At 50.0% G+C, this 71,511-nt stretch overlaps 1 protein-coding gene and 1 long non-coding RNA gene across 3 annotated transcripts; both read right to left on the bottom strand.

The window, feature by feature from the left end:
• Positions 1-13,276: 13,276 nt before the first annotated feature.
• Positions 13,277-37,828, bottom strand: LOC144590079 (uncharacterized). Its single transcript, XM_078394947.1, has 3 exons — positions 37,377-37,828; positions 15,353-15,394; positions 13,277-13,343 (listed from the first exon to the last, which is right to left on the bottom strand). The coding sequence occupies exons 1-3, from the start codon at positions 37,592-37,594 to the stop codon at positions 13,289-13,291; spliced, it is 315 nt and encodes a 104-aa protein (XP_078251073.1). The 5' UTR covers positions 37,595-37,828; the 3' UTR covers positions 13,277-13,288.
• An 11,518-nt stretch (positions 37,829-49,346) lies between these two features.
• LOC144590081 (uncharacterized) lies at positions 49,347-70,226 on the bottom strand. 2 transcript variants are annotated; one of them, XR_013546161.1, is made up of 5 exons: positions 70,166-70,226; positions 69,073-69,127; positions 59,750-59,836; positions 57,812-57,845; positions 49,347-49,365 (listed from the first exon to the last, which is right to left on the bottom strand). It is a non-coding gene; the product is annotated as an uncharacterized LOC144590081 (long non-coding RNA). The 2 variants fall into 2 exon arrangements; XR_013546160.1 differs by lacking the exon at positions 49,347-49,365 and adding an exon at positions 54,622-54,665.
• Between the last annotated feature and the right edge of the window lie 1,285 nt (positions 70,227-71,511).

Genomic DNA, 71,511 nt, shown 5'->3' with positions numbered 1-71,511 from the left:
GGGGAGTGAGGGGGTAGGGTGAGGGGGAGGGAGGGGGGAGGGAAGGGGGAGGGAGGGGAGAGGGGAGGGGGGTAGGGGGGGAGGGGGAGGGAGGGGGAGGGAGGGGAGAGGAGAGGGGGGAGAGGAGAGGGGGGGGAGGGGAGAGGGGGAGAGGAGAGGGGAGAGGAGAGAGGGGAGGAGGAGAGGGGGGAGAGGAGAGGGGGGAGAGGAGAGGGGGGAGAGGAGAGGGGAGAGGAGAGGGGAGAGGGGGGAGAGGAGAGGGGGAGAGGAGAGGAGAGGGGGAGAGGAGAGGAGAGGGGGGGAGAGAGGAGAGGAGAGTGGGGGAGAGAGGAGAGGGGCCTATTTTACTTTAAAATAAACAGCATCCTTTGTTGAAAAAGAAATTAAACTTATTTATAGAGCAGCAGCTTATGTTTTTGTTATAAATGAAATTAAACTTATGTGAAATAAATGTTCTTTTGTTAAAAAAGAAAGTAAACTTATCTATGAAATCTCTGTCTTTTATCTTTTTTTAAAAATAAAATTAAATGCAATGGAAATCTCGTACCGTTTAAAATAAATGTAATTTTTCTGTTGGAAATGATAAGAAACTTATCTATAAATATTCTTTCTGTATTTGGATTAAACTGCCCTCCTGAGCGATGCTGGAGCCTGTCCTCAACCAGCAGCAGCGCGGTGGACTGTTGGTTACGGCAGTTGGTGTCAGTTCAAATCAACTGCTCCACCCACATCAAGTGTGAGGTTGGAGCCAATCACTGCACCCCACGTAGAGACCCAGCCAATCGGGCGCTAACAGGGAGGGTGGAGCCAATCACTGCACCCCACGTACAGACCCAGCCAATCGGGTGCTAACAGGGATGGTAGAGCCAATCACTGTACCCCACGTAAAGACCCAACCAATCGGGCGCTAACAGGGAGGATGAAACCCAATGACAAAAACCGCGTTTTTACTTTAAAATAAACAGCGTTCTTTGTTGAAAAGGAAATAAACTTATCTATAGAGCAGCAGCTTTTTAAAATAAATAAAATCAAACTTAATGAAAATCACATTCCTCATTTTAAATAAATGTCTTTGTTATAAATGAAATCAAACAGCGGGAGAGGCGACGGCGACTACACTTCCGCTTCGGGGAGAGGAGGAGGGGAGAGGAGGGGGGGGGAGAGGAGGGGGGGGAGAGGAGGGGGGGAGGGGTGGGAGGGGGGGAGGGGTGGGAGGGGGGGAGGGGGGAAGGGGGAGGAGGGAGGGAGGGAGGGGGGAGGAGGGAGGAGAGGAGGGGGGAGAGGAGAGGGGGGAGAGGAGAGGGGGGGAGGGAGAGGAGAGGGGGGAGGAAAGAGTGGAGGGGGAGAGGAGAGGGGGAGAGAGAGGGGAGAGGGGGAGAGGAGAGGGGGGAGAGGAGAGGGGGGAGAGGAGAGGGGGGAGAGGAGAGGAGAGGGGGGAGAGAGGAGAGGAGAGGGGGGAGAGAGGAGAGGTGTCTATTTTACTTTAAAATAAACAGCATTCTTTGTTGAAAAAAGAAATTAATCTTATCTATAGAGCAGAAGCGGGAGAGGCGACGGTGACTACACTTCCGCTTCGGGGAGAGGAGGAGGGGGAGAGGAGAGGGGGGGAGGGGGGGAGGGGTGGGAGGGGGGAAGGGGGGAGGAGGGAGGGGGGGAGGAGGGAGGGGGAGGAGGGAGGGGAGAGGAGGAGGGGGGAGAGGAGGAGGGGGGATAGGAGGAGGGGGGGGGAGGAGGGGGGAGAGGAGGGGGAGAGGAGAGGGGGGAGAGGAGAGGGGGGGAGGGGAGAGGAGAGGGAGAGGAAAGAGTGGAGGGGGAGAGGAGAGGGGGGAGAGGAGAGGGGAGAGGGGGGAGAGGAGAGGGGGAGAGGAGAGGGGGAGAGGAGAGGAGAGGGGGGGGAGAGAGGAGAGGAGAGGGGGGGAGAGAGGAGAGGTGTCTATTTTACTTTAAAATAAACAGCATTCTTTGTTGAAAAAGAAATTAATCTTATCTATAGAGCAGAAGCGGGAGAGGCGATGGCGACTACACTTCCCGGCGGTCAGCGCTGCGGGGAAGGGAGGGAGGGAGGGATGAGGTAGGGAGGAGAGGAGAGTGGGAGGGAGGGAGGGGGGAGAGGGGAGGAGAGGGGAGGGAGGGTGTAAGGGAGGGGGGAAGGGGGGGAAGGGAGGGGAAAGGGAGGGGGGAAGGGAGGGGGAGGGGGGAGGGAAGGGGGAGAGGAGAGGGGGGGAGGAGAGGAGAGGGGGGAGAGGAGAGGGGGGAGAGGAGAGGGGGGAGAGGAGAGGGGGGAGAGGAGAGGGGAGAGGAGAGGGGGGGAGAGGAGGGGGGGAGAGGATGGGTGGAGAGGAGAGGGGGGAGGAAGGGGGCAGAGGTGGGGAGAAGGGGAGGGAGAGGGGAGTGGAGGGGGGAGGGGAGGGGGGAGGGGGGTGGGAGGGAGGGGGGAAGGGGGAGGGGGACCTCCCCTTTTCCCAGTACCCCTCTTTCCCCGTTGGGCCCGTCCTCGTAGGGTTTCCATTGTAACCGGGAGGAGGGGAGGGAGGGAAGGGGGAGGGAGGGAAGAGGGAGGTGTGGAGGGAGGAGGGGAGGGGGAGGAGGGGGGGGAGGGGAGGGGGGAAGGGGGGGAGTGGGGGAGTGAGGGGGTAGGGGGGAGGGGGGAGGGGAGGGGGAGAGGGGAGGGGGGGTAGGGGGGGAGGGGGAGGGAGGGGGAGGGAGGGGAGGGAGGGGGGATGGGAGGGGGAAGGGGGAGGGAGGGGGCTCTCCCCTTTTCCCAGTACCACTCTTTCCCCGTTGGGCCCGTCCTCGTAGGGTTTCCATTGTAACCGGGAGGAGGGGAGGGAGGGAAGGGGAGGGAGGGAGGAGGGAGGAGGGGAGGGGGAGGGAGGGGGGGAGGGGAGGGGGGAAGGGGGGGAGGGGGGAGTGAGGGGGTAGGGGTGAGGGGGAGGGAGGGGGGAGGGAGGGGGAGGGAGGGGGGAGGGGGAGAGGGGAGGGGGGGTAGGGGGGGGAGGGGGAGGGAGGGGGGAAGGGGGGAGGGGGGAGGGAGAGGGGAGGGGGGGAGGGGGAGGGAGGGGGGAGGTAGGGGAGGGGGAGGGGGGAAGGGGGAGGGAGGGGCAGGAGGGGGGAGGGAGGGGGAGGGAGGGGGGATGGGAGGGGGAAGGGGGGAGGGAGGGGGCTCTCCCCTTTTCCCAGTACCACTCTTTCCCGTTGGGCCCGTCCTCGTAGGGTTTCCATTGTAACCGGGAGGAGGGGAGGGAGGGAAGGGGGAGGGAGGGAGGAGGGATGTGTGGAGGGAGGAGGGGAGGGGGAGGGAGGGGGGGAGGGGAGGGGGAAGGGGGGAGTGAGGGGGTAGGGGGAGGGAGGGGGGAGGGAGGGGGAGAGGGGAGGGGGGGTAGGGGGGAGGGGGAGGGAGGGGGGAGGGAGGGGGAAGGGGGGAGGGAGGGGGCTCTCCCCTTTTCCCAGTACCCCACTTTCCCCGTTGGGCCCGTCCTCGTAGGGATTCCATTGTAACCGGGAGGAGGGGAGGGAGGGAAGGGGGGAGGGAGGGAGGAGGGAGGAGGGGAGGGAGGGGGGGAAGGGGAGGGCGGAAAGGGGGGGAGGGGGGAGGGGGGGAGGGAGAGAGGGGGAGGGTGGAAAGAGCATCCTCTCCCCATCAGAACTGCCCCCTCCATCGACTCCTTTAAGTCCAGGCTCAAAACCTATTTCTAGCTCCCTAGCGTTTGAGGCTCATTGAGGAGGCGCTGTGAACTGTTTGCGTGCTACTGTATGTTTCATTTTTTCCCTTAGTACCTAATCAGATGTACAGCACTTTGGTCAACGTGGGTTGTTTTTAAATGTGCTATACAAATAAAATGGACTTGACTTGACAGCTCTTCGCAACAATGTAGCACAGGGGCATTGTGACGTCACACGCTGAATACCGCTGGGGGGGGAAGGGGGGTCAGCTCGAGTTCATCTCACAGGGCATTGTGACATCACAATCCGCACCGCAGCGCCCCCCTTCTGTCAAAACTTCGATAAATCAGGGGGGGCAGCACTTTTAAACCTCTGTAACTTAAAAAATATGCGTCCGAATTAAATAAAAATATCATTTTCCAGCAGCGAACCGCATGCTGATTAAGGCGGTACAAAAATCGTGGCGCTGCGGTTCACCGTTTTGCCGGAATTGCCTTCAGCCGACATCAGTGGAATATATATACAAAAACGGTACAAGATCTGAGTTTAGTAGTATATAGATAGATAGAAGATAGATAATTCCTGTAGTTGGGTGACTGGAACTCTGCACAATAGTCCAAGTGTGGTCTCACCAACAATATCATTCAAAGACAGTTTCTGTTTCTCCTTCAATCCATCTTTCAGCTCTGCACTCTTGAAAACTCTTCATATTGAAACATTGCTGTTCCTAATCTCTTTCCACAGGCCCCAACAGTGGGATACATAAGGTAAGCCTGCTACTCAGACATTAACAGTGCATCGGTACTTTGAGAAAGGTCTGAACTACTACAGGTGAGGACCTGATGTGTGTATCTCACTGACATACAGCCCCACCACCACCATCCACAGGAGGAGAGAGAGACAAAATGAGGAAGGGTGGCAGAGAGACAAATATATGGAAGAAGAGAGACAGAGGCAGGGAGATGGAGAGAGAGAGAGAGAGAGAGAGAGAGAGAGAGAGAGAGAGAGAGAGAGAGAGAGAGAGAGAGAGAGAGGAGAGAGAGAGAGAGAGAGAGAGAGGAGAGAGAGAGAGAGAGAGAGAGAGAGATGGAAGGAGGGAGAGGAGGAGGACGGACAGAGAGAGAGTCTGAGGGAGAAGTGATGGAGAGAGTAGAGTGACAGAGGGGGAGACAATGAGAAGGAGAGGGGAGATTGAGGACAGAGCACAAAGAGATGGGAAAAGATGGAGAGTGGAAGGAGAGAGCAACAGAGTGTGAGTGGCAGAGAGAGAGTGGGAGATAAAGGATGCAGCGAGGGAGAGGGAGAAGGGGGAGATGCACAGATGCCTGACAAAACAAACAGATGTGTGAAACAGAGGAAGACACAGGAAGATAGATAGATAGTTACAGATAGATGTGTGAAAAGAGGGGAGGAGGACAGATGTGAAGAGATGGAGAGCTATACAGGCAGGGAGAAAGAGATGGATGGGTAGAGGGAGAGGCAGAATATAGATCATATAGACAGAGAGCTATGCAGCATGGAAACAGGGCCTTCAGCACCTCTTCCATGCTAACCAAAGTGTTCACCTCGAGCCACACCCATTAGGTTGCGTTTGGCCCATACTCCTCTAAACCTTTCCAATCCATGTACCTGTCCGTATAACTTTGAAATATTGTTATTGTACTCGCTCCTCCTACCTCTTCTGGCAGCTCATTTCATACTCCCACCACCCTCAGATCCCTTTTAAATCTTTCCCCTCTCATCGAAAATCTAGTTTTACACTTTCCCGCCCTTGGGAAAAGACTGTGATCATCCACATGATCAAAGTTCCCTGTGTTACACCTGCATTGTTCCAGGCCTATCAGTACAATGCAGCACAGGAACAGGCCCTTTGGCCCACAATGTCAGTGCTGTTCATGATGCCAAGATAAACTAATCTCCTCCACCTGCACATGATCCACATCCTCCATTCCCTGCATATCCATGTACTTATTTAAAGGCCTCAAATGCCACTATTGTATCTGCCTCCACCACCACCCTCAGCAGTGTGTTCCAGGCACCCACCACTCTCCTTTAAACTTTGCCCCTCTCACTTTAAAGCTTTGCCCTCTGCTCTTTGAGTCTGGTCCTTATAAATTAAACCCCTCCATAGCATTATCTGCAGAGGAATCTTGAGGAGCAAGTCCATAGTTCACTGAAAGTGGAAGCACAACATGGATAGGGAGGGTAAAGAAGGCAGACAGCTTGCTTACCTTCATCAGTCAGATGTGGGTTTTACAATCAGGTGATCATGTTGCAGCTTTATAAACTATGGTCAGGGCACATTTGGAGTATTGTGTGCAGTATTGTGTGGGGGGGGGAAGAGGGGGGGAATAAAAGAGAGAAATGAGGGATCTGGGGATGGGAGATGAGCACACTGAGGAAGGAAAATGGTGGGGTGTGAAGGGGCAGATGGGGAGATAGTGAAATAAATGGGCTGCACCGGGTGTAGGAAGGGGGAACGAAACGAGAGAGGGCATGGGGGTATTACTTGATATTGGTGAATTCAATGTTCATATCATTGGGTTGTGAACCTGTGTAGATGGACAGAGAGCTGCACAATGCAACAGGAAACACAGATCAGTTTTTGTTCACAAATCGTTGCTACTCTCCAATGTGATTGTGTGCCAGAGAGGGAGAGTGTGTGGAGAGGTGGGAATACTGAGAGGGAGCGCATGGGTTAATGGGGATTAAGCAGAGAGGGTGAGGAATGTGGGGACGGTATGTTGGTGAGGGGGAGGAAGGGATACAATAATTTGTATTTACTTATGAGCGTTGAATGTTGATGTGCAGCGGAAACAAAACTTCTTTGTTTTGTTGCAGACGTGTGAAAGGTTGTGTAGACCAAGACCCAGAGGTAAGTCATGCTCAATTAATGGTTCTTTGTTACAAGGTGTTTATGTTCTGAGACAGGGACCTAATGTTACCAATGTACAGGAGTCCTCGGCGCTGTCTCTTCCGTATTCCCCCCCCCCCCCCGTGTCATATCTCCCCCCCCACCCCGTGTCATATCCCCCCCCCCCCGGTGTCATATCTCCCCCCCCCATGTCGTGTCTCCCACCCCCCACCCACGCATAAAATGTTACAAAAACTCATTGGAGTCTCTTGCATCTTATCTGCCAGAGGTCTGCCAGGCCTTATTTTTTTGCCCTTTAGTTTTCCTTTACGAACATCCTTTACAAGGATGTTGCCAGGACTTGAGGGCCTGAGCTACAGGGAGTGATTGGGCAGTCTAGGACTTTATTCCCTGGAATGCAGGAGGATGAGGAATGAACTTACAGAGGAGTGAGTATAAGATCATGAGTGGAATAGATAAGGTGAATGCACAGTCTTTTACCCAGAGTAGGGGAATCAAGAATCAGAAGCCATAGGATTAGGGTGATAGGGGAAAGATTTAATAGGAACCTAAGGGGCAACTTTTTCACACAGAGGGTGGTGGGTAAATGGAATGTTGGGTATATGGATGGGTACATGGATAATGAAGGAGGGATATGGGCCAAGTGCAGGTAGGTGGGACTAGTATAACAATCAAACAATCTCCTAGATGTTCTAGTGGCCAGAGATCCTAGGGTAACGGAGGAACTGAAGGAACATTAGGCAGGAAATGGTGTTGGGTAGACTGATGGGACTGAAAGCTGATAAATCCCCAGGGCCTGATGGTCTGCATCCCAGGTTACTTAAAGAGGTGGCTCTAGAAATTGTGGACGCATTGGTGATCCTTTTCCAATGTTCTATAGATTCAGGATCAGTTCTTGTGGATTGGAGGGTAGCTAATGTTATCCCACTTTTAAGAAAGGAGGGAGAGAGAAAACGGGAAATTATAGACCAGTTAGTCTGACATCAGTGGTGGGGAAGATGCTGGAGTCAATTATAAAAGATGAAATTGCAGAGCATTTGGATAGCAGTAACAGGATTGTTCCGAGTCAGCATGGATTTACGAAGGGGAAATCATGCATGACTAATCTTCTGGAATTTTTTGAGGATGTGACTAGGAAAATTGACAGCGGAGAGCCGGTGGATGTGGTGTACCTCGAATTTCAGAAAGCATTCAACAAGGTCCCACAAAGGAGATTAGTGGGCAAAATTAGAGCACATGGGGTTTGGGGGTAGGGTACTGACATGGATAGAAAATTGGTTGGCAGACAGAAAGCAAAGAGTGGGGATAAATGGGTCCCTTTCAGAAAGGCAGGCAGTGACTAGTGGGGGTACCGCAAGGCTCGGTGCTGGGACCGCAGCTATTTAATATATACATTAAAGACTTGGATGAAGGGATTAAAAGTACCATTAGCAAATTTGCAGATCATACAAATCTGGGTAGTAGTGTGAACTGTGAGGAAGATGGTATAAGGTTGCCAGGGTGACTTGGACAGGTTGTGTGAGTGGGCGGATGCATGGCAGATGCAGTTTAATGTGTATAAGTGTGAGGTTATCCACTTTGGTGGTAAGAATAGGAATGCAGATTATTATCTGAATGGTGTCAAGTTAGGAAAAGGGGACGTACAACGAGATCTGGGTGTCCTAGTGCATCATTCACTGAAAGGAAGCTCCAGGTGCAGCAGGCAGTGAAAGCCAATGGAATATTGGCCTTCATAACAAGAGGAGTTGAGTATAGGAGCAAAGAGGTCCTTCTGCAGTTGTACAGGGGCCTAGTGAGACCGCACCTGGAGTACTGTGTGCAGTTTTGGTCTCCAAATTTGAGGAAGGATATTTTTGCTATTGAGGGCGTGCAGCGTAGGTATACTAGGTTAATTCATGGAATGGCGGGACTGTCATATGTTGGAAGACTAGAGTGGCTAGGCTTGTATACACTGGAATTCAGAAGGATGAGAGGGGATCTTATCGAAAGGGGAAATCATGCTTGACTAATCTACTGGAATTTTCTGAGGATGTAACTAGGAAAATTGACAGGCGAGAGCCAGTGGATGTGGTGTACCTCGACTTTCAGAAAGCCTTCGACAAGGTCCCACATAGGAGATTGGTGGACAAAATTAGAGCACATGGTATTGGAGGTAGGGTACTGACATGGATAGAAAATTGGTTGACAGACAGAAAGCAAAGAGTGGGGATAAATGGGTCCCTTTCAGAATGGCAGGCAGTGACTAGTGGGGGTACCGCAAGGCTCGGAGCTGGGACCGCAGCTAATTACAGTATACATCAATGACTTGGATGAAGAGATTAAAAGTACCATTAGCAAATTCGCAGATTTGGTCTCCAAATTTGAGGTAGGATATTCTTGCTATTGTGGGCGTGCAGCGTAGGTTTACTAGGTTAATTCCTGAATTGCGGGACTGTCATATGTTGAAAGACTGGATTGACTAGGCTTGTATACACTGGAATTTAGAAGGAGGAGAGGAGATCTTATCGAAATGTATAAGGTTATTAAGGGGTTGGACACGTTAGAGGCAGGAAACATGTTCCCAATGTTGGTGGAGTCCAGAACCAGGGGCCACAGTTTAAGAATAAGGGGTAGGCCATTTAGATCGGAGATGATATGGATAGGTATGTAGTTTAAATGACTGGGTAAATGTAAAAATTGTCCTAGTGTGTGTAGGATAGTGTTAGTGTGCGGGGATCGCTGGGCGGCGCGGACTTGGTGGGCCAAAAAGGCCTGTTTCCGTGCTGTATCTGAAATATGAAAGAAAAAAAAGAAGAAAAAAAAATGAGGAAAAACTTTTTCAGTCAGAGAGTTGTGAATCTGTGAATTCTCTGCCTCAGAAGGCAGTGGAGGCCAATTCTCTGAATGCATTCAAGAGACAGCTAGATAGAGCTCTTAAGGATAGCGGAGTCAGGGGGTATGGGGAGAAGGCAGGAACGGGGTACTGATTGAGAATGATCAGCCATGATCACATTGAATGGTGGTGCTGGCTCAAAGGGCCGAATGGCCTACTCCTGCACGTATTGTCTACTGTCTATTGTAGATGGGGCATATTGGTCAGCATGGGCAGGTTGTGCCTATGGGCCTGTTTCTGTGCTGTGTGATTCCATTACTATAAATGTGCCCTGCAGTCCACTACATTCTCCAGGGATACGCTTTGTCCCAGCCACCTGGACCTGATCCAAGCCTCCTTTTTCCTGACCTTTTCAGGACGTTTCTGCAACTTCAATTACCTTTTGTGCTTTCCTTTGCCGATACTGTAGTGGGATCTTGAACCTGAAATGTTAAATCTGTTTCTTTCCCTATAAACGTTACCTGACTTTCTGAGGTTATTTATTGTTTTCTATTTTATTTAGATTTCCAGCCAATCCGTCATCCAGTAATACGTGCTGATGTAATGTGCTCGGAGCACTTCCCTCTCTGCGTTTCATTAGTTTGTCATCGTCTTTTCTGTCTGAAGGATCATAGCTGGTCAGTCCACTCCTGGTAACCTCCACTTTCCTTTGTTCACAGAAAGCCAAAGCATGCTTCACAAATCTACCATCTGTGAAGAGATGTGTAAGTATCAGGTCCTGATGGAAAAAGCTCACAACCAGCCCATAATCCATGTTCCCCTTGATATCCAGAAATCTAGTAATCTCTGTTGTGAATGCCCTCAGTGGCTGAGCTCCCACACCCCTGTGTGATGAAATCTAAAGAATCGCCACCTATGAGGATGGGGATTTTTTTCTTATCTCAGTACTCAACAGCCTGTCCCAACTTGCAATCCCAACAACCCCCTACTTCTACACTTCTCAACTAGAGGAACCAACATTGCAATAAATCCCCTCCCAAAGCCTATAATGGATATGCAAATCATCAAGAGGTTATTACTCATTATTTTCCACTCGAGAGGACAGGCCCATTCTGCTTAATCTCTCCTCAGGATAAAATCACTCTGGTCCAAATGTACCACAACAAGTTCACCCTGAGCTGCAACCCCTTAAAATTACAACAGATTTTGACAATAGACAATAGGTGCAGGAGTAGGCCATTCGGCCCTTTGAGCCAGCACCACCATTCAATGTGATCATGGTTGATCATTCACAATCAGTACCCCGTTCCTGCCTTCTTCTCATACCCCCTGACTCCGCTATCTTTAAGAGCTCTATCTAGCTCTCTCTTGAAAGCATCCAGAGAATTGGCCTCCACTGCCTTCCGAGGCAGAGAATTCCACAGATTTACAACTCTCTGAATGAAAAAGTATTTCCTCATATCCGTTCTAAATGGCTTACCCCTTATTCTTAAACTGTGGCCCCTGGTTCTGGACTCCCCCAACATTGGGAACATGTTTTCTGCCTCTAATGTGCCTAATCCCTTAATAATATATGTTTGAATAAGACCGCCTCTCATCCTAAATTCCACCGTATACAGGCCTAGTCGCTCCAGTCTTTCAACATACGACAGTCCCACCGTTTTGGGAATTTACCTAGTGAATCCATGCTGCACGCCCTCAATAGCAAGAATGTCCTTCCTCAAATTTAGAGACCAAAATTCCACACAGAACTCCAGGTGTGGTCTCACTAGGGCCCTGTACAACTGCAGAAGGACCTCTTTGCTCCTATACTCAACTCCTCTTGTCATAAAGGCCAACATGCCATTAGCTTTATTCACTGCCTGCTGTACCTGCATGCTAACTTTAAGTGACTGATGACCAAGGACACCCAGATCTCTTTGTACTTCCCCATTTCCTAACTTGACACCATTCAGACAATAATCTGCCTTCCTGTTCTTTCCACCAAAGTGGATAACCTCACATTTATCCACCTTAAACTGCATCTGCCATGCATCTGCCCACTCACACAACCTGTCCAAATCACCCTGCATCCTCATAGCATCTTCCTCACAGTTCACACTGCCACCCAGCTTTGTATCATCTGCAAATTTGCTAATGGTACTTTTAATCCCTTCATCCAAGTCATTAATGTACTTCGCAAGAATGGCGTTGGAGAGAGAACTGAAGGCGACAGGAGGATAGTCATACTGCGCGGAAACACGCCCTTCGGCCCAACTTGCCCACACCAACCAACATGTCCCATCTACACTGGCCCCACCTGCCTATGTTTGGCCCATATCTCTCTAAACCTGTCCTATCCATGCACCTGTCCAAATGTTTCTTAAACATTGTGATACTACCTGCCTCTACTACCTCCGGCAGCTCATTCCATACATCCACAACCTGTGTGAAAGTTACCCCTAGGTTCCTATTAACTTTCCCCCCCCTCACCTTAAAACTATGTCCTCTGGTTCTTGATTCCCCTACACTGGGCAAGAGGCTCAGTATGTCTACCCAATCTATTCCTCTCATGATTTTGTACACCTCTATAAGATCACCCCTCATCCTCCTGCGCTCCAAGGAATAGAGTCCTGCTTGCTCAACCTCCATATAATTACGACTCATAAATCTCAGGCCCTTGAATCCTGGCAAGATTCTTGTAAATCTTCTCTGCACCCTTTCCAGCTTGACACCATCTTGCCTAATGCCTAATCAATGTCTGATATAAATGCAACAGGACTTCCCAACTTCTATACTTAATACTCTGACAGATGAAGGCCAGTGTGCCAAAAACCTTTTTGACCACCTTATCTACTTGTGTTGCCACTTTCAACAAACTATGTACCTGCGCTCCTAGATCTTCCTTCTCTACAACTCTCCCCAGAGACTTACCGTTCACTGTGTAGATTCTGCCCATTTTAGTCTTCCCAAAATGCAACACCTCACATTTCTCTGATTGAATTCCATCAACCATTCCTCAGCCCTCCTGGCCAACCGATCAAGATCCTGCTGCAATTTTTGACAACTGTGGCAACGTATCGAGAAAGGCCCGAAATAAAGGCAAGGAGCCGGGTATTTCGGGAGGTTTGATTTTATTACGTTTGCTAGACCGGTCAAGTCTGTCAGAGTGAAATCGTGCCCAAAACCTTGTCCTTTATAACCGTAGCAAAGGGCCGCCCCCCTGAACCGGTCCATTCCCGTGCCGAGGGGTCGGTAGTGGTATGGCCCGACCCTTGGGAGCCGCCACAGGACACCGCCCCCCAGAACCGGAGGCACGAAACGCACTGGTGGTCGCACTACCCGACCGGACTGCGTACGAAAATCGGCCAACAGAGGGGCCGGCGGAGGCACAGTTGGAGGGACAGGTGGTGGGACCTGCAAAGAGGGGCAACCTCGTGACCGAGGCTGGGCAACCCGCACCGGTTGGTCGATGTCCAAGTGGGCCGGCTTCAAGTGGTCAATTGACATGGCCTCCGTCCGGCCCCCCATGTCCAAGACAAAGGTTGTCTGTCCGTGCTCCAGCACCCGGTACGGGCCCTCATAAGGCCTCTGGAGTGGCGTCCGGTGGGTGTCACGGCGCAGGAACACATGGGTGCAGTCCCGGAGGGCCGATGGCATGAACAGGCGGAATGTACCATGGCGGGACGTCGGCACAGGTGCGAGCTTGCCAACTCGCTCTCGAAGGCGCTGTAGTTAAGCTCCATCTTAACTATCTAAAATACCACCCACTTTCGTGTTATCTGCAAACTTGCTAATCATGTACATTCCCATCCAAATCAATGATATAGATGACAAACAGCAATGGGCCCACCACCAAAGTCACAGGCCTCGAGTCTGTGAAAAGAAACCTTCCACCATCAGCCTCTGCTTCCTTTCATGAAGCCAATTTTCTATCCATCCAGCTATCTCTCCTTAGATCACATGCGATCTAACCTTCCAGATGTTCCAGGTGTTCCGGATGTGGCCTTCATTCTATCGGTGACACAAAGCATAGATTCAGCGACTGTTTTGCCGGACACTTGAGCTCGACCCACCAAAGATGACTGGATTTCCCAGTTACTAACCACATTAAACCCCCTTCCCATTCCAACACTGACTTTTCTGTCCTGTGCTTCCTCCATTGCCAGAGTGAGGCCAGACACAAACTAGAGGAACAGTGCCTCAAATTCCACGGGTCGCTTACAACCTAATAATATGGACATTTAATTCTCCAATTTGGGTAACTTACCAAACTCCCCCACCTTCTTCCCCCCTTCCTTCCCCCCAGTCCATCTCTCTTCCCTGTGCTACACCTGGACTCATAACCATTTCTCTCTCACCCATTTCCTTCCAACTACATTCCTTCCTCTAGCTTCACAATTTTCAACTCACCCTCTGGACTTTGTTCAACCATTCGCTGATCAAAAAACCTTTGTCTGTGTCCACCCGTGACTCATAGGCTTTGTCCTGCCCCTCCTCTCATCCAACTTCCTTCCCACCCCACCCACCCCCAAAATCAGTCCAAAGAAGTGTCCCAACCTGAAACCTTAATGTCTTTCGAAGTTGCAACAGGCAGGAATGAAAAAGAGGACCCAGTTGATATGTATTTGGACTCAGAGGCCTTTAATAAAGTGGAGTATAGGAGGTTATTAAACAAAATTTACATGCTCGGCCATGAGGATAATATACGAGCCAGGACTTGGTCAACTGAGAGAAGATGGAGTGGGATAAAATGGGTCATTTTTTGGACTGGGTGGCTGTGACCAGGAATGATGCTGGATTAATGCTGGGCCCAGCTGCTCACAATTGATATCCCTGAATTGTATTAGAAGATCAGGTTGGATATGTCCAAGCAAAACACAAACTGCTGGAGGAACTCAGCATCAGTGGAGGCAGAGGGATGGTGCCTGTTTGGGGTCAGGATCCTGCACCAGCTCACTACATGATGTATCCAAGGTAGCTGACGATACCAAGCCAGGATTATGCAGAGACATCGGGCAGAACATGGCGGATGGAAAATAATGTGGAGAAAGGTGGAGAATTTTAAATGGTGGGAAAATGAACGGTGTTGGTGTTGGGAGAGGTCCAAGTATGGGGTTCTTGCACACCAACCACTGAAAGTTCACATGTAGGGTAGTGAGCTATTTGTTGTGTGTTGAGCTTTATTTTAAGAGGATTGCTCCAATTATATGGGGCACTGGTGAGACAGGATCTGGAATATGTACAGATCTGCTGTACCTGCCTGAGGAAAGATTACCCTCAATGGAGGGTGAGCCGCATTGCTTTACCAGGTTGAATGGTGGGTTGGGATGGGGTCTGGCTGCTCCTCTGTAGAGAGAACGAACAAACTTGGTCTAAACTCTAGTTCCAAGAATGAGAGGTGATCTCATTGAAACACAAATTTTTACTGGATTTGATATGAATTTGATGTTTCCATTGCCTACAGTCTGAAATACAATTATCCCCCACTCTCAGCTGCCGGTCCATGCTGCTACCCAATCTTTAACCCCCTCTGGCCCAGTTTCACACAGCCTTGAGGGTAGGACTTCATCAAACCCCTGAAAGCCCTCTCAGAGATTGAATAGATGGAGGATGGCAGGAGAGAGGGAGAGCAGAAGATACGGGGGGGGGGGGGGGGGGAAGGGGATTGACAACAGCAGAGATGTTTCAGGCGAGGAACTCCAGTGATCTGGGATGTGCTGCCTGAATGGAGCTCAGTAGATTCACAGCATTGGGTAAAGGGAACTGGAGAAAGTCTGGACTGTGGGGAGGAATGGGGAGTGAGACTCAGCAAGGAGCTCCACCATCAAGCTGGAACAAGCCTGATGGGCTGAGTGGACTCCTGTCATTCACCGATTCTCAAATCCAATCTGGAATTCCAGAGGGGGAGGGGATGTGGGACTTGTTCCCACCCTGTGCCTGGCTCTCCCTCTCCACGGTTCAGTAGTTGATAATCTCTCCTTATTTCTGCTCCTGATGTCCTAACTTAGATCCGTCCGTACCTGGTAACCTTATCTTTCCGCTCTCTGTTCACAGCAAATAATCTGGGGAAACGTAAATGGAAATAAAGTGAGTATCAAGTCCTGAGTATAAAAGCGAACACTCGATCCAGAGAAGGTGTCTGCAACTAAGCGCTAGTGGGGAGAAGTGATGTTGGTGACAGGACAATGGGTGGAACAGGAAGTGAGTGAGAGAAGTGAAACAGAGAACTGGAAGGCAGAGTGAGGTGAGAGGGGTACAGGGGAGAGATAGTTTGGGGGGAGAGTGTGAGGGAGGCAGATAGGTAGACCGGGAGGAAGGAGAGGGAAATAGAGAAGAGAAGAAAGAGTGGCAAAGAGAAATGCAAGGGTTATGGCCACATCATGCAACACAGAACCCTCAGTCCATTGTGTCCATGCTGACCATTAGGTATCCAACTCCAACCACTTGGTCCGCACCCTACTCAGTCTTGGTAATTCAGGAGCTCATGCAAATGTTTCTTCAACACTGAAAATTTCTGCCTCCACCATCCCTTCAAGGAGATCATTCCAGATTCCAATCACCCTCTGAATGGATAAAGGTCTTCCTCGGATCCTCCTTAGACCAACACCCTCTGTCCCTAGACACATGTACCATTGGGAAACATTTCCTACAATCTATCTCTTACAGCATGGATACAGCTGCTTCGGCCTAACCTGTCCACACCGACCAAAATGCCTCATATAAGCAAGTTCCATTTGCCTGTGTTTGGCCCATATCCCTCAATGTCTTTCATATCCATGTGCCTGTTCAAGAGTCTTTTAAATGCTGTTATAGTTCCTGCAAGAATGATCTCCACTGGCACCTAATTCCATGACCCAACATCCTCTGATTGAAAAAAGTGGTCTTCAGGTTCCTATTACATCTTGCCCCTTTCTCCTTAAATCTAGGACCTCTGACTTTTGATTGTCTATCCTGGATAAAAGACTCTATTCACTCTCCTCATGATTTTAAACACCCAAAACACATCACTCTCTCTAACTCAGGCCATCAAGCCATGAAAAATTCTGGTAAATTATTTCTAGATTATTTAGTCCTGTCCACTGTGCCTTCCCTCCACAGATGCTGCCTAACCTGCTCACTTCCCCTAGCAGCATGGTTTTCCCATCTATTCTTGGGCAGGGACAGACCTGGAGTGACAGAGCCCCAGAGGATGAATGGGTGGATGGGGCGGTGGTCGTCAGTGAATGGGGGGGAGGGGGGGGGGAGAGGTAGTAGGGTTTGGGTTGACAAGGACAAGGGCCTGCCAGTGGGTTGGGGTGATAGTCTGAGTTAATGGGGGGTTTGCACAGTGAGTGAGTGAGGGGTGACCCTTCACCGACTGTTGGTCACCCTCACTCCAGCTCCTTTCCCAGAAAGGTTTTCACCACTTTCTTTTGCCCGCAGATTATTACTGAAGCACTATTGTATCTCAAGTAACCGTACAGAGCTCACAGCCAATCAACTGCACAGCACGCTACGATTCTGCAAATGCTCAGCGGGACAGGGGATGGAAAGGGATGGAAGAACAGAGACTGCCAGAGACACTCTGGTGGATGGATAAACAGGAAAAAGAGGCAGGTTGAAAGAGGGAAAGAGAGAAAGTTGGAGGTGTTCATGTGTTAGTCCTGTCGAGCTGCTAAATTCTCACTGCAGTTATCACCTGAAGGTAATATTCTTTATTGGAGACTCAGCTGTGACCTGTGCTCACATCACACATCGTCACTACATGGACATGCACCTTTCAATGTTCTCAAAATTATTATGGGGAGAGACCTAGAGGAAACATATGTACAAGCAGAGGAAGGACACCACACAAACAGGCAAAGAAGTGGTGTGATAGACAGATTGAAACTCCAGGGGTTCAGCAAATGCGAGCTATGCTTTGCTTTGTGGCTTTTAAGCAATAAAAAATCATTTCAAAACTTGTCTTGTATTGGTTATGTATGTCTGGACCTCTCCTGGTGCCATGGATGGAGACAGGAGGGGGTGCAGGTGAATGTGTGACCCACAACTGATGCAAGAGGAAGGACTTGGATTCCTGGGGCAGGGCAGCCAAACTGAATGGTCAGGCTCAGAGCTGGATTGGCAGGGTGAAGGGAAACCCACAATGATTCAGGACCGCTGGGTGCCTTCAGTAAATGAGTCTGCAAAGCAGATGAAACAGGCTGGAAGAAAGAAAACCAAGTAGAGGGTACAGTGGAGCAGCAGTTAGTGCTGCTGTCTGCCAGCTCTAATCCGTGTGCAGTTTATATGCTCTTCCTGTGTCCGTGGGTTCCCCTGGCACTCCTCCCACATCCCCTGCCCCACGGGGTGATCGGTCACTCTGGTAGCCCATCCTGGGCCACAGGTAAACTTTGTGGGCCAATACGATTGCACAGACTGGAAGGACTGAAAGGGCTTTCCTCATAAAGAAATCCAGAAATGTGTAAAGGTTTTGAAGGGGTTAATTGTTTGTAGTTCAGTGTGTGTGGTTGGGGTGAGGGGGGGGGGGGGAGGTAGTGGAGGACAATGCAGAGGCCATGGGAGGTTTGCAGTGACCAGTAGACATGGCTTACATAGAGTGCATGTGGAGAGAATGTTTCCACTAGTGGCAGAGTCTGGGACCAGAGGGCACAGCCTCAGAATGAAAGGACGGACCATAAGAATGGAGATGAGGTGAAATATCTTTCGCCAGACGGTGGTGAATCTGTGGAATTCATCACCATAGACAGCTGTGCAGGCCGTCATTGGGTATTTTCAAAGCAGAGGTTGACAGGTTCTTGACTAGTAAGGGGGTCAAAGGGTGCAGAGAGAAGGCAGGAGAATGGGTTGAGAGGGAAAGATAGTTCGGTCATGATTGAATGGCACAGTAGACTCGATGGGCCAAATGGCCGAACTCTGCTCGTAATTCCGGATTCATGGACAAGAGTGTCAGTGAATGTTGCTGCTGACCTGGTCAGTAAGGGTGTCAAAGGTTACAGAGAGAAGGCTGAAGAATGGGTTGTGAGGGAAAGATAGATCGGTCATGAATAAATGGCAGAGTCGACTCGATGGGCCAAATGGCCTAACTCTGTTCTTAATTCCGGCTTCATGGACATTAGTGTCAGTGAAATCTGGGGGTTACCATAACAGATAGAGAGTAGTTCAGAACTGCTCTCTGGCTGTGATAGGATAGTTCACTTTCCAGATAACAGCTGTGAAGAAACTGTCCCTGAATCGGCAGGTGTGCGTTTTCACATTTAATACCTTTTGCCTGAGGACAGAAGAGGTAGTGGCTAAGGTGTGATGTCCTTGATTATGCTGCTGGCCTTGCCGAGGCAGCATGAGATATAAATAGAGTCAATACAAGGGAGGTTGGTTTGTGTGATGGTCTGGGTTGCGTCCACAATTCGTGGTCTTGGATGGAGTTGTTCCCAAGCCAAGCAGAGATGCATCCTGATAAAGTTCCTCATGGCAGCCTGATCGAGACAATTGGTTTAGTTTAGTTCTGTTATTGCTGTCACGTGTACCGAGATGCAATGAAATATTTTATTTTGCATACTATCCAGCCACAGCTTGCCTGTACCAGGCCCATATCCCCTCAACCCTTGATAGAAACAAGGAACTGCATATCTTTTTTGCATTCATTGTTTCATTCAAGGGGGGATCTTATTGAAACATATAAGATAATTAGGGGATTGGACACATTAGAGGCAGATAACATGTTCCCAATGTTGGGGGAGTCCAGAACAAGGGGCCACAGTTTGAGAATAAGGGGTAGGCCATTTAGAACGGAGATGAGGAAGAACTTTTTCAGTCAGAGGGTGGTGAAGGTGTGGAATTCTCTGCCTCAGAAGGCAGTGGAGGCCAGTTCGTTGGATGCTTTCAAGAGAGAGCTGGATAGAGCTCTTAAGGATAGCGGAGTGAGGGGGTATGGGGAGAAGGCAGGAACGGGGTACTGATTGATAGTGATCAGCCATGATCGCATTGAATGGCGGTGCTGGCTCGAAGGGCTGAATGGCCTACTCCTGCACCTATTGTCTATTGTCTATTGTCTATTGTCAATCATTCATTCATTCTTCTGTATCTCTCCACATCGCTATCTATATCTCTCGTTTCCATTATCCCTAACCAGTCTGAAGAAGGGACTCGACCTGAAACGTCACCCATTCCTTCTCTCCAAAGATGCTGCCTGTCCCGCTGAGTTACTCCAACTTTTTGTGTCTATCAAGGAACTGCAGATGCTGAGTTACTCCAGCACTCTGTCTATCCCTTCAAACACCCCCTTCTATGTAGCTGTCAGTGGCTTTCAAATGTCATAATTGTAGCTGCTTCTACCATGGCATCTGACAGCTCCATATGTACACAGCCCTCTGTATGGGGAAGCAGTTGCCCCTTGTATCCCTTTTAAATCTTTTCCCTCTCTGCGTCAACGTATGCCCTTTAGTTTTAGACTCTCTTCTCTAATACCCAATAACTTAGCCTCCACAGCCAGCAAAGAATTCCACAGGTTCACCACCCTCTGACAAACAGCTTTCAAACACACATCACGGGTTAACCCAATCACCCCCCGGATAACTCTCATGAGCCTCTTCTGGACCTTCTTCCCTCTCTCGGCTCCTTCAACCTAATCAAGATTCTTGATTAGTCCGGGCGTCAAAGGTTGTAGCAGCAACTTAGTCCTTCCCAATAAAGTCCTTAAGCTTACCACTTTTACGAAAGGAGTGGAGTGAACATTCTTGACGCAAACAACGACAGAAATCTTCATGACGTTTCAGTTTAATTAGTCGTTTATTGAAGTAGTTATACAAACAGATTAGTATATCTCTAGTCATTGACTTGGTAAGAATTGTATCCCACCACAGCTCCTCTCGTGTCTATCGCATAACATCGCTGTCTTCCCAATTATAATTCTGGCCCCTCCCCTGGCTCCTCCCAGTCCATATATGCACATATGCCCATGTATGTAAGCCTAGTATTCATCTGACGACAACCCCCAAAAATAGGATACAAAAGAATATAATATGCTAAGACAGCTAGCAAATACACATGGCTCCGACAAAGGTTATGGGGAGAAGGCAGGAGAATGGGGTTGAGAGGAAAGATAGATCAGCCAGGATTGAATGGCAGAGTAGACTCGATGGGCTGAATAGCCTCATTCTGCTCCTATGCATTATGAACATCATACTATAAACACGTACAATATATACAATAGATGACCAGTGATAGTTTGATTCAGACTGGCTCACCCAGGGAAGACACAGGGCTGTGGCGAAAGGATGTTATTCTGACTGGAGGCCCATAACCAGTGGAGTTCCACAGGGATTAGTGCTGGCACCTATTTTAACAGTATATATATTAATGATAGCGATGAAAATTAGTTGGCCAGTAAATGTGCAGATGATGCACAAATTGGTGCTCAGGGACAGTGAAAAAAAGACTCAAATGTATATATAACTTAGTTACAGATGTGAGCGGAGAAATGGCAGGCAGTGTTTACCCGGGCAAATATGCGGAATTGCATTTTGGGAGGTTGAATATAAGGGGAAAATTTAGTTTTTACAACATAAAGTGGGGAGTGCCTGGAATGTGCTGTTGGGAGTGATGGTAGAGGCAGATATGATAGTGGGATTTAAAAGGCTTTAGACAGGCTCATGGATATGCAGGGGATGGAGGGATATGGATTATGTGCATGCAGGGGGGATTGGTTTAATTTGGCATCAGGTTCGGCACAATATTCGATAAATGAGGGGATGAAGGGTGGAGACTCCATCAACGTGGGCAAAGCCATGATAGCGGCTCAGTGGCTGGCTGATCCCAACAGCAAGCACCCAAGGAAGAGCAGCAGACTGCATGCCAAGTGGATACCTCTGTATCAGAGGGTGGTCGAGCGGGGTTCGAGAGATTGCAGGGCTGTATCATTACCGTGGATGGTAAGGTGGAGGCTCTGATTCCATGGTGTGCCTGCCACTGAGGGAGAGCTGAGAACCACAGCAAGGCAGTAGCTGACTGATACGGAGTGGGGAATGGACTGGATTCTGTGATGTTGGTGGTGGGAGGGAGAGATGCTCTCAGTCATACAGCACAGTGGCAGTGCCTCCAGCCGTGCAGTGACCACCCACACACCCATCTACACTGATCCCACATTCACCCACTTCACTCTCCCCACATTCACACCAACACCCCCCCAGCACACGCACACCCTGAGGGCAATTCAAAACAGCCAATAAACCCACCCACCATCACAACTCAAATTGCAGCAGGATCTTGATCAGTTGGCCATGTGGGCTGAGAAATACTTGATGGAATTTAACACTGAGAAATGTGAGGTGTTGCATTTTGGAAAGTCAAACATGGGCAAGACCTACACAGTGAATGTTAAGGCTCTGGGGAGTGTTGGAAAGCAGACAATCTAGGAGTGCAGATACATAGTTTGTTGAAAGTGACATCACAGGCAGATCGGGCGGTCAAAACGGCTTTTTGGCACATTGGCTTTCATCATTCAGAGTATTGAGTATAAAAGTTGGAAGGTCATGATTTAGTTGTATCAGACGTTGGTGAGGCAGCATTGAGAGGGTTGTGTCCAGTTCTGGGCACCATGACATAGGAAAGATGTCAAGATGGAAAGGGTGCACAGAAGATTTATGAGGATTTTGCCAGGACTCGAGGGCCTGAGCTACAGGGAGAAGTTGAGCAGGCTGGGACTCTATTCCTTGCAGCGCAGGAGGATGAGGGGTGATCATATAGACGTGTACAAAATCATGAGAAGAAACGATAGGGTAGTCGCACAAAGTCTCTTGCCCAGAGTAGGGGAATCACAAACCAGAGAACATAAGTTTAAGGAGAGGGGAAAAGATTTAATAGGAAACTGAGCAGTAACGTTTTCACAGAGAGGGTGGTGGGTGTATGGAACGAGCTGCCGGAGTTGAGGCACGTACTAGATTCAGGATTCAAGATTCAAGATCCAATTTATTGTCACATGTACAGTGAAATTTGAGTTACCATACAGTCATCTATCTATATACAAAAACTCTTGTTTGTTTGTTTATTTGTGACTGAACTTCAGCCAAAACTGTACTAGATAGCACAACATTTTTAGGCCCACCTATCAGACTGATTAGACCAAGCGGACCAGCTGGGCCCAAACTCCTCCCGCATTCGCGCAGCGCCCGATCACCTCTTCCCCCCCCCCTCCTTTCCCCCCACCTCTCCTCTCCCCCCTCTCCTTTCCCCCCTCTCCTCTGCCCCCCTCTACTCCCTCCTCCTCTCCCACCCTCTCCTCTCCCCTCTCCTCTCCCCCCTCTCTCTCCCGCCCTCTCTCCTCTCCCCTCTCCTCTCCCCTCTCCTCTCCCCCCTCTCTCTCCCACCCTCTCTCTCTCTCTCTCCCACCCTCTCTCCTCTCCCCCTCTCCTCTCCCCCTCTCCTCTCCCCCCTCTCTCTCCCGCCCTCTCTCCTCTCCCCTCTCCTCTCCCCCTCTCTCTCCCACCCTCTCTCCTCTCCCCCTCTCCTCTCCCCCTCTCCTCTCCCCCCTCTCCTCTCTTCTCTCCCCCCCTGCTCTCCCCCTCCTCTCCTTGACCCCCACTCCTCCCTCACACCCCTCTCCTCCCTCCCCCTCTCCTCTCTCCCCCCTCTCCTCTCTCCCCCTCTCCTCTCTTCCCCCCTCTCCTCTCTCCCCCCCTCTCCTTTCCTCCCTCCCCCCTCTCCCCCTCTCCTCCCTCGCCCCCTCTCCTCTCTCCCCCCTCTCCTCTCTCCCCCCCTCTCCTTTCCTCCCTCCCCCCTCCTCCCAAGGAGACAGATTTAAACTTTAAAATGTGAATAACTTAAAAAAATATAACACCTATTTCGATGAAACGTCTTCCAATAAGACCACCGGACGATGGTAAGGTGGGCTTAAAATTGTCGTGCTAACGTGTACCGTTTTGGCTGTAGTCCGGAACAAACAAACAAGAGTTTTTGTATAAAGATTTTATTTGCTGCTGAGCTGTTAAAGATAACCCCCACTTAAAAGCTCCCCAAAACCCCCCCTACATTAACTGAAATTGAGTTAAGGTTGTTTTAAAGAACCCCAGTCACACACTCCTTCCCCCCTCCATCAACTTTATCCCCCCTCCCCTCACCTGATCAATACCTATCTCTTTTTAATATCATGCCAAGAGGTAGGACTTAAAGGGAACGTTTTCGACGGCGCGGGTTGTATTGCATAGAGCGCAGGAGGATGACAGCTGGTGTACAAAATCAGGAGAGAAATAGATAAGTTAGATGGGCAGAGTATTTTTTTGTGTATTTTTTTGAGTAATGGTATCAAGAACAAGGGAGCAGTTGGTAATTGTGCAAAAAGACAAATGATTACGAACCGTACGGACAATGTTTGTACACAGAGGGTGGTCGGTATATTGGGCGACTGTCCGAGTGGTTAGTTCAGGTCGGGACTATAACCACATTGGCAAAGAACATTTGGGCAGGTACATGGATAAGAACGGTTCAGAAGGATATGTGTCGCCCACACTGCTCCCTTAGTACTGCCCCTCCCACAGTGTGGTGCTCCTAGTACTGCCCCTTCCACAGTGTGGTGCTCCTAGTACTGCCCCTCCCACAGTGTGGCGCTCCTAGTACTGCCCCTCCCACAGTGTGGTGCTCCTAGTACTGCCCCTCCCACAGTGTGGCGCTCCCTTAGTACTGCCCCTCCCACAGTGTGGTGCTCCTAGTACTGCCCCTCCCACAGTGTGGCACTCCCTTAGTACTGCCCCTCCCACAGTACGGCGCTCCCTTAGTACTGCCCCTCCCACAGTGTGGCGCTCCTAGTACTGCCCCTCCCACAGTGTGGCGCTCCCTTAGTACTGCCCCTCCCACAGTGTGGTGCTCCCTTAGTACTGCCCCTCCCACAGTGTGGTGCTCCCTTAGTACTGCCCCTCCCACAGTGCGGCGCTCCCTTAGTACTGCCCCTCCCACAGTGCGGCGCTCCTAGTACTGCCCCTCCCACAGTGTGGCACTCCCTTAGTACTGCCCCTCCCACAGTACGGCGCTCCCTTAGTACAGCCCCTCCCACAGTGTGGCGCTCCATCAGTACTGCCCCTCCCACAGTACAGCTCAACATTAATCTCCCATCCGCTATGTCCCCAAGCTGGCTACCACCCAAGTCTTTCTCACCCAAGATGGTACCTCACATTTCCCTTACTCCAAGCTGGCAGCGTCCCAATCCCTAATTCCCCTAAGATGGCTTCCATCCAGTCCCAATAGTCCCCAAAGCTGACATCCTGACATCCCTTACCCCCATAAGCTGGCTACCTCCCATTCCCTTTTTACCCACCCTGGCTACATTCCATTCCCCCAACTCAATAGTCAATAGTCAATAGTGGTTTATTTGTTACATACACATAAATGTGTAGTAAAATGAAACATTACCCGCAGTTGAACAATAAGACCAATAAGATTAATCAATAAAAATGCAATAACACATACAATCACAACTAACACCAAACAAAAAGAAACATCCATCACAGTGAGTCTCCTCCAGTCCCTCCTCACTGTGATGGAAGGCCAGAATGTCTTTTCTCTTCCCTGCCGTCTTCTCCCGAGGTCAGGCTGTTGGAGTTGCCACGTCGGGGCGGTCGGGGCTCCCGATATTGAAGCCCCCGCCGGACGGTGAAAGGTCCGCGGGGGGCCGACCCAAGCCCCGCGATTCGGGGCGGGCGAACACGTTGCCTCTGCCGCTGCTGGAGCTCCCGATGTCGGCCCCCACCCAGGGGCCTGCGGGCTACCGACGTCCACGCGGCCCGCGCCGGAGCCTCCGGAGACGAGTCGCAGCCGCTCCCGCAGCATCCGCAGGCAGCCAGCGCCGCAGGTGGTGAGTCCGGGCCGTGGGCTCTGCGAACCAGAGACCCAGGTGGTCCCAGGTGCATGGCCGGTGGTAGGCCGCAACGGGAACGGAGACACGGCACAGAACAAAGGTCACGTCTCCGTTCTGGAGAGAGAATGTTACAGTTACAGTTCCCCCTAGCTGGCTACCTCCCATCCCTTACTCGCCCAATCTGGCTAACTCCCATTTCTTTTTTTTCCCAACCTGGCTGCCTCCCATTCCGCATACACCCCGAAGCTGGCTGTTTCCCATCCCTTACTCCCCCAAGCTGTCTTCTTCTCATTCCCAATACACCCCCAACATCCCAACACCCTTACTCGCCCAAGCTGGCATCCTCTCACCCCTCCCCCCCCCCCCCCTCAATCTGTCCACGTCCCAAACGTTACACCCCAAGCTGGCTGCCTCCCATCTATTACTCGCCTAAGTTGGTGACTTCACATTCCGCTTCCTCCCCTAAGCTGTCTACCACCCAACCCATTCATCCCCAAGCTGGTAGCTCCCATTTCCCTAACTCCCCCAAGCTGGCAACCTCCCATACGTCACTTCTCCCATACGTCACTCCCTACCTCCACCACTTACTAACCTAAGCTGTTTTCCTCCCTTTCCACTCAATATCCCAAGCTGTCTATATCCCATCCCTTACTCCCATGAGCGGCCTGCCGGCCATCCCTTACTCCCCCAAGCTGACCACCTCCCATCCCTTACTCCCCCAATCTGGCCACGTCCAATCCCTTACTCCCGCTAGGTTGCTACCACCCATCCCTTACCCCCCCCCCCCTAAACTGGCTACCTCTAATCCCCTACTCCCCCAAACTGGTTAACTCCCATTCACCGGACTCCCACAAGCGGGGTTCCTCCTATCCCTTACTCCCACAAGCGGGCTTCCTCCCATCCCTAACTTCTCCAAGCGGTCTTCCTCCCATTCCCAATACTCCCACAAATTCCCAATCCACTTACTCGCCCAAGCAGGCATCCTCACATCCCTTACCCCTCTAAGCTGGCAACCTCCCATTCGTTATTCCCCCAAGCTGGCTACCACCCAACCCTTTCTCCCCCAAGCTGGCAGTCTCCCAATCCCTAATTCGCCTAAGCTGGCTTCATTTCAGCCACAGTACTCTCCCAACCTGGCATGCTCACATCCCTTACCCCCGTAAGCTGGCTATCTCCCATCCCTTACTCCCCCAAGCTGGCTACCTCCCATTCCCTTGTTTCCCAACCTGACAACCTCCAATTCACGGCGCTCCCCGAAGCTGGCTTCCTCCCGTTGGGCCCATTCCCACACCCCCCATTCTCTCCTCCCCCAACCCTAATCTTACTCTCCCCACACTCCCCCTTTCCCCACGACCTCCCCTTTTCCCAGTACCCCTATTCCCCCCACCACCAAGCCCCCTCCGGACGACCCCTGTTGTACCCCTCCCCAGTCCCCATTCTCAGACCCCGCCACCATTCTCTCTCCCCCAGACACACTCTTACTATCCCCCACCCCCCCTTTCCCCAGCACACCCCTTTCCCCTACTCTCTCTTGCCCCCAGCACCAACAGGTCCGGGGGGGGGGGGGGGGCGGGGAGCGCATTAGTGAATGGTCCGGGGGGGGGGGGGGGCGGGGAGCGCATTAGTGAAAGGTCCGGGGGGGGGGGACAGCGGGGTGATGGTCTCCCGGGTGTGGGAGAGAGGAGAGAAGCAAGGGGAGAGAGGAGAGGGGAGCCCATACGCACAGACGCACAGCAGCGTCACGCTGAAAGCCTTCAATAAATCAGTAGGAGGGGGGTTGCACGAACTCTTGTCACATGGCCATTATGACGTCACACGCTGAAGGCAATGGAAAAAAACGGCTGATTTATTTATTTTTTTACTAAAACCTCGGTAACATAAAAAATACACGTCCGAATCAAACAAAAACATCATTTTCCAGCAGCGTTCAGCGTGGTGATTAAGGCGGTGCAAAAATTGTGGCGCTACGGTTTACCGTTTTGCCGCAATCAGCCGGAGTTTCGTGTGCAGTTTTGGTGTAATTTCAGGAAGGCAATCCTAGTATGGAGTGAGGGCAGGGAAGTGACAGAAGGAATATAGTTTGCAAAGTGTGGAGTCACGGAATGAAGGCATTGACTATTTTCTAAATGGGGTGAGAATCCAGGAATCAGAGATACAAAGGGACTTGGGAGTGCTGGTGCAGGACTCCCAAAAAGTAAATCTGCAGGTCGAATCGGTGATAAAGAAAGCAAACTCAATGCTCGTATTTATTTCGAGGGCTTGTATACAAAAACAGCGAAGTAATGTTCAGGATCTATAAGGCGCTGGTAAGGTGGCAGATAGAATATATTGAGCAATTTTGGGCACCATGTCTGAGCTGTCTTCAAATGCCAAATTCGCCTAAACTGGCTTACTTCCAGTCCCAAAACTTCCTCCAGCTGGCATCCTCACATTCCCGTACTCCCCAATCTGGCTACCTCCCATTTCCTTGTTTCCTAACCTGGCGACTCCCATCCGCGAACTCCCCGAAGCTGGCTTCCCCCCCATCCCTTACTTCCCCAAGCCGGATTCCACCCATTCACCTTCAACCCTCAACATCCCATTCCCCTTACTCTCCCCAGCTGGCTTCCTCCCATCCCAAGCTCTCCCAAGCTGGCTAAGTCCTAACCATTACTCCCCCATGCATGCTACCTCCCATTCTCCATACTCCCACAAGCTGGCTATCTCCCATTCTCCATACTCCCACAAGCTGGCTACCTCCGCTACCTCCCATTCTCCATACTCCCACAAGCTGGCTATCTCCCATTCCCCATACTCCCACAAGCTGGCTATCTCCCATTCTCCATACTCCCACAAGCTGGCTATCTCCCATTCTCCATACACCCACAAGCTGGCTATCTCCCATTCTCCATACTCCCACAAGCTGGCTATCTCCCATTCTCGTTACTCCCACAAGCTGGCTATCTCCATTCTCGTTACTCCCACAAGCTGGCTACCCCTTACCCAAGGGCATTGGTGAGACCACACCTGGAGTATTGTGTACAGTTTTGGTCTCCTAATCTGAGGAAAGACATTCTTGCCATAGAGGAGTACAGAGGTTCACCAGATTGATTCCTGGGATGGCAGACTTTCATATGAAGAAAGACTGGATAGACTCGCTTGTACTCGCTGGAATTTAGAAGATTGAGGGGGGATCTTATAGAAACTTACAAAATTCTTAAGGGGTTGGACAGGCTAGATGCAGGAAGATTGTTCCCCATGTTGGGGAAGTCCAGAACAAGAGGTCACAGTTTAAGTATAAGGGGAAGTCTTTTAGGACCGAGATGGGAAAGTTTTTTTTCACACACAGAGTGGTGAATCTGTGGAATTCTCTGCACAGAAGGTAGTTGAGGCCAGTTCAATGGCTATATTTAAGAGGGGTTAGATGTGGCCCTTGTGGCTAAAGGATCAGGGTGTATGGAGAGAAGGCAGGTACGGGATATTGAGTTGGATGATCAGCCATGATCATATTGAATGGCGGTGCAGGCTCGAAGGGCCGAATGGCCTACTCCTGCACCTATTTTCTATGTTTCTATGTTTCTAACCCTTACTACCCAAGCGGGATTCTTCCCATCCCCTAACGCCATTATGCGGGCTCACTCCCATTCCACTTACTCCCCGAATCTGGCTTCCTCCCATTCCCAATACTCTCCAAGCTGGATTCCTAACATTCCCCTTAATCCAGCAAGCTGTCCAGTTCCCATCCCTTACACACACTAGCCGGCCATGACCCATCCCTTACCCCCCTAAGCTGCTAACCCACATCCCCCTAACTCCCCAGGATGGCTACCCTCCCATTTCATTTTTCCCCACATGGCTACCTCCAATTCTCCGAACTCCCCCAAGCTGGCTTCCTCCATTTGTTACTCCCCAAGCTGGGCTACCTCCAACCGCTTACTCCCCAAAGCGGACTACCTCCCATCCCTTAACTCTCCAAGCTGGCTACCTGCCGTCCCTTACTCCCCAAGCTGGCTTTCTCCCATCCACGAACTCCCCCAGATGGTTATCTCCCATTCCTCATAATCCTCCAAGCTGGCTACCTCTCAACCCGTAATTCTCCCAAAGCTAGCTTCGTCCCATTCCTAATACACCCCCAACCTGGCTGCCTCCCATTCTTCTTCCTCTTACTCCACCCAACCTTTCACCCGCAAGCTGGTACCTCCCATTCCCCCTTACTCCAAGCTGGCTGCGTTCCAATCCTAATTCCCCTAACCTGGCTTCCTTCCAGTCCCAATACTTCCCCAAGCTGACATCCTCACATCCCTTACCCCAGTAAGCTGGCTGCCTCCATCTGTTTACTTCCCCAAGCTGGCTACCTCCCATTCCCTTTATTTCCCAATCTGGCTACATCCATTCCCTGAACTCCCCCAAGCTGGATAACTCCTATCCCTTACTTGCCGAATCTGGCTTCCTCCAATTCCTTTTTATCCCAACTGGCTGCCTCCCATTCCGTTACACCCCGAAGCTGGCTGCTTCCCATCCCTTACTCCCCCAAGCTGTCGTCCTTCCATTCCAAATACACCCCCAGCTTCCCACCACCCTTACTCCCCCTAGCTGCATCCTCACACCCCTTAACCCCCTTAAGCTGCTACCTCCCATCTGTTACTCCCCCAAGACGGCTACCTCACATTCCCTTATTCCCCCAAGCTGTCTACCACCCAACCCATTCATCCCCAAGCCGGTAGCTCCCATGATCCAAACTCCCACAAGCTGGCAACCTCCATACGTCACACTCCCCCAAGCTGGCTACCTCCACCCCTTACTCCCCAAAGCTTGCCTCCTCCCTTTCATTGCAATATCCCCAAGCTGTCTATAATCTCATCCCTTACTCCCACTAGCGGCTACCTGCCATCCCTTACTCCCCCAAGCTAGCTTCCTCCCATCGCATACTGCCCCAAACTGTCGACTTTCGCTTCACATCACTTCTAATCTGGCTAACTCCCATTCCCCGAACTTGCCCTATGCCCCAATCTGGCTATGTCCAATCCCTATTCCTGCTAGCTGGTTACCACCCATCTTTTACCCCCCCCCCCCCCTCCCTAAGCTGGCTACCTCTCCACAAAGATGACTACCTCCCATTCCCTTTTTTCCAACTTGGCTACCTCCCATTCACGGACTACCACCAGCTGGCTTCCTCCCATCCCTTACTCCCCCAAGCCGGCCACTTCCCATCCCTAATTCCTTTAAGCGGTCTTCTTCCCATTCCTAATACTCCCCCAACTTCCCAACCCACTTACTCCCTCCCCCAAGCTGACATCCTCAGATCCCTTACCCCTCTAAGCTGGTAACCTCCCATCCATTATTCCCCCACTCAAGCTGGCTTCCTCCCACCGCATACTGCCCCAAACTGACGACTTTCGCTCCACATCCTTCCAACATGGCTAACTCCCATTCCCTAACTTCCCAAGCTGACTACCTCCCACTCCTTCCTCCCCAAACTGGCTATCTCCCGTTCTCTTTTTCGTGCAAGGCTACCTCCCATTCACGCGTCTCCCATAAGCTGGCTTCCTCCCATCCCTTACTCCCACAAGCTGGCCACTTCCCATCCCTATCTTCTCGGCATCCACGCGGCCCGAGCCTAAGGCGAGTCGCAGCCGCTCCCGCTCCCGAAGATGGCGGCGCTGCCCTAGCAGCTGCGGCTTACCTGCAGTCCATTTGTCTTTGTGTTTTTGTTGTCTTAATTGTAGTTGTGATGTGGTGTTTTTGTGTTTTTGTACTATGTGTGTATGTGGGGGGGGGGGGGGAGGGGGGGAACTGTAACATTGTAAATATGTGTCCCTTCCGAACGGAGACCCGACCTTTGTGTTCTGGGCCGTGTCTCCGTTCCTGCTGCGGCCTACCATCGGCCCAACTCCTGGAGCTGGCGGCCTCCACGGCTCTGGTTCGCAGAGCCCGCGGATCGGACTTACCACCACCGGAGCCGGCCGTCTTCGGAGGCTGCGGGAGCGGCTGCGATTCGCCTTAGGCTCGGGCTGCGTGGATGCCGACATCGGGAGCTCCGGCAGCGGCAGCGTGTTCGCCCGCCCCGGATCGCGGGGCTTGGGTCGGCCCGCCGCGGATATTTCACCGTCCGGCGCGGCCTGAAATAGGCCACGGAATTTTCTCTGCTCGGCGGGGGCTTCAATGTCGGGAGCCCCGACTGCCCCGACTTGCAGCGGGGCTTGGGTCGGCCCGTTGCGGACATTTCACCGTCCGGCGCAGCCTGGAACATGGCAACGACAACAGCCTGACCGCAGGAGAAGACGGCAGGGGAAGAGAAAAGACATTCTGGCCTTCCATCACAGTGAGGAGGGGACTGGAGGAGACTCACTGTGATGGATGTTTCTTTTTGGGGGGTTTTGTGTTGGTTGGGGTTGTGTAATTTGCTTATTTTATTGCTCTTATTCTTGGACTGTGGGTGACGAAATTTCGTCCAAAAAACTTGTTTTTTGGATGACAAATAAAGATATCTTGAATCTTGAATCCAAGCGGAATTCCTGCCATTCCCAATACTCCCCCAACTCCCCAAACCACTTACCCCCCAAGCTGGCATCCTCATAACCCTTACCCCTCTAAGCTGGTTACCTCCCATTCTCTTGTTTACCAAGCTGACAACCTCCCATTCCCTGAACTACCCGAAGCTGGCTTCCTCCCAGCCCTTACTTACCCAAGCCTGATTCCACCCATTCCCTGTATCCCCCAAGCTGATTACCTCCCAACACTTACTCTCCGAAGTTGGTGACCTCCCATCACTTACTCCCCCAAGCGGGCTTCTTCCCATTTCCCTCAATATCGCAAGTTGGCTATATCCCATCCCTTACTCCTACTAGCTGGCTATCTGTCATCCCTTACTCCCCCAAGCTGTCTTTCTCCCATCCCCTATCTCCCCCAAGATGGCTACCTCCCAACCCGGAATTCCCCCAAATCTGGCTTCCTCCCAATACTCCCCCAATATGGCTGACTACCATTCCACTTACTCCCCCAAGCTGGCTGGCCACAAACTGGCGACATTCGCTCCACTTATCCTTCCAACCTGGCTGCCACCCATTCATTCCCCTTACTATACCCCAAGATGAATACCTCCAATCCCTTACCCCCCAACCTGGCTACGTTGAATTTCCTACTCCCCCAAGCTGGCTACCTCCCATTCCCTTTTTTCCCAACCTGGCTTCCTCCCATTCCCTTTTTTCCCAACCTGGCTTCCTCCCATCCCTTACTCCCCCAAGCTGGCCACTTCCCATCCCTTACTCCCCCAAGCTGGCCACTTCCCATCTCTTACTCCCCCAAGCTGTTTTCCTCCCATTCCCAATACACACACAACTTCCCACCCCACTTACTCCCCCCAAGCTGACATCCTCACATCCCTTACCCCCCTCCCCCAAGCTAGCCGACCTCCCAGCCATTAATCGCCCAAGCTGGCTACAACCAACCCCTTTCTCCCCCAAGCTGGAACCTCCCTTTCCCCTTACTCCCCCAAGATGGCTGTCTCCCAAAGCCTAATTCGCCTAAGCTGGCTTCCTTCCAGTCCCAATACTCCCCCAAGCTTACATCCTCATATCCTTTCCCCCCCGTAAGCTGGCTACATCCCATCCCTTGCATCCCCAAGCTGGCAACCTCCCATTCCCTTGTCTCCCAACCTGGCGACATCCCATTCCACGTACTCCCCGAAGCTGGCTTCCTCCCATCCTTTACTTCGCAAGCCGGATTCCACCCATTCCCCATACTCCTCCATCGGACTACCTCCCAAGCAATACTCTCCCATCACACTTCGCAACCTGGCTTCCCTCCATACCCCCCCCCCCCCCCCCCCGGCTGGCAACACCCCATTCATTCCCCTTACTCTCCCCAGCTGGCTTACTCCCATCCCCTACTGCCCCAAGCTGGCTACGTCCTAACCATTACTCCCCCGTGCATGCTATCTCCCATTCCCCTTACTCCCACAAGCTGGCTACCTGCCAACCGTTACTACCCCAAGCGGGCTTCCTCCCATCCCTTACTACAACTAGGTGGTTACCACCCATCCCTTCCCTAAGCAGGCCAACCTACATCCCATAACTCCGCCAAGCTGGTTACCTCCCATCGCTTACTCTCCCAAGTTGGCTACCTACCTTTCCCATGTTTCCCAACCTGGTGACCTCACATTGACCCAACTCCCACCCCTTACTTCCCCAAGCCGGATTCCACCCATTCCCCGTACTCCCTCAAGCTGGTGACCTCCCATCCCTTACTCAACCAAGCTGGTGACCTCCCATCCCTTACTCAACCAAGCTGGTGACCTCCCATCCCTTACTCCCCCAAACTGGCTTCCTCCCATCACACTTGGCAACCTGGCTTCCCTCCATACCCCTTCCTCCCCCATCTGGCACATCCCATTCCCCTTAGTCTACCAAGCAGGATTTCTCCTATCCATTACTGCACCAAGCTGCCTTAGTCCTAACCATTACTCCTCCATGCTAGTTAGCTCCCATTCCCCATTACTCCCACAATCTGGCTACCTCCCCTTCCTCCCACAAGCTGTCTACCTCCCAACACTTACTCCGGCAAGTGGACGTGCACCATCCCCCTAACCTACTCATGCTGGCTAACTCCCATTTCCCTTACTCCCCCAAGCTGGCTAACTCCCATTCCCCTTACTCCCCCAAGCTGGCTTCCTCCCATTCCCCTTACTCCCCCAAGCTGGCTTCATCCCATTCCCCTTACTCCCCCAAGCTGGCTTCATCCCATTCCCCTTACTCCCCCAAGCTGGCTAACTTCCATTCCCCTTACTCCCCCAAGCTGGCTTCATCCCATTCCCAATACTCCCCCAAGCTGGCTAACTCCCATTCCCCTTACTCCCCCAAGCTGGCTAACTCCCATTTACCTTACTCCCCCAAGCTGGCTTCATCCCATTCCCAATACTCACCCAAGCTGGCTTCATCCCATTCCCAATACTCACCCAAGCTGGCTTCATCCCATTCCCAATACTCACCCAAGCTGTATTCCTGCCATTCCCCTTAATCCAGCAAGCTGTCCAACTACCATCCCTTACTCCCACTAGCTGGCTACCACCCATCCCTTACCCCCTAAGCTGGCTAACCCACATCCCCTAACTCCCTCAGGTTGGCGACCTCCAATTCCCTTTTTCCCCCCAACATGGCTACCACCAATTCCCCGAACTCCCCCAAACTTACTTCCTCCCATTTGTTACTCCCCCAAGCAGGCTACCTCCCATCCCTTACTCTCCCAAGCTGGCTACCACCTATCCTTTACTCTCCCAAGCTGGGCTACCTGCCATCCCTTATTCCCCGAAGCTGTCTTTCTCCTATCCCCTAACTCCCCCAAGACGGTTACTTCCCATTCCCCATAATCCTCCAAGCTGACTACTTACCAACCCATAATTCACCCAATGCTGGCTTCCACCCTTTCCCAATACACACCCAAGCCGGCTACCTCCCATTCTTCTTCCTCTTACTCCACCGAAGTTGGCTACCTCCCATCCTCTACTACCCCAAGCTGGCTACCACCCATTCCCTTTATTTCCGAAACAGGCTACATTTCATTCCCCGAACTCCCCCAAGCTGGATACCTCCCATCGCTTAGTCCCCCAATCTGGCTACCTCCCATTCCTTTTTTCCCCAACCTGGCTGTCTCCGATTCCGCTTACACCTCAAAGCTGGCTACTTCCCATCCCTTACTCCCACAAACTCTCTTCCTCCCATTCCCAATACACCCCAACTTCCCACCACCCTTACTCCCCCAAGCTGGCATCCACACACCCTTTACCCCCCCCCCCCCCACCACCTCCCAACCGTTACTCCCCCAAGCTGGCTATAAACTGCCTACCTCACAATCCCCTTCCTCCCCCAAGATGTCTACCACCCAACCCATTCATCCCCAAGCTGGTTCCTCCCATTCCCCTAACTCCCCCAAGCTGGCAACGTCCCATAGGTCACTCACCCATGCTGGCTACCTCCATCTTTTACTCCCCCAAGCTGTCTTCCTCCCACCGCATACTGCCCAAAACTGTCGACATTTGCTTCACATCCTTCCAACCTGGCTAACTTCCATTCCCCTAATTCTATGAAGATGACTACCTCCCATCCCTTACTCCCCCAATCTGGCTACCACCAATCCCTTACTCCCACTAGCTGGCTACCTGCCATCCCTTACTCCCCCAAGCAGTCTTTCGCCCATCCCCAAACTTCCCCAAGTCGGCTACATCCAATTCCCCATAAACCCCGCAGCTGGCTACTTGTGATTCCCCCAAATCTGGCTTCTTCCCATTCCCAACACCCCCCCCCCCCCCAATAGGGCAGCCTCCCATTCCACTTACTTCCCAAAGCTCGCTACCACCCAACCCTACTCTCCCAAATCTGTTACCTCCCATTCCCCTTACTCCCACATGCTGGCTTCCTCCAAACCCATACTCCCCCAAGCTGGCTACCTCCCATTCCCTTTACTCCACCAAGCTGGCATCCTCACATCCCTTACCCTCCCTTCAGTTGGCATTCTACCATTCCCCTTGCTCCTCCAAACTGGCTCCATCCAAAACCTAATTTCCCCAAAGCTGGCTTCCTCCCAGTCCCTTACTCCTTCAAGCTGTCTTGCTTCCATTCCCAATAATTTCCCAATCTGGCTTCCTCCCATATGTTACTTCCCCAAGCCAGCTACTTCCCATCCTTTACTCCCCCAAGCTGGCTTCCTCCCATTCCCCACAATATCCCGTTGGCAATCTCTGATCCCTTACTCCCACTAGCTGTCTACCTGCCGTGCCTTACTCCCCTAAGATGGCTTTCTCCCATCACCTAACTCCTCCAAGACGGTTACCCCCCATTCCCCATAATCCTCCAAGCTGGCTACCTCCGAACCCGTAATTCCCCCAAATCTGGCTTCTTTCCATTCCCAGTACTCCCCCAAGCTGGCTGCCTCCCATTCCCCTTACTACCCAAAGCTGGCTACCACCCATCCCTTTCTCCCCAAACTGGCATCTCCCATTCATTCCCCTCACTCCCCCAGGCTGACTCCCTCCCATCCCTATCTCCCGCAAGCTGGGAACGCCCATTCCCCGTACTCCCAAAGCTGGCTTCCTCCCATCTTTCCTTCCATCCGTTTTTCTCCTATGCTGGTTTCCTCCCATCCCTTACTCCCCCAAGCTGGCTACTTACCATCCCTTAATCCCCGTAGCTGGCTACTTACCATCCCTTACTCCTCCAAGCTGGCTACTTCCCATCCCTTATTCCCTCATGCTGCCATCCTCCCATTCCCAATACTCCCCCAACATCCCACCACACTGAGTCCCAAGCAGGCATCCTCACATCCCTTACCCCCCTAAGATGGCTGCCTCCCATTTCACTTACTCCCCCAAGCTGGCTACCACCCAACCCTTTCTCCCCCAAGCTGGTACCGCCCATTCCACTTACTCCCGCAAGCTGGCTTCCTCCCATCCCTTACTCCCCCAGGCTGGCTACCTCCCATTCACCTTACTCCACCAAGCTGGGAGGTAATCAGCTTGGGGGACTACAAGCAATGGGTGGAATCAGGCTTGGGGAAGCAATGGGTGGGAGGAAGCCAGCTTCGGGGAGTTCTGGAAATGGGAGGTGGTCAGGTTGGGAAACAAGGCAATAGGAGGTAGCCAGCTTGGGGGAGTAAGGGATGGGGGGTAGCCAGCTTACGGTGGTAAGGGATGGGAGGATGCCAGTTTGGGGGAGCACTGTGACTAGAACGAAGCCCGCTTAGGCGAATTGGGGATTGGGAGACAGCCAACATGGGGGAGTAAGGGGAGTGGGAGGTAACAGCTTGGGTGAGAAATGGTCGGGTGGTAGACAGCTTGGGGGATTAACGGAGGGTGAGGAAGGGATATGGAGGGCAGCCAGGTTGTGAAGTGTGATGGGAGGAAGCCAGCTTGGGGGAGTGAGGGATGGGTGGTTACCAGCTTGGGAGAGTAAGGTTTGGGAAGTAGTTAGTTCCACGGAGTACGGGGAATGAGTGGAATCCCGCTTGGGGAAGTATGGGGTGGGAGGAAGCCAGCTTCGGGGAGTTCGGTGAATGTGAGGTCGCCAGGTTGGGAAACATGGGAATTCAGGATATCTTTATTTGTCATCCAAAAAACAAGTCTTTTGGATGAGATTTGGTCACCCACAGTCCAACAATATGAGCAGTAAAATAAGCAAATTACACAACCCCAACCAACACAAAACACAACAAAAATAAAGAAACATCCATCACAGTGAGTCTCCTCCAGTCACCTCCTCACTGTGATTGAAGGCCAGGATGTCTTTCCTCTTCCCCTGATGTCTTCTCCTGCGGACAGGCTGTTGAAGCTGCCACGTTCCAGGCCACGCCGGACGGTGTAAGGTCCGCGGTGAGCCGACCCAAGCCCCGCGATCCGCGGTGGGCCGACCCAAGCCCCGCGATCTGGGGCGGGTGAACACGCTGCAGCTGCCGGAGCTCCCGATGTCGGCATCCATGCGGCCCGAGCTGAAGGCGAGTCACAGCCGCTCCCGCAGCCTCCGAAGACAGCCGGCTCCGCTAATGGTGAGTCCGGTCGGTCCGCGGGCTCTGTGAACCAGAGCCCAGGTGGTCCCGGGTGGAGGCCGCCAGCTCCAGGTGTTTGGCCGATGGTAGGCCGCAGCAGGAACGGAGACACCACCCACAAACAAAGGTCCCGTCTCCATTCGGAAGGGACAAATTTACAATTATACAGTTTTACAGAGGATGGGATGAAGCCAGATTAGGGGATAAAGGGATGGAAGGAAGGATGGGAGGAAGCAAGCTTGGGGGAGTAGTGGGAATGGGAGGTACCATCTTGCGGGAGTAAGGGATGGGAGGTAGTCAACTTGGGGGTGTGATGCGAATGGGAGATACCAGCTTGGTGGGGAAAGGGTTGGGTGGTAGCCAGCTTGGGGGTGTAAGGGGAAAGAAGTAAGTGGAATGGGAGGCAGCCAGCTTTGGGAAGTATTGGGAATGGGAGGAAGCCGGATTTGAGGGGAATTGCGGGTTGGGAGGTATCCTGCTTGGGGGATTATGGGGAATGGGAAATAACCGTCTTGGGGGGTTAGGTGAAGGGAGAAAGACAGCTTGGGGGAGTAAAGGATGGGATATAGCCAGCTTGGGGGAGTAACGTATGGGAGGAAGATAGCTTGGGAGAGTATTGGGAATGGGAGGAAGACGGCTTGCAGGAGTAAGGGATTGGGATGAAGCCAGCTTTGGTGAAATTAGGGATTGGATGGAGCCAGTTTGGGGGAGAAAGGAAATGGGAGGATGCCAGCTGAGGGGGGCGGGGGGAAGGGATGTGAGGATGCCATCTTGGTGAAGTAAACGGAATGGGAGGTAGACAGCTTGGGGGGAGTAAAGGATTGGAGGAAGTCAGCTTGCGGGAGTAAGGGGAACGGCAGTGACCAGCTTGTGGGAGAAAGAGTTGGGTGGTGGCCAGCTTGGGGGAGTATGTGAAATGGGACGCAGTCATATTGGGGGAGTATTGGGAATGAGAGGAAGCCACATTTAGGGGAATTACGGGTTGGGAGGTAGCCAGCCTGGGGGATTATGGTGAATGGGAGGTAGCCATCTTGGGGGAGATAGGGGATGGGAGAAAGACAGCTTGGGGGAGTAAGGGATGGCAGGTAGCGAGCTACTGGGAGTAAGGGATGGGATATAGCCAGCTTGCGATATTGAGGGGAATGGGAAGAAGCCCGCTTGGGGGAGTAAGTGATGGGAGGTCACCAACTTCAGAGAGTAAGTGTTGGGAGGTAATCAGCTTGGGGAATACAGGGAATGGGAGGAATCAGGCTTGGGGAAGTAAAGGTTGGGAGGAAGCCAGCTTCGGGGAGCTCCGTGAATGGGAGGTTGTCAGGGTTGGGAAACAAGGGAATGGGAGGTAGCCAGCTTGAGGGAGTAAGGGATGGGAGATAGCCAGCTTACGGGGGTAAGGGATGTGAGCATGCCAGGTTGGGAAAGTACTGTGGCTGAAATGAAGCCAGCTTAGGCGAATTAGGGATTGGGAGACTGCCAGCTTGGGGGAGAAAGGGTTGGGTGGTAGCCAGCTTCGGGGAGCTCCGTGAATGGGAGGTTGCCAGCTTAGAGTGGTAAGGGATGTGAGGATGCCTGCTTGGGCGAGTAAGTGGATTGGGAAATTTGTGGGAGTATGGGGAATGGGAGGAAGACCGCTTGGAGAAGTTAGGGATGGGAGGAAGCCCGCTTGTGGGAGTAAGGGATAGGAGGAACCCCGCTTGTGGGAGTCCGGTGAATGGGAGTTAACCAGTTTGGGGGAGTAGGGGATTAGAGGTAGCCAGTTTAGGGGGGGGGGGGGGTAAGGGATGGGTGGTAGCAACCTAGCGGGAGTAAGGGATTGGACGTGGCCAGATTGGGGGAGTAAGGGATGGGAGGTGGTCAGCTTGGGGGAGTAAGGGATGGCCGGCAGGCCGCTCATGGGAGTAAGGGATGGGATATAGACAGCTTGGGATATTGAGTGGAAAGGGAGGAAAACAGCTTAGGTTAGTAAGTGGTGGAGGTAGGGAGTGACGTATGGGAGAAGTGACATATGGGAGGTTGCCAGCTTGGGGGAGTTAGGGAAATGGGAGCTACCAGCTTGGGGATGAATGGGTTGGGTGGTAGACAGCTTAGGGGAGGAAGCGGAATGTGAAGTCACCAACTTAGGCGAGTAATAGATGAGAGGCAGCCAGCTTGGGGTGTAACGTTTGGGACGTGGCCAGATTGAGGGGGGGGGGTGGGGTAGGGGTGAGAGGATGCCAGCTTGGGCGAGTAAGGGTGATGGGATGTTGGGGGTGTATTGGGAATGAGAAGAAGACAGCTTGGGGGAGTAAGGGATGGGAAACAGCCAGCTTCGGGGTGTAAGCGGAATGGGAGGCAGCCAGGTTGGGAAAAAAAAGAAATGGGAGTTAGCCAGATTGGGCGAGTAAGGGATGGGAGGTAGCCAGCTAGGGGGAGTTGGGGGAATGGAATGTAGCCAGGTTGGGTAAAAAGGGAATGGGAGGTAGCCAGTTTATGGGGGTAAGGGATGTCAGGATGTCAGCTTTGGGGGACTATTGGACTGGATGGAAGCCATCTTAGGGGAATTATCCATGTACCTGCCCAAATGTGTGGGAGGGGCAGTACTAGGAGCACCACACTGTGGGAGGGGCAGTACTAAGGGAGCGCCACACTGTGGGAGGGGCAGTACTAAGGGAGCGCCACACTGTGGGAGGGGCAGTACTAGGAGCACCACACTGTGGGAGGGGCAGTACTAGGAGCGCCACACTGTGGGAGGGGCAGTACTAGGAGCACCACACTGTGGGAGGGGCAGTACTAAGGGAGCAGTGTGGGCGACACATATCCTTCTGAACCGTTCTTATCCATGTACCTGCCCAAATGTTCTTTGCCAATGTCGTTATAGTCCCGACCTGAACTAACCACTCGGACAGTCCGCCCAATATACCGACCACCCTCTGTGTACAAACATTGTCCGTACGGTTCGTAATCATTTGTCTTTTTGCACAATTACCAACTGCTCCCTTGTTCTTGATACCATTACTCAAAAAAATACACAAAAAAATACTCTGCCCATCTAACTTATCTATTTCTCTCCTGATTTTGTACACCAGCTGTCATCCTCCTGCGCTCTATGCAATACAACCCGCGGCCGTCGAAAACGTTCCCTTTAAGTCCTACCTCTTGGCATGATATTAAAAAGAGATAGGTATTGATCAGGTGAGGGGAGGGGGGATAAAGTTGGTGGGAGGGGGGAAGGAGTGTGTGACTGGGGTTCTTTAAAACAACCTTAACTCAATTTCAGTTAATGTAGGGGAGGTTTTTGGGGAGCTTTTAAATGGGGGTTATCTTTAACAGCTCAGCAGCAAATAAAATCTTTATACAAAAAACTCTTGTTTGTTTGTTCCGGGACTACAGCCAAAACGGTACACGTTAGCACGACAATGTTAAGCCCACCTTACCATCATCCGGTGGTCTTATTGGAAGACGTTTCATCGAAATAGGTGTTATATTTTTTTAAGTTATTCACATTTTAAAGTTTAAATCTGTCTCCTTGGGAGGAGGGGGGAGGGAGGAAAGGAGAGGGGGGGGAGAGAGGAGAGGGGGAGAAAGGAGAGGGGGGAGAGAGGAGAGGGGGGAGAGAGGAGAGGGGGAGAGAGGAGAGGGGGGAGAGAGGAGAGGGGGGAGAGAGGAGAGGGGGGAGGGAGGAGAGGGGGCGAGGGAGGAGAGGGGGGGAGAGAGGAGAGGGGGGGAGGGAGGAGAGGGGGGAGAGAGGAGAGGGGGGAGAGAGGAGAGGGGGAGAGAGGAGAGGGGGGAGGGAGGAGAGGGGGCGAGGGAGGAGAGGGGGTTGAGAGGAGAGGGGGGAGGGAGGAGAGGGGGGAGGGAGGAAAGGAGAGGGGGGGGGAGAGGAGAGGGGGAAGAGAGGAGAGGGGGGAGAGAGGAGAGGGGGGAGAGAGGAGAGGGGGGGGAGGGAGGAGAGGGGTGTGAGGGAGGAGTGGGGGGTCAAGGAGAGGAGGGGGGAGAGCAGGGGGGGAGAGAAGAGAGGAGAGGGGGGAGAAGAGGGGGGAGAGGAGAGGAGAGGGGGGAGAAGAGGGGGGGAGAGGAGAGGAGAGGGGGAGAGGAGAGGGGGAGAGGAGAGAGGGTGGGAGAGAGAGGGGAGAGGAGAGAGGGTGGGAGAGAGAGGGGGGAGAGGAGAGGGGAGAGGAGAGGGTGGGAGAGGAGGGGGGGAGTAGAGGGGGGCAGAGGAGAGGGGGGAAAGGAGACGGGGGAGAGGAGAGGTGGGGGGAAAGGAGGGGGGGGGAAGAGGTGATCGGGCGCTGCGCGAATGCGGGAGGAGTTTGGGCCCAGTTGGTCCGCTTGGTCTAATCAGTCTGATAGGTGGGCCTAAAAATGTTGTGCTATCTAGTACAGTTTTGGCTGAAGTTCAGTCACAAATAAACAAACAAACAAGAGTTTTTGTATATAGATAGATGGCTGTATGGTAACTCAAATTTCACTGTACATGCGACAATAAATTGAATCTTGAATCTTGAATCCTGAATCTAGTACCTGCCTCAACTCCGGCAGCTCGTTCCATACACCCACCACCCTCTCTGTGAAAACGTTACTGCTCAGTTTCCTATTAAATCTTTTCCCCTCTCCTTAAACTTATGTTCTCTGGTTTGTGATTCCCCTACTCTGGGCAAGAGACTTTGTGCGACTACCCTATCGTTTCTTCTCATGATTTTGTACACGTCTATACGATCACCCCTCATCCTCCTGCGCTGCAAGGAATAGAGTCCCAGCCTGCTCAACTTCTCCCTGTAGCTCAGGCCCTCGAGTCCTGGCAAAATCCTCATAAATCTTCTGTGCTCCCTTTCCATCTTGACATCTTTCCTATGTCATGGTGCCCAGAACTGGACACAACCCTCTCAATGCTGCCTCACCAACGTCTGATACAACTAAATCATGACCTTCCAACTTTTATACTCAATACTCTGAATGATGAAGGCCAATGTGCCAAAAAGCCGTTTTGACCGCCCGATCTGCCTGTGATGTCACTTTCAACAAACTATGTATCTGCACTCCTAGATTGTCTGCTTTCCAACACTCCCCAGAGCCTTAACATTCACTGTGTAGGTCTTGCCCATGTTTGACTTTCCAAAATGCAACACCTCACATTTCTCAGTGTTAAATTCCATCAAGTATTTCTCAGCCCACATGGCCAACTGATCAAGATCCTGCTGCAATTTGAGTTGTGATGGTGGGTGGGTTTATTGGCTGTTTTGAATTGCCCTCAGGGTGTGCGTGTGCTGGGGGGGTGTTGGTGTGAATGTGGGGAGAGTGAAGTGGGTGAATGTGGGATCAGTGTAGACGGGTGTGTGGGTGGTCACTGCACGGCTGGAGGCACTGCCACTGTGCTGTATGACTGAGAGCATCTCTCCCTCCCACCACCAACATCACAGAATCCAGTCCATTCCCCACTCCGTATCAGTCAGCTACTGCCTTGCTGTGGTTCTCAGCTCTCCCTCAGTGGCAGGCACACCATGGAATCAGAGCCTCCACCTTACCATCCACGGTAATGATACAGCCCTGCAATCTCTTGAACCCCGCTCGACCACCCTCTGATACAGAGGTATCCACTTGGCATGCAGTCTGCTGCTCTTCCTTGGGTGCTTGCTGTTGGGATCAGCCAGCCACTGAGCCGCTATCATGGCTTTGCCCACGTTGATGGAGTCTCCACCCTTCATCCCCTCATTTATCGAATATTGTGCCGAACCTGATGCCAAATTAAACCAATCCCCCCTGCATGCACATAATCCATATCCCTCCACCCCCTGCATATCCATGAGCCTGTCTAAAGCTTTTTAAATCCCACTATCATATCTGCCTCTACCATCACTCCCAACAGCACATTCCAGGCACTCCCCACTTTATGTTGTAAAAACTAAATTTTCCCCTTATATTCAACCTCCCAAAATGCAATTCCGCATATTTGCCCGGGTAAACACTGCCTGCCATTTCTCCGCTCACATCTGTAACTAAGTTATATATACATTTGAGTCTTTTTTTCACTGTCCCTGAGCACCAATTTGTGCATCATCTGCACATTTACTGGCCAACTAATTTTCATCGCTATCATTAATATATATACTGTTAAAATAGGTGCCAGCACTAACCCCTGTGGAACTCCACTGGTTATGGGCCTCCAGTCAGAATAACATCCTTTCGCCACAGCCCTGTGTCTTCCCTGGGTGAGCCAGTCTGAATCAAACTATCACTGGTCATCTATTCTATATATTGTACGTGTTTATAGTATGATGTTCATAATGCATAGGAGCAGAATGAGGCTATTCAGCCCATCGTGTCTACTCTGCCATTCTCCAGCCATAGACCCTGGCTGATCTATCTTTTCCTCTCAACCCCATTCTCCTGCCTTCTCCCCATAACCTTTGTCGGAGCCATGTGTATTTGCTAGCTGTCTTAGCATACTATATTCTTTTGTATCCTATTTTTGGGGCTTACATACATGGGCATATGTGCATATATGGACTGGGAGGAGCCAGGGGAGGGGCCAGAATTACAATTGGGAAGACCGCGATGTTATGCGATAGACACGAGAGGAGCTGTGGTGGGATACAATTCTTACCAAGTCAATGACTAGAGATATACTAATCTGTTTGTATAACTACTTCAATAAACGACTAATTAAACTGAAACGTCATGAGATCTCTGTGGTTGTTTGCGTCAAGAATGTTCACTCCACTCCTTTCGTAAAAGTGGTAAGCTTAAGGACTTTATTGGGAAGGACTAAGTTGCTGCTACAACCTTTGACGCCCGGACTAATCAAGAATCTTGATTAGGTTGAAGGAGCCGAGAGAGGGAAGAAGGTCCAGAAGAGGCTCATGAGAGTTATCCCGGGGGTGATTGGGTTAACCCGTGATGTGTGTTTGAAAGCTGTTTGTCAGAGGGTGGTGAACCTGTGGAATTCTTTGCTGGCTGTGGAGGCCAAGTTATTGGGTATTAGAGAAGAGAGTCTAAAACTAAAGGGCATACGTTGACGCAGAGAGGGAAAAGATTTAAAAGGGATACAAGAGGCAACTGCTTCCCCATACAGAGGGCTGTGTACATATGGAGCTGTCAGATGCGATGGTAGAAGCAGCTACAATTATGACATTTGAAAGCCACTGACAGCTACATAGAAGGGGGTGTTTGAAGGGATAGACACAGAGTGCTGGAGTAACTCAGCATCTGCAGTTCCTTGATAGACACAAAAAGTTGGAGTAACTCAGCGGGACAGGCAGCATCTCTGGAGAGAAGGAATGGGTGACGTTTCAGGTCGAGTCCCTTCTTCAGACTGGTTAGGGATAATGGAAACGAGAGATATAGATAGCGATGTGGAGAGATACAGAAGAATGAATGAATGATTGAATGAAACAATGAATGCAAAAAAGATATGCAGTTCCTTGTTTCTATCAAGGGTTGAGGGGATATGGGCCTGGTACAGGCAAGCTGTGGCTGGATAGTATGCAAAATAAAATATTTCATTGCATCTCGGTACACGTGACAGCAATAACAGAACTAAACTAAACCAATTGTCTCGATCAGGCTGCCATGAGGAACTTTATCAGGATGCATCTCTGCTTGGCTTGGGAACAACTCCATCCAAGACCACGAATTGTGGACGCAACCCAGACCATCACACAAACCAACCTCCCTTGTATTGACTCTATTTATATCTCATGCTGCCTCGGCAAGGCCAGCAGCATAATCAAGGACATCACACCTTAGCCACTACCTCTTCTTTCCTCAGGCAAAAGGTATTAAATGTGAAAACGCACACCTGCCGATTCAGGGACAGTTTCTTCACAGCTGTTATCTGGAAAGTGAACTATCCTATCACAGCCAGAGAGCAGTTCTGAACTACTATCTATCTCTTTGGTAACCCTCAGATTTCACTGACACTAATGTCCATGAAGCCGGAATTAAGAACAGAGTTAGGCCATTTGGCCCATCGAGTCGACTCTGCCATTTATTCATGACCGATCTATCTTTCCCTCACAACCCATTCTTCAGCCTTCTCTCTGTAACCTTTGACCCCCTTACTAATCAAGAACCAGTCAACCTCTGCTTTGAAAATACCCAATGACAGCCTGCACAGCCGTCTATGGCGATGAATTCCACAGATTCACCACCCTCTGGCGAAAGATATTTCACCTCATCTCCATTCTTAAGGTATGTCCTTTCATTCTGAGGCTGTGCCCTCTGGTCCCAGACTCTGCCACTAGTGGAAACATTCTCTCCACATGCACTCTATGTAAGCCATGTCTTCTGGTCACTGCAAACCTCCCATGGTCTCTGCATTGTCCTCCACTACCTTCACCCCCCCCCCCCCCCCCCACCCCACCCCACCTCACCCCAACCACACACACTGAACTACAAACAATTAACCCCTTCAAAACCTTTACACATTTCTGGATTTCTTTATGAGGAAAGCCCTTTCAGTCCTTCCAGTCTGTGCAATCGTATTGGCCCACAAAGTTTACCTGTGGCCCAGGATGGGCTATCAAAGTGACCGATCACCCCGTGGGGCAGGGGATGTGGGAGGAGTGCCAGGGGAACCCACGGACACAGGAAGAGCATATAAACTGCACACGGATTAGAGCTGGCAGACAGCAGCACTTACTGCTGCTCCACTGTACCCTCTACTTGGTTTTCTTTCTTCCAGCCTGTTTCATCTGCTTTGCAGACTCATTTACTGAAGGCACCCAGCGGTCCTGAATCATTGTGGGTTTCCCTTCACCCTGCCAATCCAGCTCTGAGCCTGACCATTCAGTTTGGCTGCCCTGCCCCAGGAATCCAAGTCCTTCCTCTTGCATCAGTTGTGGGTCACACATTCACCTGCACCCCCTCCTGTCTCCATCCATGGCACCAGGAGAGGTCCAGACATACATAACCAATACAAGACAAGTTTTGAAATGATTTTTTATTGCTTAAAAGCCACAAAGCAAAGCATAGCTCGCATTTGCTGAACCCCTGGAGTTTCAATCTGTCTATCACACCACTTCTTTGCCTGTTTGTGTGGTGTCCTTCCTTTGCTTGTACATATGTTTCCTCTAGGTCTCTCCCCATAATAATTTTGAGAACATTGAAAGGTGCATGTCCATGTAGTGACGATGTGTGATGTGAGCACAGGTCACAGCTGAGTCTCCAATAAAGAATATTACCTTCAGGTGATAACTGCAGTGAGAATTTAGCAGCTCGACAGGACTAACACATGAACACCTCCAACTTTCTCTCTTTCCCTCTTTCAACCTGCCTCTTTTTCCTGTTTATCCATCCACCAGAGTGTCTCTGGCAGTCTCTGTTCTTCCATCCCTTTCCATCCCCTGTCCCGCTGAGCATTTGCAGAATCGTAGCGTGCTGTGCAGTTGGTTGGCTGTGAGCTCTGTACGGTTACTTGAGATACAAACGTGCTTCAGTAATGATCTGCGGGCAAAAGAAAGTGGTGAAAACCTTTCTGGGAAAGGAGCTGGAGTGAGGGTGACCAACAGTCGGTGAAGGGTCACCCCTCACTCACTCACTGTGGAAACCCCCCATTAACTCAGAAACTATCACCCCAACCCACTGGCAGGCCCTTGTCCTTGTCAACCCAAACCCTACTACCTCTCCCCCCCCCCATTCACTGAAGACCACTGCCCCATCCACCCATTCATCCTCTGGGGCTCTGTCACTCCAGGTCTGTCCCTGCCAGAATAGATGGGAAAACCATGCTGCTAGGGGAAGTGAGCAGGTTAGGCAGCATCTGTGGAGGGAAGGCACAGTGGACGGGACTAAACTTGAAAGGCAGATGGGCGGGATTCAATGCGGGACTGAGGCAGGTGACAGGCTGGAAGTCCATATGGGTGGTGATGAAATAAAGTTGGAGGACAGAATAGGCAGGATATATAAATTGGCTGCACGCATATAGCCTCACTGGGCAAACCATCCGTAATGTAATCTCAGGCTAGTGCCGTGACATTCTCCTTAATCAATAAAACAACTCACTCACCTCTTTTACCCTCTATCTCTCCTATACCATGCATACAGAGTCATACAGTGTGGAAACAGGCCCTTCGGCCCAACTTGCCCAAACCGACCAACATGTCCCATCTGCACTCGTCCCATCTGTCTGCTTTGGCCCATATCGCTCCAAACATATCCTATCCATGAATCTGTCTAAATGTTTATTAAACGTTGCGATAGTACCTGCCTCAATTACCTCCTCCGGCAGCTCGTTCCATACACCTGTCACCCTTTTTTGTGAATATAATACCCGTCAAATTCCTATTAAATCTTTTCCCCCTCACCTTAAACCTATGTCCTCTGGTTGTCGATTCCCCTATTATGGGCAAGAGACTGTGCATCTACCCAAACTGTTCCTCTCATGAGTTTCTACACCTCTATAAGATCACCCCTCATCGTCCTGCGCTCCAAGCTATAGTCATAGCCTATAGCTCAGGCCCTCGCGTCCTGGCAACATCCTCGTAAATCTTCTCTGCACTCTTTCCAGCTTGAGAACATCTTTCCTGTAACCTGGTGCCCAAAACTGAACACAGTACTATAAATACTCCTCGATCCAGCTGCTCTACAACACTCCCCAGATCCCTACCGTTCACCGTTTCACAACCATCTTTTAAAATAAGGCTGTAACGTAGCAAAATGTGGAAAAGATGATGGGGTCTGAATGCTTTCTGAATGCACTGCATGTCATTAAACTGGAAATAATCTAGAAATAATTTACCAGAATTTTTCATGGCTTGATGGCCTGAGTTAGAGAGAGTGATGTGTTTTGGGTGTTTAAAATCATGAGGAGAGTGAATAGAGTCTTTTATCCAGGATAGACAATCAAAAGTCAGAGGTCCTAGATTTAAGGAGAAAGGGGCAAGATGTAATAGGAACCTGAAGACCACTTTTTTCACTCAGAGGATGTTGGGTCATGGAATTAGGTGCCAGTGGAGATCATTCTTGCAGGAACTATAACAGCATTTAAAAGACTCTTGAACAGGCACATGGATACGAAAGGCGTTGAGGGATATGGGCCAAACACAGGCAAATGGAACTTGCTTATATGAGGCATTTTGGTCGGTGTGGACAGGTTAGGCCGAAGCAGCTGTATCCATGCTGTAAGAGATAGATTGTAGGAAATGTTTCCCAATGGTACATGTGTCTAGGGACAGAGGGTGTTGGTCTAAGGAGGATCCGAGGAAGACCTTTATCCATTCAGAGGGTGATTGGAATCTGGAATGATCTCCTTGAGGGGATGGGGAGGCAGAAATTTTCAGTGTTGAAGAAACATTTGCATGAGCTCCTGAATTACCAAGTGAGTAGGGTGCGGACCAAGTGGTTGGAGTTGGATACCTGATGGTCAGCATGGACACGATGGACTGAGGGTTCTGTGTTGCATGATGTGGCCATAACCCTTGCATTTCTCTTTGCCACTCTTTCTTCTCTTCTCTATTTCCCTCTCCTTCCTCCCGGTCTACCTATCTGCCTCCCTCACACTCTCCCCCCAAACTATCTCTCCCCTGTACCCCTCTCACCTCACTCTGCCTTCCAGTTCTCTGTTTCACTTCTCTCAATCACTTCCTGTTCCACCCATTGTCCTGTCACCAACATCACTTCTCCCCACTAGCGCTTAGTTGTGGACTCCTTCTCGGGATCGAGTGTTCGCTTTTATACTCAGGACTTGATACTCACTCGCTTTCCAGATGATTCTTTCCGGATTATTATCTGTGAACAGAGAGCGGAAAGATAAGGTTACCAGGTGCGGACGGACCTAAGTTAGGACATCAGGAGCAGAAATAAGGAGAGATTATCAACTATTGAACCGTGGAGAGGGAGAGCCAGGCACAGGGTGGGAACAAGTCCCACATCCCTCCCCCTCTGGAATTCCAGATTGGATTTGAGAATCGGTGAATGACAGGAGTCCACTCGGCCCATCAGGCTTGTTCCAGCTTGATGGTGGAGCTCCTTGCTGAGTCTCACTCCCCATTCCTCCCCACAGTCCAGACTTTCTCCAGTTCCCTTTGCCCATTGCTGTGAATCTACTGAGCTCCATTCAGGCAGCACATCCCAGATCACTGGAGTTCCTCGCCTGAAACTTCTCTGCTGTTGTCAATCCCCTTCCCCCCCCCCCCCCGTATCTTCTGCTCTCCCTCTCTCCTGCCATCCTCCATCTATTCAATCTCTGAGAGGGCTTTCAGGGGCTTGATGAAGTCCTACCCTCAAGGCAGTGTGAAACTGGGCCAGAGGGGGTTAAAGATTGGGTAGCAGCATGGACCGGCAGCTGAGAGTGGGGGATAGTTGTATTTCAGACTGAAGGCAATGGAAACATCAAATTCATATCAAATCCAGTAAAAATTTGTGTTTCAATGAGATCACCTCTCATTCTTGGAACTAGAGTTTAGACCAAGTTTGTTCGTTCTCTCTACAGAGGAGCAGCCAGACCCCATCCCAACCCACCATTCAACCTACTGAAGCAATGCGGCTCACCTTCCATTGAGGGTAATCTTTCCTCAGGCAGGTACAGCAGATCTGTACATATTCCAGGTGCTGTCTCACCAGTGCCCCATATAATTGGAGCAATCCTCTTAAAATAAAGCCCAACACACAACAAATAGCTCACTACCCTACATGTGAACTTTCAGTGGTTGGTGTGCAAGAACCCCATACTTGGACCTCTCCCAACACCAACACCTTTCAATTTCCCACCATTTAAAATTCTCCAACTTTCTCCACATTATTTTCCATCCGCCATGTTCTGCCCGATGTCTCTGCATAATCCTGGCTTGGTATCGTCAGCTACCTTGGATACATCATGCAGTGATCTGGTGCAGGATCCTGACCCCAAACAGGCACCATCCCTCTGCCTCCACTGATGCTGAGTTCCTCCAGCAGTTTGTGTTTTGCTTGGACATATCCAACCTGATCTTCTAATACAATTCAGGGATATCAATTGTGAGCAGCTGGGCCCAGCATTAATCCAGCATCATTCCTGGTCACAGCCACCCAGCCCAAAAAATGACCCATTTTATCCTACTCCATCTTCTCTCAGTTGACCAAGTCCTGGCTCGTATATTTTCCTCATGGCCGAGCATGTAAATTTTGTTTAATAACCTCCTATACTCCACTTTATTAAAGGCCTCTGAGTCCAAATACATATCAACTGGGTCCTCTTTTTCATTCCTGCCTGTTGCAACTTCGAAAGACATTAAGGTTTCAGGTTGGGACACTTCTTTGGACTGATTTTGGGGGTGGGGGGGGTGGGGTGGGAAGGAAGTTGGATGAGAGGAGGGGCAGGACAAAGCCTATGAGTCACGGGTGGATTCAGACGAATGTTTTTTGATCAGCAAATGGTTGAACAAAGTCCAGAGGGTGAGTTGAAAATTGTGAAGCTAGAGGAAGGAATGTAGTTGGAAGGAAATGGGTGAGAGAGAAATGGTTATGAGTCCAGGTGTAGCACAGGGAAGAGAGATGGACTGGGGGGAAGGAAGGGGGGAAGAAGGTGGGGGAGTTTGGTAAGTTACCCAAATTGGAGAATTAAATGTCCATATTATTAGGTTGTAAGTGACCCGTGGAATTTGAGGCACTGTTCCTCTAGTTTGTGTCTGGCCTCACTCTGGCAATGGAGGAAGCACAGGACAGAAAAGTCAGTGTTGGAATGGGAAGGGGGGTTAATGTGGTTAATAACTGGGAAATCCAGTCATCTTTGGTGGGTCGAGCTCAAGTGTCCGGCAAAACAGTCGCTGAATCTATGCTTTGTGTCACCGATATAATAAAGGCCACATCCGGAACACCTGGAACATCTGGAAGGTTAGATCACATGTGATCTAAGGAGAGATAGCTGGATGGATAGAAAATTGGCTTCATGGAAGGAAGCTGAGGCTGATGGTGGAAGGTTTCTTTTCGGACTCGAGGCCTGTGAATGGTGGTGTGCCTCAGGGTTTGGTGGTGGGCCCATTGCTGTTTGTCATCTATATCATTGATTTGGATGAGAATGTACATGATTAGCAAGTTTGCAGATAACACAAAAGTGGGTGGTATTGTAGATAGTTAAGATGGAGCTTAACTACAGCGCCTTCGAGAGCGAGTTGGCAAGCTCGCACCTGTGCCGACGTCCCGACATGGTACATTCCGCCTTTTCATGCCATCGGCCCTCCGGGACTGCACCCATGTGTTCCTGCGCCGTGACGCCCACCGGACGCCGCTCCAGAGGCCTTATGAGGGCCCGTACCGGGTGCTGGAGCACGGACAGACAACCTTTGTCTTGGACATGGGGGGCCGGCCGGAGGCCATGTCAATTGACCGCTTGAAGCCGGCCCACTTGGACATCGACCAACGGGTTGCCCAGCCTCGGTCACGAGGTTGCCCCTCTTTGCGGGTCCCACCACCTGTCCCTCCAACTTTGCCTCCGCCGGCCCCTCTGTTGGCCGATTTTCGTACGCGGTCCGGTCGGGTAGTGCGACCACCAGTGCGTTTCGTGCCTCCGGTTCTAGGGGGGGGGGGTCCTGTGGCGGCTCCCAAGGGTCTGGCCATACCACTACCGACCCCTCGGCACGGGAATGGACCGGTTCAGGGGGGCGGCCCTTTGCTACGGTTATAAAGGACGAGGTTTTGGGCGCGATTTCACTCTGGCAGACTTGACCGGTCTAGCAAACGTAATAAAATCAAACCTCCCGAAATACCCGGCTCCTTGCCTTTATTTCGGGCCTTTCTCGACGCGCCACAGTTGTCAATAATTGCAGCAGGATCTTGATCGGTTGGCCAGGAGGGCTGAGGAATGGTTGATGGAATTCAATACAGAGAAATGTGAGGTGTTGCATTTTGGGAAGACTAAAATGGGCAGGATCTACACAGTCAACGGTAGGTCTCTGGGGAGAGTTGTAGAGAAGGTAGATCTAGGAGTGCAGGTACATAATTTGTTGAAAGTGGCAACACAAGTAGATAAGTGGTCAAAAAGGTTTTTGGCACACTGGCCTTCATCTGTCAGAGTATTAAGTATAGAAGTTGGGAAGTCCTGTTGCATTTATATCAGACATTGATTAGGTATTAGGCAAGATGGTGTCAAGCTGGAAAGGGTGCAGAGAAGATTTACAAGAATCTTGCCAGGATTCAAGGGCCTGAGATTTATGAGTCGTAATTATATGGAGGTTGAGCAAGCTAGGACTCTATTCATTGGAGCGCAGGAGGATGAGGGGTGATCTTATAGAGGTGTACAAAATCATGAGAGGAATAGATTGGGTAGACATACTGAGCCTCTTGCCCAGTGTAGGGGAATCAAGAACCAGAGGACATAGTTTTAAGGTGAGGGGGGGGAAATTTAATAGGAACCTAGGGGTAACTTTCACACAGGTTGTGGATGTATGGAATGAGCTGCCGGAGGTAGTAGAGGCAGGTAGTATCACAATGTTTAAGAAACATTTGGACAGGTGCATGGATAGGACAGGTTTAGAGAGATATGGGCCAAACATAGGCAGGTGGGGCCAGTGTAGATGGGACATGTTGGTTGGTGTGGGCAAGTTGGGCCGAAGGGCCTGTTTCCGCACGGTATGACTATCCTCCTGTCGCCCTCAGTTCTCTCTCCAACGCCATTCTTGCGAAGTACATTAATGACTTGGATGAAGGGATTAAAAGTACCATTAGCAAATTTGCAGATGATACAAAGCTGGGTGGCAGTGTGAACTGTGAGGAAGATGCTATGAGGATGCAGGGTGATTTGGACAGGTTGTGTGAGTGGGCGGATGCATGGCAGATGCAGTTTAAGGTGGATAAATGTGAGGTTATCCACTTTGGTGGAAAGAACAGGAAGGCAGATTATTGTCTGAATGGTGTCAAGTTAGGAAATGGGGAAGTACAAAGAGATCTGGGTGTCCTTGGTCATCAGTCACTTAAAGTTAGCATGCAGGTACAGCAGGCAGTGAAGAAAGCTAATGGCATGTTGGCCTTTATGACAAGAGGAGTTGAGTATAGGAGCAAAGAGGTCCTTCTGCAGTTGTACAGGGCCCTAGTGAGACCACACCTGGAGTACTGTGTGGAATTTTGGTCTCCAAATTTGAGGAAGGACATTCTTGCTATTGAGGGCGTGCAGCAAAGATTCACTAGGTAAATTCCGAAACGGTGGGACTATCGTATGTTGAAAGACTGGAGCGACTAGGCCTGTATACGCTGGAATTTAGGATGAGAGGCGGTCTTATTGAAACATATATTATTAAAGGATTAGACACATTAGAGGCAGAAAACATGTTCCCAATGTTGGGGGAGTCCAGAACCAGGGGCCACAGTTTAAGAACAAGGGGTAAGCCATTTAGAACGGATATGAGGAAATACTTTTTCATTCAGAGAGTTGTAAATCTGTGGAATTCTCTGCCTCGGAAGGCAGTGGAGGACAATTCTCTGGCTGCTTTCAAGATAGCGGAGTCAGGGGGTATGAGGAGAAGGCAGGAACGGGGTACTGATTGTGAATGATCAGCCATGATCACATTGAATGGCAGTGCTGGCTCAAAGGGCCGAATGGCCTACTCCTGCACCTATTGTCTATTGTCTAAATCTGTTGTAATTTTAAGGGGTTGCAGCTCAGGGTGAACTTGTTGTGGTACATTTGGACCAGAGTGATTTTGTCCTGAGGAGAGATTAAGCAGAATGGGCCTGTCCTCTCGAGTGGAAAATAATGAGTAATAACCTCGTGATGATTTGCATATCCATTATAGGCTTTGGGAGGGGATTTATTGTAATGTTGGTTCCTCTAGTTGAGAAGTGTAGAAGTAGGGGGTTGTTGGGATTGCAAGTTGGGACAGGCTGTTGAGCACTGAGATAAGAAAAAAATCCCCATCCTCATAGGTGGCGATTCTGTAGATTTCATCACACAGGGGTGTGGGAGCTCATCCACTGAGGGCATTCACAACAGAGATTACTAGATTTCTGGATATCAAGGGGAACATGGATTATGGGCTGGTTGTGAGCTTTTTTCATCAGGACCTGATACTTACACAATCTTTCACAATTGATAGCTTTCTGAAGCATGCTTCGGCTTTCTGTGAACAAAGGAAAGTGGAGGTTACCAGGAGTGGACTGACCAGCTATGATCCTTCAGACAGAAAAGACGATGACAAACTAATGAAACGCGGAGAGGGAAGTGCTCCGAGCACATTACATCAGCACGTATTACTGGATGACGGATTGGCTGGAAATCTAAATAAAATAGAAAACAATAAATAACCTCAGCAAGTCAGGTAACGTTTATGGGGAAAGAAACAGATTTAACATTTCAGGTTCAACATCCCACTACAGTATCGGCAAAGGAAAACCACAAAAGGTAATTGAAGTTGCAGAAACATCCTGAAAAGGTCAGGAAAAAGGAGGCTTGGATCAGGTCCAGGTGGCTGGGACAAAGCGTATCCCTGGAGAATGTAGCGGACTGGAGGGCATATTTATAGTAATGGAATCACACAGCACAGAAACAGGCCCATAGGCACAACCTGCCCATGCTGACCAATATGCCCCATCTATATTAGACAGTAGATAATAGGTGCAGGAGTAGGCCATTCGGCCCTTCGAGCCAGCACCGCCATTCAATGTGATCATGGCTGATCATTCTCAATCGGTACCCCGTTCCTGCCTTCTCCCCATACCCCCAGACTCCGCTATCCTTAAGAGCTCTATCTAGCTCTCTCTTGAATGCATTCAGAGAATTGGCTTCCACTGCCTTCTGAGGCAGAGAATTCCACAGATTTACAACTCTCTGACTGAAAAAGTTTTTCCTCATCTCCGTTCTAAATGGCCTACCCCTTATTCTTAAACTGGCCTCTGGTTCTGGATTACCCCAACATTGGGAACATGTTTCCTGCCTCTAAGGTGTCCAACCCCTTAATAATCTTATATGTTTCGATAAGATCCCCTCTCATCCTTCTGAATTCCGGTGTATACAAGCCTAGCCACTCCAGTCTTTCAACATATGATAGTCCCACCATTCCGGGAATTAACCTAGCAAACCTACGCTGCATGCCCTCAATAGCAAGAATATCCTTCCTCAAATTTGGAGACCAAAACTGCACACAGTACTCCAGGTGCGGTTTCACTTGGGCCCTGTACAACTGCAGAAGGACCTCTTTGCTCCTATACTCAACTCCTCTTGTTATGAAGGCCAACATTCCATTGGCTTTCTTCACTGCCTGCTGTACCTGCATGCTTCCTTTCAGTGAATGATGCACTAGGACACCCAGATCTTGTTGTACGTCCCCTTTTCCTAACTTGACACCATTCGGATAATAATCTGCCTTCCTATTCTTGCCACCAAAGTGGATAACCTCACACTTATCCACATTAAACTGCATCTGCCATGCATCCGCCCACTCACACAACCTGTCCAAGTCACCCTGCAACCTCATAACATCTTCCTCACAGTTCACACTACCACCCAGCTTTGTACCATCTGCAAATTTGCTAATGGTACTTTTAATCCCTTCATCCAAGTCATTAATGTATATATTAAATAGCTGCGGTCCCAGCACCGAGCCTTGCGGTACCCCACTAGTCACTGCCTGCTATTCTGAAAGGGACCCATTTATCCCCACTCCTTGCTTTCTGTCTGCCAACCAATTTTCCATCCATGTCAGTACCCTACCCCCAAAACCATGTGCTCTAATTTTGCCCACTAATCTCCTATGTGGGACCTTGTCGAACGCTTTCTGAAAGTCACCACATCCACCGGTTCTCCCCTGTCAATTTTCCTAGTTACATCCTCAAAAAATTCCAGAAGATTAGTCAAGCATGATTTCCCCTTCGTAAATCCATGCTGACTCGGAACGATCCTGTTACTGCTATCCAAATGCTCCGCAATTTCATCTTTTATAATTGACTCCAGCATCTTCCCCACCACTGATGTCAGACTAACTGGTCTATAATTTCCTGTTTTCTCTCTCCCTCCTTTCTTAAAAGTGGGATAACATTAGCTACCCTCCAATCCACAGGAACTTATCCTGAATCTATAGAACATTGGAAAAGGATCACCAATGCGTCCACAATTTCAAGAGCCACCTCCTTAAGTATCCTGGGATGCAGACCATCAGGCTCAGGGGATTTATCAGCTTTCAGTCCCATCAGTCTACCCAACACCATTTTCTACCTAATGTTCCTTCAGTTCCTCCGTCACCCTAGGATCTCTGGCCACTAGAACATCTAGGAGATTGTTTGATTGTTATACTAGTCCCACCTACTTGCACTTGGCCCATATCCCTCCTTCATTATCCATGTACCCATCCATATACCCAACATTCCATTTTCCCACCACCCTCTGTGTGAAAAAGTTGCCCCTTAGGTTCCTATTAAATCTTTCCCCTATCACCCTAATCCTATGGCTTCTGATTCTTAATTTCCCTACTCTGGGTAAAAGACCTTATCTATTCCACTCATGATCTTATACTCACTCCTCTGTAAGTTCATTCCTCATCCTCCTGCATTCCAGGGAATAAAGTCCTAGACTGCCCAATCACTCCCTGTAGCTCAGGCCCTCAAGTCTTGGCACGGCACGGTAGCGCAGCGGTAGAGTTGCTGCTTTACAGCGAATGCAGCGCCGGAGACTCAGGTTCGATCCTGACTACGGGTGCTGTACTGTAAGGAGTTTGTACGTTCTCCCCGTGACCTGCGTGGGTTTTCTCCGAGATCTTCGGTTTCCTCCCACACTCCAAAGACGTACAGGTATGTAGGTTAATTGGCTGGGTAAATGTAAAAATTGTCCCTAGTGGGTGTAGGATAGTGTTAATGTACGGGGATCGCTGGGCGGCACGGACTTGGAGGCCGAAAAGGCCTGTTTCCGGCTGTATATATATGATATGATATATGATATGATAACATCCTTGTAAATGATGTTCGTAAAGGAAAACTAAAGGGCAAAAAAGAAGGCCTGGCAGACCTCTGGCAGATAAGATGCAAGAGACTCCAATGAGTTTTTGTAACATTTTATGCGTGGGTGGGGGTGGGACACACGACATGGGGGGGAGGAGATATGACACGGGGGGGGGGGGGGGGGGAGATATGACACGGGGGGGGGGGGGAGTTATGACACGGGGGGGGGAATACGGAAGAGACGGCGCCGAGGACTCCTGTACATTGGTAACATTAGGTCCCTGTCTCACAACACAAACACCTTGCAACAAAGAACCATTAATTGAGCATTACATACCTTTGGTATTACTTTTGCACAACTTTCCACACGTCTGCAACAAAAACAAAGAAGTTTTGTTTCCGCTGCACATCAACATTCATCGCTCATAAGTAAATACAAATTATTGTATCCCTTCCTCCCCCTCACCAACATACCGTCCCCACATTCCTCACCCTCTCTGCTTAATCCCCATTAACCCATGTGCTCCCTCTCAGTATTCCCACCTCTCCACACACTCTCCCTCTCTGGCACACAATCACATTGGAGAGTAGCAACGATTTGTGAACAAAAACTGATCTGTGTTTCCTGTTGCATTGTACAGCTCTCTGTCCATCTACACAGGTTCACAACCCAATGGTATGAACATTGAATTCACCAATATCAAGTAATACCCCCATGCCCTCTCTCGTTTCCGTTCCCCCCTCCTACACCCGGTGCAGCCCATTTATTTCACTATCTCCCATCTGCCCCTTCACACCCCACCATTTTCCTTCCTCAGTGTGCTCATCTCCCATCCCCAGATCCCTCATTTCTCTTTTATTCCCCCCTCTTCCCCCCCCCCACACAATACTGCACACAATACTCCAAATGTGCCCTGACCATAGTTTATAAAGCTGCAACATGATCACCTGATTCTAAAACCCACATCTGACTGATGAAGGTAAGCAAGCTGTCTGCCTTCTTTACCTCCCTATCCATGTTGTGCTTCCACTTTCAGTGAACTATAGACTTGCTCCTCAAGATTCCTCTGCAGATAATGCTACGGAGGGTTTAATTTATAAGGACCAGACTCAAAGAGCAGAGGGCAAAGCTTTAAAGTGAGAGGGGCAAAGTTTAAAGGAGAGTGGTGGGTGCCTGGAACACACTGCTGAGGGTGGTGGTGGAGGCAGATACAATAGTGACATTTGAGGCCTTTAAATAAGTACATGGATATGCAGGGAATGGAGGGATGTGGATCATGTGCAGGTGGAGGAGATTAGTTTATCTTGGCATCATGAACAGCACTGACATTGTGGGCCAAAGGGCCTGTTCCTGTGCTGCATTGTACTGATAGGCCTGGAACAATGCAGGGTGTAACACAGGGAACTTCGATCATGTGGATGATCACAGTCTTTTCCCAAGGGCGGGAGAGTGTAAAACTAGATTTTCGATGAGAGGGGAAAGATTTAAAAGAGATCTGAGGGTGGTGGGAGTATGAAATGAGCTGCCAGAAGAGGTGGGAGGAGCGAGTACAATAACAATATTTCAAAGTTATACGGACAGGTACATGGATTGGAAAGGTTTAGAGGAGTATGGGCCAAACGCAACCTAATGGGTGTAGCTCGAGGTGAACACTTTGGTTAGCATGGAAGAGGTGCTGAAGGCCCTGTTTCCATGCTGCGTAGCTCTCTGTCTATATGATCTATATTCTGCCTCTCCCTCTACCCATCCATCTCTTTCTCCCTGCCTGTATAGCTCTCCATCTCTTCACATCTGTCCTCCTCCCCTCTTTTCACACATCTATCTGTAACTATCTATCTATCTTCCTGTGTCTGCCTCTGTTTCCCACATCTGTTTGTTTTGTCAGGCATCTGTGCATCTCCCCCTTCTCTCTTTCCCTCGCTGCATCCTTTATCTCCCACTCTCTCTCTGCCACTCACACACTGTTGCTCTCTCCTTGAACTCTCCATCTTTTCCATCCCATCTCTTTGTGCTCTGTCCTCAATCCCCTCTCCTTCTCATTGTCCCCCCCTCTGTCACTCTTACTCTCTCCATCACTTCTCCCTCAGACTCTCTCTCTGTCCGTCCTCCTCCTCTCCCTCCTTCCATCTCTCTCTCTCTCCATCTCCCTGCCTCTGTCTATCTTCTTCCATATATTTGTCTCTCTGCCACCCTTCCTCATTTTGTCTCTCTCTCCTCCCGTGGATGGTGGTGGTGGGGCTGTATGTCAGTGAGATACACACATCAGGTCCTCACCTGTAGTAGTTCAGACCTTTCTCAAAGTACTCACGCACTGTTAATGTCTGAGTAGCAGGCTTACCGTGTGCCTCCCATTCATGGGACCTGTGGAAAGAGATTAGGAACAGCAATGTTTCAATATGAAGAGTTTTCAAGAGTGCAGAGCTGAAAGATGGATTGAAGGAGAAACAGAAACTGTCTTTGAATGATATTGGTGGTGAGACCACACTTGGACTATTGTGCAAAGTTCCAGTCACCCAACTACAGGAATTATTCCAACTAAATATATAGGAATAATTTCAACTATGGGAACCCCGTCATTAAGTTGGAAAGGGTACAGAAGAGATTCATGAGGATGTAACAGGGACAGGAGGGATTGAATGATATGGAGGGACTGGACAGGCTGAGGCTGTTTTCACTGGAGTGAAGAAGGCAATAAAGTGACTGCTTTCCCAGGGTTGGGGTGTCTAAAACATGAGGGCATAGGTTTAAGGTGAAAGGGGAAAGATTTAAAGGGGACCTAAGGGGCAATCTTTTCCACACAGACGGTGCTACATTTACGGAATAAGCTGACAGAGGTCATGTAGAGATGGATTTAAAAGACATTTGGACAGGCATATGGATAGAAATGTTTAGAGGAAGTTAAAAACAAGTTGGTGGAGGAACTTAGCAGACCAGACAGTATCTGCAGGGAGAAAATGGACTGATGACTTTTCAGATCAGGACCTTTCTCCAGTCTGAAGTCCAGGAACCAAAACATTATTTGTCCAGTTGGAAGGGGAGGGGTAGGGGTAGGGGTGGGGGTGGGGAGAGTGGGTGATGTCCATGGTGGGGGTGGGGGTGGGGAGAGTGGGTGATGAAGGAGAATGTCCATGGGAGGGGAGCGATGATGGGGGAGAATGTCCATAGGAGGGGTGGGGGCAGGGAGGGTGGGTGATGAGGGAGAGTGTCCGTGGGTGGGGAGGGGGTGGAGAGAGTGAGTGTTGGGGGAGAGTGTCAGTGGGAGGGGAGGGGTGATGGGGGAGAATGTCCACAGGAGGGGTGGGGTTGGGGAGAGTAGGTGATGAGGCACAGTGTCCATGGATGGGGAGAGTGGGTGATGGGGGAGAGTGTCCGTGGGAGGGGTGTAGAGAGAGGGTGGTGTGAGTGTCCGTTGAAGGGTGGGAAGGGGGTGGGGAGAGTGGGTGATGGGGCAGAGTGTCCATAGGAGGGGTGGGGATGGGGAGAGTGGGTGATGGGGGAGAGTGGGTGATGGGGGAGAGTGGTGGGGAGAGTGGGTGATGGGGCAGAATGGGTGATGGGGCAGAATGGTGGGGAGAGTGTCCGTGGGAGGGGATCCAGTGGGTTGGAGATTTGACTCATATGAAGGTACAGCACAGCAGTCAGTTATTTGGCTTACTGAGTCTGCACTGACCACCAAGCACCCATTTTATGATCAATTGCCCCATAGATTCTCCCCCTTAATTTATAGCAGCCAATTAACGTAGCCCTCACACATCTTTTGAATGTGGGAAGAATCCAGAGCACCCTTGGGAAGCCCACAGAATAACAGGGAGAATGTACAAACACAGGCAGAGGCAGATATCAGGATTGAACCAGGGGTTACTGGAGCCGTGTGGTGGTAGCTTTACTAGTTGTACCACTGTGCCACCTAAACCATTGAACAGACAAACTTTGGTGTTCAAACCCAAGGATTGCAGGTGTGCAGTACACAAGGTTGCCAGCACAGGTGTGCACAATATTTCCCTTCATTTGTCAGGCACTAAATAAGAACAGTGTTACAACTTTATCTATTGGTCAGGCCACACCTGGAGAACTGTATAATTCTGATCTAGGATTAGGCACCTGAATTATGAGGAACGACTGGATAGACAGCGTTAGCTTTCCCGGGAGTTGAGGAGGCTGAAGGGGACCCGGTGGACATGCACAAAGATATGAGAGTAAGAGACAGAGCAGATAGTAGGAAACTAGATGGCTCACTTTTAGGAGAAGTGGGAAAAGATTTAGAGATCTGAAAATAACTTTTTCAAGAGAGGGTAGTTGGAATCTGAAACACACTGCTCGAGGCAGTGGAAGCAGTGACTCTCACAACATTTAGAAGTTAGAAGAGGATTGATGAGGGCAGTGTGGCCTGCTAAATTCAGCAAGGCCTTTGACAAGGTATCGCATTGTAAGCTCGGCTGGAAGGTTAGATCACATGGGATCCACGGCAAACTAGCCAATTGGTGAGAAAATTGGTTTGATGGCAAGAGCCAGAGGGTATAGTAAAGAGTTGTTATTCAGATTGGAGATCAGAAACCAGTGGTGTGCCACAGGGATCGATGCTGGGTCACTATTGTGGAATGACCGAATGGCCTAATTCTGCTCCAATCACTTATGACCTTGTCATGGCCCAGCTAATGTCCACATAGACAACGATCTTTAACCTAAATCAATCCTCTTGGTCACCTCTTTAAAAAACTGTCTGCTTTGTGAGATATGATTCCCTATGATTATCCCTGATCAGTCTTTATCTATCAACTGCTGGTAAATGATGTCCCTCAGAATCACCTGCAGTTACGTACCCACTACTGATGCAGGCTCACTCACCAGTGGTGCCCTGGCTTGTCCTTGGTGCCCTTAAATAACTGTACATTAGCCACCCTCCAGTCTACTGGAACTTCACCTGTGCCTAAAGATGATGGTAATATCTGTGCAAGGGCTCCACAATTTCTACCCTAGCTTTTCACAAGGTGCAAGTATACATTTGGTCAACCCCTGGGGATTTATCCACCTTAGGTACAAACCATTACCAAAGAGTGTCTTTGCCAGACAGTTTGGGCCAAACCTTGTCCAAATCAGGCTGTAAAGACTGAAAATAAACAAATTAACATTTTGTGTCAGGACAAGAGTGAAATAAAAACTGAAAATACAAGAAAGAGAACATCACATACCCTACACAGCGATAGCAGCTGGATTGCAATCAAGTTGAACAGCTATATGAAAACAGATGCAGGTATCTGGGAATAGGGTGGGATCTAATCCAGGGATTTGGGGGTTTGTAAATAAACAGATACTCAGGAATTACAGGTTGGAATCCAAGTGAGGATTTCCACATAATCTAACAGAAACCCAAAAGTTATGTGTAGACTTGAATATTGAGTCGTAGATTTATAGTTATAGAGTCATAGAGTGGTACAGTGTGGAAACAGGCTCTTCGGCCAAACTCGCCCATACCGGCCAACAGTGGCCCAGCTACCCTAGTCCCACTTGCTTGGTCCATAATACTCCAAACCTGCCCTATCCATGTACTTGTCCAACTGTTTCTTAAACGATGGGATAGTCCCAGCCTCAACTACCTCCTCTGGCAGCTTGTTCCATACACCCACTACCCTCTGTGTGAAAAAGTTACCACTCGGATTCCGATTAAATCTTTTCCCCTTCACCTTGAACCTATGTCCTCTGGTCCTTGAATCCCCTACTCTGGGTAAAGGACTCTGTGCATCTACCCGATCTATTCCTCTCATGATTTTATACACCTCTATAAGATCTCCCCTCATCCTCCTACGCTCCATGAAATAGAGACCCAGCCTAGTCAACCTCTCCCTATAGCTCACACCCTCTAGTCGTGGCAACATCCTTGTAAATCTTTTCTAAACCCTTTCAAGCTTGACAATATCTTTCCTATAACATGGTGACCAGAACTGAACACAATATTCTAAATGCGGTCTCACCAACGTCTTATAAAACTGTAACATGACCTTCCAACTTCTATACTCAATACTCTGACTGATGAAGGCCAAAGTGCCAAAAGCCTTTTTGATTACCTTATCTACCTGCGACGTGACCTTCAAGGAACCATGCACTTGTACTCCTAGATCCCTCTGCTCTGCAACACTACACAGAGGCCTACCATTTTACTGTGTAGGTTCTACCCTTGTTCGACGTCCCAAAATACAACACCTCACACTTCTCTGCATTAAATTCCATCAACCATTCCTCCGCCCACCTTGCCAATCGATCCAGATCCTGCTGCAATTGTTCACAACCATCTTCACTATCTGCAAAACCACTAACTTTGGTGTCATCAGCAAATTTGATAATCTTGCCCTGTATGTTCTCATCCATTGATGTAGATGGGAAACAGTAATGGGCCCAGCACCAAACCCTGAGGCACACCACTAGTCACAGGCCTCCATTCTGAGAAGCCACCTTCCACCATCACCCTCTGCCTCCTTCCATGGAGCCAATTAGCTATCCTTTCAGCTATCTCTCCTTGGATCCCATGAGATCTAATCTTCCAGAGCAGCCTACCATGTGGAACCTTGTCGAACACCGTACTGAAGTCCATTAACACAACTTCTACAGCTCTGCCCTCATCAACATTTTTGCTCACGTCTTCAAAAAAATCAATCAGAATTCTGAGACATGACCTCCCCACGTACAAAACCATGCTGACTATCCCTAATTAGCCCTTGCCCATCCAAATGCCTGTATATTCTATCCCTCAGAATACTCTCCAGTAACTTACCAACTACAGATGTTAAGCTCACCGGCCTATAGTTCCCAGCATTTTCCCTGCAGCCTTTCTTGAAAAGAGGCACAGCATTTGCCACCCTCCAATCTGGCACCTCTCCTGTATTTAAGGATGACTCATAAATTTCAACCAGGGCTCCTGCAATTTCCTCTCTAGTTTCCCGGAATGTCGTCGGATATATCTGATCAGGCCCCGGAGATTTGTCTACCTTCATACACGACAGTACCTTCAGTACTTCCTTGACGGTAACAATGACTCTCATGACACTTCCAGTGAATGCTCCAATTTCCTCTGCCCTACTGTCTTTCTCCTCGGTAAATACAAAGGAGAAATACTCATTTGAGGACCTTGCCCATCTCCTGTGGCTCCACACAGAGGTGACAGTTTTTATTCCTGAGATGTCCCACTCTCTCTCTAGTTACCCTTTCTCCCTTAATTATTTATAAAATCTTTTGGAATTGTTCTTGAGGCTACCCGCCAGAGCTATCTCCTGGCCTCTTTTTAGCCTTTCTGTTCTCCTTTTTTTAGTTGCTCCTTAGTTCCCAAAACTCCTCCAGGGGTGCACTTGATCCCAGCTGCCTATACCTGTCCCATGTATCCTTCTTGTTTTTGACTAACATCTCAATTTCCCTCATCAGCCAAGCTGCCTTCTTTGCCTGCTATGCCTTTCACTCTAACGGGGACGTACACATCCTGAGCTCTCTTTAGTACACTTTTAAAAACATCCCACTTGGCCGATGTTCCTTTCCCCATCAAATAACCTGCTCCAGTCAACTTGAAGGTTCTCTCATACCCTCAAAGTTGGCCTTACCCCAGTTGAGCAAGTTAGGAAGAGGGGATGTTCAACGAGATCTGGGTGTCCTAGTGCATCAGTCACTGAAAGGCAGCATGCAGGTACAGCAGGCAGTGAAGAAAACCAATGGAATGTTGGCCTTCGTAACAAGAGGAGTTGAGTATAGGAGCAAAGAGGTCCTTCTACAGTTGTACCGGGCCCTGGTGAGACTGCACCTGGAGTACTGTGTGCAGTTTTGGTCTCCAAATTTGAGGAAGGATACTCTTGCTATTGAGGGCGTGCAGCGTAGGTTCACTAGGTTAATTCCCGGAATGGCGGGACTGTCGTATGTTGAAAGGCTGGAGCAATTAGACTTGTATACACTGGAATTTAGATGGATGAGGGGGGATCTTATTGAAACGTATAAGATAATTAGGGGATTGGACACATTAGAGGCAGGAAACATGTTCCCAATGTTGGGGGAGTCCAGAACAAGGGGCCACAGTTTAAGAATAAGGGGTAGGCCATTTAGAACGGAGATGAGGAAGAACTTTTTCAGTCAGAGAGTGGTGAAGGTATGGTATTCTCTGCCTCAGAGGGCAGTGGAGGCCAGTTCGTTGGATGCTTTCAAGAGAGAGCTGGATAGAGCTTTTAAGGATAGCGGAGTGAGGGGGTATGGGGAGAAGGCAGGAACGGGGTACTGATTGGGAGTGATCAGCCATGATCACATTGAATGGCGGTGCTGGCTCGAAGGGCTAAATGGCCTACTCCTGCACCTATTGTCTATTGTCTATTGTCTAACACATGGTCCCTCTCCATCCCGGTCCATAGCTTTCTTAAACCTCATCTGAACCCTTCATGCTATGATTTTCCCAGTCTATATTAGGAAAGTTAAAATCCCCTACTACAACAACCTTATTTGACCTGCAGCTGTCTGCAATCTCCTGGCACATTTGCTCTTCTAATTCCCGTTGACTATTTGGGCATTTGTAGTACACCTCTTTCCTGATCATCCCTTTCTTGTTCCTCAGCTCCACCTACTTAGCTTCACTAGACGAACTGTCCGTAATGTTACCTCTGAACTTAACCTCTGAACCTAGCCGTGCAATCCTCCTTAATAAACAATGCAAATCCCCCTCTGCTTTTTTCCTCACCCATGTCTCTCCTGAAGCTCCTGTACCCCGGATCATTGAGCTGCCAGTCCTGCCCCTCCCTTATCCAGGTTTCAGTCATGGCTATAACGTCCCAGTCGTGCGAACCTAACCACGTCCTAAGCTCATATGCCTTACCCATCAAGCCCTTGCATTAAAATACATGCAGTTTAAACCATCAATCCTTCCTCGCTCTCCGGGTTTTTCCCTCTTCTGTCCATCAACCTTTCCTACACCACCCTCCATTTATAACCTCTCCTGTGCCTCTGTCCTGCACGAGATCCCACCCCACTGCCAATCTAGTTTAAACCCTCCCATGTAGCATTAGCAAACCTTCCCGCTAGGATGTTGTTCCCCTCCAGTTTAGGTGCAACCCGTCCCTTTTATTCAGGTCACCCCTGCCCCGGAAAAGATCCCAAGGATCCTGAAATCCGAATCCCTGCCCCCTGCACCAACTCTTCACGGAGTTGGACAAAAACAATTCACCAGGATGTTGGCTGAAAAGGAGGTTGATAAAGGATAATAAGATCATGAGGGGCATTGACAGCATAGATAGTTGGAGTCCTTTCCCCAGGGTAGGAATGTCCAGATACATGGGTAGGAAAGGAATAGAGAGATGAGATCCCAATGTGGTCAAATGGGGTCATGCAGATGAGGATCATGGTCAGCATAGACAAGGTTACCTGAAGGAAACGTTTCTGTGCTGCATTACTCTACAACTCTATAAGCATCGAATTGAGCTCTTTGGCATACTGGGTTCATGCAATTTACCCAACTACACTAATCCCATTTGCCCACATTAAGACAGTATCCCTCTCTGCCAAGTCCTATTTAAGCATTTGTCTCAAAGCTTTTTAAACATAGGATTCCGATTAACATTTAGTGCGGAAACAGGCCCTTTGGCCCAAGTCCTCGCCAACCAGCGACCCTTGCACTATCCTACACACACTAGAGATGGGGTTTTTAACATTTACCAAGCTTACAACCCAAGAGTATGAACATGGAATCCTCCAATTTTAGGTGACCTCTAACAACCCCCCCTCCCCCCCCCCCCCCGCCTTACCTGGCTCACGCCTATTTCTCCCTTCCCCCTCCTCTTACATCTCTTCCTATGGCTTCACAATTTGTAATCCCCCTCCTCTCTTCCAGCTTTCTTTTCCCCCACCCCTTACAATCAGTCTGAAGAAGTATCCTGACTTGAAACGTCTCCAATCCACATTCCTCAGAGATGTTGCCAGACCCACTGAGTTACTCCAGCACTTTGTTTCTTTGTTTAACACAGACCAGACTTAGACCCAACCAGTGACCCAACCAACACAATCACTGACTTGTCAGACCCTGGTCATCCTTCTCCCTGTTCCCTTCCAGCAGAAGGTACAGAAGCTTGAAAGCGTGCAACACTAGACTCCAGAACTGCTTCTTCCCCTCTGTTATCAAGCTTCTGAACGGTCCTTCCATTAACTAGGGGACTAAACCAATTCACCTCTACTGCATTGCAGACATTGGACTTTGTTTCTGGAACTAATGCACTACAAAGCTGAGAAACATATTCTCAGTTACTCCAGCACTCTGTATCTTCCCCTTTGTTCTATCTATTGCACTCGAGTTTGGCTTGATTGTATTTATGTATAGTATTTTCTGATCTGATTGGAAAGCATGCAAAAGAAAGCTTTTCACTGTATCTCGGAACATGTGACAACAATAAACTTAAGCCGAACCTAGACCTAATATTGTGTAGGAAAAAACTGCAGATGCTGGTTTAAATCGACGGTAGACACAAAATGCTGGAGTAACTCAGTGGGACAGGCAGCATCTCTGGAGAAAAGGAATGGATAACATTTCGGATAAGACTTCTTCAGACTGAAGGGTCTCGATCTGAAATGTCACCCAGTCCTTCTCTCCAGAGATGCCTCCTGTCCCGCTACACCTAATATTCACAGGTGAAATACTACAAGATTGGAAGGCTTGAGTTATTAGGTGACATTAGATCAGCTGTGGACACAAGAAACTGCAGGCGCTGGAATCTTTAGCAAAAACAATGCTGGAGTAAGATGCTGGATTCAGGCAGCATCTGCAGAGGGAATGGACAGGAAACCTTTTGGGTTGGGAACCTTCTTCAGATTGATCAGACTGAACAGACAGGGACTGTTTTCCCTGGAGTGAAGGAGGCCGAGGGGTGATCTTATGGAGGTTTATGAAATCATGGGAAGCATAGAGAAGGCGCATGGTCACAGCCTATACTCCAGCATAGGGGAGTCTAAAACTAGAGGGCGCAGCTTTAATGTGAGAGGGGAGAGACTTATTCCCACATAGGGTGCTGGGTATAAGGAAGAAGCTGCCACAGAAATTGGTAGAGATGGGTAGAATTATAACGTTTAAAAGACATTTGTACAGGTTTATGCATAGGAAGGGTTTAGAGAGATATGAGCCAAACAGGCAAAGCTCACTAGCTTTGGTAGACATCTTGATTGGCATGGATAAGCTGACAGGTCTCTTTGCATGCTGCATGATTCTAATATCAGATATCTGTGGGGGAGTAACATGCTTGGATCTATGGCAGGAGTTCAGATAGTTTATGTATGGAAATAACAGATACCAGAGTTACAGAGTGGGAAGTCATTCATTGTCTGTAGGAAGTCATTTACATGTTGAATAACAGATACTAGGAGTGGGTTACAAACTGAAGGTTTTCAATGGGTTTGTGTGTTAATGTACACAATCTCAAATACTGCAGCTGAGGCCAATGTAAAATGCCCAGAGAACAGACCTGAGGACACTTCCTGCTGCTGTGTGTTTTGAAAAGCCCACCCACCCTCTAGAGAAATTGACCAAAGGCCTGTGTGCCAGCGTGTCACCCCAGACCCAAAACCCACGATGGTCTTGAACCGTAAGTACTACTGACCTTTATTTTGTTGTAGTTATACGGATCCATATTCACATTGCAACCCTTGGGGGGCCTGGAAGATAAATGGATGGGATGAGTTACTACCTCCAAGCTGAAGAGTTCCTGCACTTTGCTGACAACTTCTTCACAGGGACAACACTTCCTGTTCTGTCTCAGTGCCAGAGACCAGGGGCTCCGTGGTAACTCCAGCGTTGCAGAATCGGTGCTCCCACACTGCAGCTTGGAGCAATGACAGCAAATATACCCCGTCCCGGGTTTGCCGGGTGTGAAGTGTAATAGTGAGGAGGTGTGGGAATTGTGGGAAGAACTGAACTGCTCTCTGTCTTATGAGCACTTCGTACCGTGGAAATAGAACTTTAATTTAGTGAAGTGTCTCATAGGTTGAACATGTCTGACCTTGTACTTTTGATCTTTAATGTTAAGGCTGATAAGGGAAAGAAGAGAATTCTGGATCACAATAGTTAACCATGTTAACAAATATACGTGACCCACTCCACATTTCTTGCTATTAAATATGATATTAAAAGGTCGCATGCTCTGAGTCAGCAGAGCAGTCTCTGGCTTGACACGTTATTGTGAACAAAGAAGTTAATTGTCACTCACGTCTTGAATATATTATTCCAACAGAGGTCTGGCTTTGTCTCTGCAGACCTTTAGTGACATCACAACAGATTCTTGGTCCCTTTATTTAAAGAGAGGTATAGCTGCCATGGAAGCAGTTGGGTGAATGGTGAAAGGTTGAGTCCTGGGATGGGGTGCTGTATGAGAGATTGAGCAGGTTGGGCCGAAGCTCACTGGAGATTTTGGAATGAGAGGTGATCTTCATGAATTGTCTAAATTGTGAGGGGGACTGACAGGGTTGTGTCAGATTCAGGGGCGGCCATTTGAGGTGGAGCTGAAGACCTTTGCTCAGAATGCAGCTGTGCAGCTGCAGAACCAGCTGTTGTTCTGGTGCTGGTGTCCAGTTCCTGGGCTCAGTGGAGACCACAGACCAGCACCACAGCCCGACACTACCACTGGAGACCCCCCTGTCAGCTCTCCCTGACAACTCCCATCTCTCACTAGAACCCATCTGAGTAACGAGACTTACCACCAGCCATGGATGGTCCACCATTCAAATTCACATCCTTTGCCGGTCCAGTGATTCACCTGGAGAAAGAACAAAGAAAACCCATCACTGAAACAAAATGGATGAAAAAGGTTAAAAAAAAGATAGATCATTGGGGTCATTGTCAGGCAGAGAGTGGGCAGGCAATGGGAGGGTTTGGCAAAAGGACAGAGGGGTGAGTGAACAAAGGGAGGGGTGGAAGAGACAGGTGGATGGGTCAAAGTGACTGTGGGATTGGTTGCTTCTCTCCAGGTGGATGTTTCTCTGCTTCTCAGGATATGAGTGAGAGGGTGCAGAGGAAAGTGGGACCCAGAACAAGTGGTACACATTGGTACCAATGTGGAGAAGGCAGCAATGGAAGTCTGTCAATGTTGCCAGAGGTGGACAGGTGGCAATCTCTGGGCTGCTGGCACGGCCAGGCTTCAGGGAGAACAGAATGTGAAGAGAAGGTGGCGATAGACTGGTAACATCCATGGTGCATGCAGGTACATTCAGATTCAGAGGCAGATGAAACCTGCATGAGATGGACGGGTCACAAGTTAATAGGATTGGGACAATGCCCAAGTCACGACAGTTGAATCAAGATCAGCAGGGTATGGGCATACCAGGCAATAACAGCAAAAATAAATAAGGTGAACAGAGGGTGTGAGTGTTGGATGATGACAGAGAAGGAATTGTTGGACAGGAGCAAATTGAGAGACACAATCTGGTGTCCACAATATACACAGAATGTGATGAGTAAGATTGGTGAGCTGCAGGTACAAAGAGCCATGTGTGATTATGATGTGCTGCTGATCACATGGCTCATTCTCGGCAGAACAGACCTCTTAATATTCAAAGATATGGTGGTCAGAAAAGGCAAGGATGGAAAACAGGAGATGGGAGGCAGAGGAAAATGGTATTATAGACTATCGATTAAACATTCCCTTCTCCAAACAAGACAGCATCAAAGCTTCACCGTCGCCTCTCGCCGATGGACGGATGCCAACTACTATAGACTGAAGAGAGGGGATGTCCTTGAGGCCATGCACAAACTCGCTTGGGCTGGAATTCACTTTGCAGAACTTCCTCTTCTTCCCGACGTCGTTCATGCCCACGTGCACAACTACTTCTGGCTGTTCACCCTTCCTCTTGAGGATGTTCTGAAGTCGGTCTGTGACATCTTTAACCCTGGCACCAGGGAGGTAACAGACCATCCTGAAGCCCCGCCTGCCGCTACAGAATCTCCTGCCCACACTTCGGACAATGGAGTCACCCACTACTATGGCTCTGCCTGACGTCGGTCTCCCCAGTCGAGTCTCCTTGCCAGGATTGGAGCCACCGACCTG

Source organism: Rhinoraja longicauda, unplaced genomic scaffold (genome assembly GCF_053455715.1).
Source record: "Rhinoraja longicauda isolate Sanriku21f unplaced genomic scaffold, sRhiLon1.1 Scf000121, whole genome shotgun sequence".
Taxonomy (NCBI): Eukaryota; Metazoa; Chordata; class Chondrichthyes; order Rajiformes; family Arhynchobatidae; genus Rhinoraja; species Rhinoraja longicauda.
This window is presented reverse-complemented; position numbering and strand designations above follow the sequence as displayed.

Excerpts from the sequence above, each read along its gene's own strand:
- LOC144590079 (XM_078394947.1), bottom strand. The coding sequence starts at position 37,594 with ATGCCGACATCGGGAGCTCCGGCAGCTGCAGCGTGTTCACCCGCCCCA. Across the intron at positions 15,395-37,376 it reads CCTTCAATCACAGTGAGGAG|ATTATTTGCTGTGAACAGAG; the intron begins GTGACTGGAGGA and ends ACGTTTCCCCAG. Across the intron at positions 13,344-15,352 it reads CGGAAAGATAAGGTTACCAG|AATGAAGGCCACATCCGGAA; the intron begins GTACGGACGGAT and ends TGTCACCGATAG.